At 39.4% G+C, this 60948-nt stretch overlaps 1 protein-coding gene and 1 pseudogene across 2 annotated transcripts in view; one reads left to right on the plus strand and one right to left on the minus strand.

Annotated features, from left to right (window-relative positions):
- LOC308338279 (tubulin alpha-1D chain-like) overlaps positions 1 to 17493 on the minus strand; it is a 72060-nt pseudogene extending 54567 nt beyond the window's left edge. Inside the window, exon 1 of the transcript in view lies at positions 17401 to 17493. The product of the transcript in view is annotated as a tubulin alpha-1D chain-like (transcript). The remainder of the gene's footprint in view (positions 1 to 17400) is intronic.
- A 13904-nt stretch (positions 17494 to 31397) lies between these two features.
- On the plus strand, positions 31398 to 58865 carry HPF1 (histone PARylation factor 1). Its single transcript, XM_080796475.1, has 8 exons — positions 31398 to 31589; positions 35046 to 35205; positions 37478 to 37667; positions 39246 to 39344; positions 47156 to 47306; positions 51383 to 51470; positions 56000 to 56172; positions 58617 to 58865. Exons 1-8 carry the CDS (start codon positions 31542 to 31544, stop codon positions 58746 to 58748), a joined length of 1041 nt encoding a protein of 346 aa, XP_080652601.1. The 5' UTR covers positions 31398 to 31541; the 3' UTR covers positions 58749 to 58865.
- Positions 58866 to 60948: the final 2083 nt, after the last annotated feature.

Genomic DNA, 60948 nt, shown 5'->3' on the forward strand with positions numbered 1-60948 from the left:
CCTTTTTTTAGCATTACTTTTTTTTTTTTTAAGATTTATTTATTCATTTGACAGACAGAGATCACAAGTAGGTGGAGAAGCAGGCAGAGAGAGGAGGAAGCAGGCTCCCCACTAAGCAGAGATTCCGGTGCAGGGCTTGATCCCAAGACCCTGGGATCATGACCTGAGCTGAAGACAGAGGCCTTAACCCACTGAGCCACCCAGGTGCCCCCTAGCATTACTTTTAATGTAACATAATCTGAACATTCTGGTCTACAGAGTAAGGGAAGTGAAAAAAAGAGAATTCGTAAGTTTTTCTGTAAAGATGGAAACGCTTAGTGTCAGCATATGATAAAAGACCCTCTATGCCAAACGAAACCATGAGAAATATTACTTCGAATTTCCTGCTTATTTTAGCCCCATTGTATCACAAATTTTTCAGCTGCTGGTATTGAAATCAAAATAGATTTTTCTGGCCCAAAAGCAGAAAGCTTCTAGTCAGGAAAACAAATGCCAGCCTTTTAAATTATCTGAGAGCTAGAATTAGTTCGAATAAGTAGCCTAAATCTTTCAGCTGAAGAAAACGTATTTGAATGTGGGAGATCATCTCAGGACATTATTTGAGAATTTCGCGTAGAAGTAGCTGACAAGAAGTGGGAAGAAAAAAAAATTTCCAGTTGAAACAGGAAAGAAAATATGAAGAGAACAAAGAGTTGAGCATGAGTTTTGGTGGCTTAGTTTGGTAATTCATTTCAAAGGCAGATGGGAGGAAAAGTGTTTAAGCAAAATTGTTTTACTGTTCTGACAGGTCCCACAGTGAAGCAGAAATCTTTATCACCTCAATTATATAAAAGAGAAAAATTATGTTTATTAGGATAGGAAAGAAATATTCTTCCATCTGCTTTAGATGAGGTATTAAGTCAACCTTTTTGGGATTTGGGTACATTTGTCTCATTCTTCACACTGGTCTTCAAGAAAAGAAAAAAAGAAGAAGAAAGAAAGAAAAAGAAAGAACAAACCAAGACTATAAATCCTCAAAGTTAGAAGACAGAAAGATTTCAGAAACCAGAGAAACTAACCATATCAAAACCCTCTTTTACTTATAACATTGAACATTGTAAGCTTGAATCTCTTGTGCACTTGCTGGTTTTAAGCAGAATCCCAGGAAAGCAGATCTGAGGTGAAATGGACACTGTGAGGAGCCTGCCTAATTAATGCCCCTTCAGTACTGCAACTCCCCTCCCCTCAGCTGCTGGGAGTGCCTGGTGGCTCAGGGCTCTCCTTTGAGTCCCTCTCTACAGATCATTCTCAGCTAAGAAAAGCCAGCTCAATCAAGGTCATGCTCTCTTCCTGCAAAGGCCTGTACCCAGGGACTGGTCAACGTGGCATATAAAAGTCCAACCCCTACCCCTGAAATTTAGAAAAACTCAAGAAGGCTTTGGTTTCAGTGCTCCCCATGGGGTCAACTGAGACCTTCACCAAGATTCCATTATAGTTCAACTTCTTCCTTGGCACAGTCCTGCTATCTTTCCTTCTCAAGTACAGCTTGAGAATACTCCCTGATCAATTTTCTACCTGCTGAATTCAGAGCTGGCTTCTCATGGAACTGGGATTACTGCAACATTGGAATTACCAAACTGGTATTTTTATTTATTTGTTTGTTGAGGGAGGAATGGGAGATTCTTAAGCCTAACTCCTAATCATCTTTCATCTTTCTTTACTTCAGAGAATTTGAAGGATTGGAATTACAGGAAGTTCCATTTAGGGAAGCATTCAGAATCAAGCTCATTTAATTACAAACCAAGGCAATTCTCAGTCTATAAATTAATTTCTACAAAAACAAGGGATTTAGTCTTGAGATACTACCCTCCCTCCTGAAATTCTCTCTTCCTCTGGCCACCAAGACATGAAATTTTCTGTCTCACCTCCTACACCTCTATGACCAGTCAATTTCATGTGACTTCTATTCTCATTTATTAATGAATAGTAAATTAACGAAAGGATGCAGAAATCAGTGAAAACATATGAATTGTGATACACAACTATTAAAATGTCTCCTTTGTCAATATTTCCACAGTGGTAAAAATAAAAGAATATCTGAGTAAGCATTCACTTAGTTATTAACAACTATATATTGAATACCTCCTATGTACCGTAGGTGGTTTAGAGTTTGGGGAAAAAAATGAATAAGAGATATCCCTGCCCTTAAGAAATTTAACAACGAGTGCAGAGTCTCAACCCCAACCAGCTCAACACCTCTTTTTTAAAACAAATATTTTGTTATGCCACCATTATGATTCTGATATAAAATGCATAGGTCACTTACCTACAAACTAAAAAATATATATATAACGTCTTAATTGTAACAAATTATAAAATATCATTGTAATTTATTTTACAATTGTAAAATATAAACAAAAGAAGGCAAGTTGTAATTTTTTTAAATGTAGTTTGGTATGTAGCTGCCACAAAAATAATTGGATACTCTGCCTTACATAGTGGCACCCTCCAATCATTGTGACAACCAAAACTTCCCCAAAATTTCTAAAGTGCTATTAGGAATGGTAGCACTTTAAACTACTAGTTTAAATGATTAAACTACTAGTTTAATCATTTAAGGGAAAAGAAAGAAATCATTTCTATATATTTGAAAGATGGCATCTAATTCTAATATTTAAAAATAATGCATGGAGCTTATGCATCTTTATTCTAAATAGAATAAGATTAGACAGAATCAACATTTTCAAATAACACCTTGTTATGGGCTGAATGTGTCCCCGAAAAATTTAAATGTTGAAGCCCCTGTACCTCAGAATGTGACTGTATTTGGAGTTTGTGCCTTATTTAAAGCAGTGATTCAGTTAAAGTGAGGTCATTATGGTTGGCCCTGATCCAAAATAACTAGTGTCCTTGTGAAAAGAGAAGATCAGGACACAGAAAACACAGGCAGAAGGACAACCATGTAAGGAATTAGTGCAAAGGCAGCCAAGTGCAAGCCAAGGAGGGAGGCCTCAGGAAAAACTAACCCTGTGGACACCTGATCTTGGCCTTTCAGCCTCCAGAACTGTGAGAAAATACATTTCTGTTGTTTAAGCCACTCAATCTGTGGCATTTTGTTGTGGCAGCCCAAACAAACTAATACACACCTCTTGATGGGAGTTGAGATAAGAGATATTCCTGCCCTTTAAGCCTAGATCTCCTATGCAGAAGTGGCAAAAGTCCAAAGAAAAAAGAAGGAAAAGGATTGAGAAGGAGCTCTTGAAGGGGAGTCAAGAAGGAGGAGGCTGAATAGCTTTTGTGTTTAAGGAATTGCATCGCCTGCGCATTTAATTTATCATTGTGTTCAACATTTGGAAAGAAAGACATAATCCTCATAGAGAAGTCTATTAACAATAATTTCTGTGTCAAAGCAGTAAAAAGAGAGCTATTGTGAGCAAAAATCCAATTCTCAATTGCATTTTCAAAATGTAATGTATGTAAAAATACACAAGGGAAATTACAGAAGTAAATGTCTAATGTTTGCATGGTTAGCAAAAGTTTGCTCCAATAAAATGAGGACAAAATGAGATACACTTATCGTATAAATTAATAAGGATCCATCTGTAAAGGCTTGTATCTCATTTCTGCATTCTGTTCTACCACATGTTCATTTTATGCATTAGTGTGATGTTATTCAGACCAGTGGACTGCCATTGCATTCTGTGTATTTCCACCATCACTGCGGATTCACAACAGAGCCAAGTTTAACAATGAAAAGATTTCTTTCTTACAATGAACTTTCCTATAAATCCTCACTCCTTGTTTCAGTGTTATTGACATGAAGGCATTGTACTCCCTAGTGTGTAAAAAGTCCGTATCAGCACACACCAAAGGAGGGTGTGGAGAATTCTGTAAGAGAAGTAGAGAGAACGAATCCCTTCTTACAGTGGAAATAGGAGCAAGAATACTATAAATGCAGTGTGAACTGAAAGAAGAAAATGTTTGCTTCGCTGTACTTTTTCTTCACTGCACTATTTTTTTTACAGAAGCAATTAAATATTTATTAAGCCTTTATTATGTTCTAGACTCTGCTAAATACCGCAAAAATAACTATGATGTGTAAAAGGACCATTGCCTTCAAGAAATTATCATCTATCTGTAAAAGACAACACTAGACTATAAGCAATTGTTTAGAGAGCAATTAAGTGCTAAATTCTAAGATACGGATCACAGATCTTCCCTGACTGGGATAGCAAAGGTGGAGATCAATCCTCAACCACCAACAGCCAGATCATTCATTCAACAAGGAACACATGACAGAAGCACACAAATGTTCATGCTTAGACCATCTTCATGTTTACCCAGCATTGAGATGAAATCTGGTGAAACTACATCATCAGCAAGCACAGAGGCATCAATCATTGCTCCTATGTTATCTTGGCTTCGCTAACAATATTTGTGTCAGCATTTTCAATGACTTTATTAATTGAGTAATATTAAATATGGAGGGTAAGGATGGTAGATTTGAGGGAGCATCCACAAGAAAGAATCCTAAACCTGAGTGAAGGCAGTAAGTAAATACCCTCTTAGCTTGGTTTCTGGTTCCCATAGATGGAACCAATAATGTTTAAAACCCAGACAGTTAGAGAACAACCCTGTGGTCTGGGAATTAGGTAAAGATAAGATAGCAAGAGATCACATCTGATAGAAAAAAAAATGCTATTTTCATATGACATTTCACATGAACCATTAAAGTGGGGGGAGGGGGTGCCTGGGTGGCTCAGTTGGTTGAGCATTTGATTCTTGATTTTGGCTCAAGTCATGATCACATAGGTCATGAGACTAAGCCCCATATTGGGCTCCCCAGTCAGTGGAGAGTCTCCTTGAGATTCTCTCTCTCCCTATTCCCCTCCCTTTGCTTGCACTCTCTCTTTAAAATAAATAAATAAATCTAAAACAGAAAGGAGACAAGTTTTAATCACTTTAAAAAAAAAAAAGAGTACGATAGCAAGAAAGGAAGAAGTCTCCAAGAGACACTTGCTGAGCGTAAGTGAATTTCATTTCTTTTAGAGTGTAATCTGAGTTTTCCAAGACTTTGCCAGCTTTTGCATACTGATGGGTCACATCTAGTTATAGTTCAGGTTAAACTGCTTTGTATTCCTACCTTAATAATCCAGGACTTCAGCTGCCTGGAAAGTTCCCTTAAGTATCTCTGAGAGCCCTACAGCATGGCTTCTGTGTGCACAAAAATGGCAGCCCTCACCAGCCCAGGCTGCCTTTACCAGCAGCAGCATCGATGCTGGTCCCTCTGTGAAAGCTGTACTGGCTCCTGACGATGACATTCCCAGAGAGAGGAAATCCTGGGGGTTCTAAAGCCTAGGGCTGTCACTGCACCAAAAATCATGTTATGTTCCTCAAGGCAGAGATTTCTTCTTCCCTCCCTGAGGTTCACTTTTGGAAGTGGGAATAAGCACAGCGCTGCCAGTGTCCCTGGGTCTCACAGAGTCCCTCCTGCAGCCCCTCTCCTCACCTGGCTCAGAGAGGTGTCTACTGAAGAGGGCGGAAGAAACAGAATAATATTAGCTGGCACTTCCAAAGCACTTAAGTGTCATGCACTGCTTGAAGTCGTTTACACAGCTTACCTCAAAACACTCCTGCGAGGCACTTACGACTAACATCCCCATTCTACAAATGAAGTACGGGAGATCAAGCACCTTGTTTAAGATTGTCACCAGCCATTAAGTGCTAGAACTGGGACCTGACCCCAGGCCTTCTGTCAGTAGAATCTGTGCTCTGAAATGCTACTGCTTGACGAACAACAAGCTGTTCTTGGCATTCCTAACTTTCCCTCACTACAGATAGCACTCCTCTCCTCCAGCCAAATTCCCAGTGAGAATAAAATCCTTAGGCGCTGGCTCAAGCTAAGACCCATGCCACACTATTATTTTCCAAAGTTTATTTCTCCCATTGCAATTCAAAAACAGTTCTCTCAAGCCCCACGTGTCATGCATTTGGCCATTGACATTAATAGCCTGAGCTGCTATTTCCTAGCTGCTCTTCTGGCATCGCTAAGTTACCATAGAAGGACAGAAAATTCTGGAACAGGGGCCAATACCCAGAAATTACAAACTCCATCAAGGCTCTAAATGGGAAATAACAGGAGGCAGTGGGGTGATAGAGAGGCAACAATAAGGCACAAATAAAAAGGAAGTTGGAGGGATAACAAAATACATAACCTCAACTTAGTTTCTACCTTTGGCCACTAAACCACTGGTTATTGTGATGCTCCAGTCAAACCTTGTTTCTGTAATCAGAACTCAAATCCCTAGGCATTAAAGGAAACAACTTTACCTAGTTCCTATCTTTGCCTACCTAGTACCCCAAAACATATCTTTCCCTCCCCAAGCCCATCACAATAAACACTTAAGTGAGAGTTTACAATTTCACATGTGATAATTTGTGAGCCCTGGTCTCAAATGGATCTCAGGTGCAGCTAATATAAATGATAAAATCTCAAGGGCTTGCCAGCTAGAGGTGTAACCTGTAAATAAACTGCTTTTAACAGCAATTCATCCTGTGACAGACAGAATGTGATGACTTCTCTGAAAGCATCCCACAGAATAAGAGAGCCTGTGTTTGCACAGAATACCATGGCAACTGAGAATTACATCCCAATAGTACCATCTTTTTAAAAACAATCTAATCAAGATTTGGGAGAATCAAAACTTTCCTGAGATTCTAGTAAATTGGAGTGCTTGCTCCTGGCTTGTGCAGCAGGGCCCAAGAAGAGAGCACTGGGCAATGTCTCAGGGTAGTGGCTGCAGGAGGAGATGAGAAAGACCTATCCCTCACTGTGGGATAGAGAGAGAAAAGTAAAAGATAAAGATCTATGTAACTATCCCATATCCTCTGCAGCAATCAAGACCATTGCACGGAATTCAGTCGATGGCCACACAGCAGCATTTCTCTCTCTTCCTGCAAGGAGCAGGTCATCCTTTCAAGACCTCTGCTTCCCTCTGATGGCTTTTATTCCCTTCCCTGCAAACACTTCTACCTCTAGCTGCTGTTCTACAAAACACACTTGACATGAAGTCCACCCCTTGAAACCACTACATTAGCAGTGGGACTCCTGGTATGAAATCAGAAAACAACTTTGTTTTCCCACTTGATCATTCAAATCTACACTTTGGGGAGAGCTCTTCCCCTTACATTTGGATAAAAACTCTTATAGTCACTCTCAAATTACCAAAGGTGTTCCAGCAATGTTAAATCATTAAAAATTATTCTTAATTTAGTGATGAATATGTCCATGCTGGTGCAATAAGTTAAAATTTCAATCTTCATTAAAAGATAAGGTCTTGCATCTTGGCTAAGGCCTGCCATGGAAAGTAGGGCTTGTGCTTCTCTCTCCTTTCTGGACTCCCACTACCACACCTGAGCACCCACTTACTTGGGTGTCTCTGGGTCCCCAGGAGCTGAATTCTCTAAAGATCCTTTTAACTCCTCCAACACTTTTATGCCTTCCATGCAAGTGATGGATGAAGAGCTGCAAAACTGGTTTTTGACCACCTAAATCATGATTCACTCAACCAATTCATTAAGATATCTGTTTGGCTTTTTGATTCAATTATAACTCATGGGATGTCTGCTATTTGCAGAGCATGGTGCTAAAGATATTACATAAGACATACTTCCTGCCATTCAGAAATTTTCTGTCTAGTTCAGATGAGAAAACATGTACACAAATAAATAGACCACAACGTCATGTATACCATGACCCTATGGTCATGAGAACAGTAAATGCCACCGGAAATTAGCAAAGGAAACTATCTTTTCCAACATGGATTATCAGAGAAGACTTTAGGAGGAAGTGGAATGTGAATTTGAAACGAAGTTCATATAATAATATATAATAATATATTATATTATAATATAATATATTATATTATATAATAATAATAAGCTCACTAAGCTAATTAAACCCTACAACAACCTTACAAAATAGGTACTATTATTTTTATTTTTATTTTTTAAAGATTTTAATTTGACAGAGATCACAGGTAGGCAGAGAGGCAGGCAGAGAGAGAGGAAGGGAAGCAGGCTCGCGGCTGAGCAGAGAGCCCGATGTGGGACTTGATCCCAGGACCCTGGGATCACGACCTGAGCCGAAGCCAGAGGCTTTAACCCACTGAGCCACCCAGGCGCCCAAAATAGGTACTATTATTATCTGCAGTTACATATGAGAAAACTAAAGCCTAGTAATTTCAAGTAATTTGTCCAAGTTCACATAGCCGGGAAATGAAGATCAGGGATTCAAACCAACATCGTCTACTTCAGAACCTTGAGGAGAACTTTCCAAAACGGGAGGTGGAGGTGGAGAATAACATAGATAAGGGAACAAAGTTACAAAAGGTAAATGGTGGTCAAAGTATGGGTTAATATGACATCCCATTCTGACAGGAGGGTATACTCTCAGTAGGAGATACCGGAAGACAACAGAAGTATTAGATGGAGTAGTGGACTCAGTTACCTCCAAATCTGAGTAGCCTATAAGAAGCAGCTCTAACAGAAGAGCATGTCTGGCAGCTACTTGTCCCCTTTGTGTTCTCCCACCTCCCCTAGTGCTAACCAAGTTTGTCTTGAGTTCAAGCCTGTGTTTATTTTACCTTGTCCTTTATTATGGCAGCAGGATTTGATCTGACAACTCCTATATGAGGAGATTTCTTTTTATTTTCTTTTCGAGAGAGACACAGAGAGCAGGGGGAAGAGCAAAGGTAGAGGGAGGGAGAGAAACCCAGGCAGACTCCCCACCAAGCACAGAGCCCATCACAGGGCTTGATCCCACAACGCTGAGATCATGATCTGAGCCAAAACTGAGTCCAACGCTCAACTGACTAAGCCACCCAGGCGCCCCGTAGGAAGAGGGTTTCTATTTGCACAGTCCTCTGTTCAGGCATCTGGGTAGCTCCTCCTCATTGCTCTTCTTTTCCACAACGTGGATAATTTTAAAAAGTCAATCAAAAGTCTTCAGTAGGGCCAGCCACTTTGGTTTAATTCCGGTGTGTTCAGAGGGTAAGAGTGTGACCAGGGAGACATGCAAGAGAAGGGAAAGAATGGTCTGTAAAACCATACTAGGAACCAAACTGTGGGGTACCTAGAGGATAGATCCGTCAAAACTAAGAAAAATTGGCTTACGTGCTCAGAGAAAGACAATGGATTATAATTTTCCATGAATTCTTAGGAAGTGTAATATAAACCACCATTTAGCCACAAAAACATCCTTTTATTTTTTTCTAAGAGTATATTATCTATTGTTATGTTTGGTGATTTACAGAGTGATATCCTTGCAAGATCTAGTGATTTTCTTCAAAATACAACAATTCATTGTGCTGCTCCTTCATCTCTCCTACATGACCATGACCATTTCTCCCCTTAGACCTAATATCTCTGCTCATGTACTTTCAATCCTCAAACATAGTCCAATACATCACTGAGATTTTGCTTTTACTAGACCCCTTAGGTACTACTTTCCCTCCCCAAAATAAAAAGAAACAAGTGAAATGGTAAAGTGCAGCCATTAACAGCTGCAGGAGAATGAGTTAGAACTTCAAAACTCGGGGGACACTTAGGTGGCTTAGTTGGTTAAGTGTCTGCCTTTGGCTCAGGTCATGATCTCAGGGTCCTGGGATCAAGCCCCACTTTGGATTCTCTGCTCAGCGGGGAGTCTGCTTCTCCCTCTCCCTATGCTGCTCCCTCTGTTGCTCCCCCTGCTTGAGCTGTCTCACTTGCTCTCTCTGTCAAATAAATAAATAAAATCTTTAAAAAACAAAACAAAAAAAAAACAAAAATAACTTCAAAACTTGGAATGTCCAGATTGTTGCTGGGTCTGGCCCTATATTGAAACTCCTAGAGGGGTTGCTGTGTCTTTTCCTGTGAATGAGGTACAGGAGGAAATTTCAAAAACATCAGGCATAGAACACTTTATATTTCCCATGTGGGTTTCACCATTTCTCTAGGTATGGCCTCAGATTTGGGGTTCTCTTTTCATGACTTTTTTCTTTTCTCTTTTCTTTTTCTTTCTTTCTTTCTTTCTTTTTTTTTTTTTTTAATATATAATAACTTTGAATCCTTGGTTTTAGTCCCTAAAGAAAAGCAGCAAATATACATGAAATGCCTCTCTAGGTGATTCAGAGGTGCTGGGAAGTTCTGCAGTAAGGAATTGCATTCAATTTTGTTTCACCTGGAACTTCTCATACTCTTCTTCTTGAAATAGCTATTATCATCCTGTAGACACATGTTAGGAAGCACTGTTATAGATGAAAATAGAGACATGCAGCATCTGGCCTGTCAGACTGGATTATAATAAAAGTCTGTTGGGTTGACAATAAGAAAAATAGTGGATAATGCATAACTGCAAGTATTTTTTCATGCATTAGATATCTATAAATTGCATACCCTTAATATGAATTGTTGCTGTGAAGTTTAGGTGCCCAAGATGAAAATAAAATAAATAAATCAGAGCTTATCATTTCAAGTCTCATTTTTACGCTATTTTCCACGGAAATATACCCTCATTTTCCAGAAATTTCCCTGGAATTTTTTAATGAACATTCTAAATGTACCTGGGCTATGTACCCTGGTTTCTTCACCTTTATAAATAGGTCTGACCCATCCAAAACTGCAGAAATACAATTATGTGCCAGGAAGATAAAACTGCAGATTTTTTCCCCCCAGAAACTGCAATAGAGCCCTCCTGTGGCTAATTTAATCCAACAAATTTTCCCTGATCTAAGCAGAAAAGCATATAAAAAAGCAGTTTCATTGTAGCTATAGCCATGACAATGTGCTTTGAGTCTAAGAGCCCTAGAAATAAACAGCTCAATAACAAATATATATTTCCTTAGAAAGAGAAAATAAAGCCTAAGAATAGAAGGAACAGAGTTTACCTCTTTATTTTTGCAGACAACATCTTAAGTCATTTTTATCAATTTTATGGCTTAGTTTACCAGAAGCAAGATCTGGAATTTAGGAATTATTGCAGCATTGAGAAAATATAGGTGTGTTAAAAAAGGAAAACCACCTATGTCCATGACTCAAATTTCTCAAAAGTTGATTAAGAACAGAATTTTCTGTTTATCCAGAAATAATTTATCTGGCAGATGCTATAGATTGAATGTTGGTGTCCCTATAAAATTCACATGTTGAAAACCTACCATGTAGCGTGATGGTATTAGCAGGTGGGGTCTTTGGAAGGTGATTAGGAATGAGCACCCTTATAAAAGAGGCCTAAGAAAGCTCCCTTGCCTCTTCTCCCATGTGAGATTATTATGAGAGATGGTTATCAGTGAAGAAGCAGATTCTCACCAAGCATCAAATCAATCAATGATTTTGGACTTCCCAGCCTCCAGAAGTATGAGAAATTAATTTATGTTGTTTATAAGCCATCCGCTCTGTGGTATTTTATTATAGCAGCCCAAATGGATTAAGACGGAAATTGGCAACAAGAGTGGAAGGCTGCTTCACACACACACACACACACACACACACACACACACACACACACACAAAATGAGGAAGCAGCTTTGGAACTGAGTAATGGGTAGAAGCTGGAAGAATTTTGAGGTGCGTGCTAGAAAAAGCCTATACCGCCACAAACAGATCATTAAGAGTGATTCTGGGTAAGAGCCCAGAAAGAAAAGAAGAGAACTATAAAGAAAGCCGCCGTCTTCTAAGAGAATATCTACATAACCGTGCAAAAAATGTTGGTAAATATGGACAAGAAAAGCCATTCTGCTGAGATCACAGATGGAAATGAGGAACATATTAGATAGTGCAGCAAAGGCCATCCTTGTTTTAAAGTGGCAAAGGACTTGGCTGAATTGTGCTCATGTGTTTTGTAAAAAGTAGAACTTGCAAGTGATAAAATTGGATATTTGGCTAAGGAACTATCTAAACAAAGTATAGAAGGAATGGCCTGATTCCTCATAACTGCTTCATTGTAAAATGTGAGCAAGAAATGACTTAGAGATTATGAATTAAAAGCAAAGCAGAACTTAAAGATTTAGAAAATTATCAGCCCATCTATATTGGAAAAACACATAAGGTCCAGCCAAATTTGATAAGGAGATTAATATGGATCAGCTATCTCAACAGAAGCCAGGAGCTATTCTTCAAGACAACGGGGAGAAGAGTCAGCCATCTAAACACAAGCCCTATAGAAAAACACCTAGTCTTCCTTCCTTTGTGTCTCCCTTACTCCTAATACTACTATCACACTCACAACACTGACACCAGGTATACGGGGGATTTCCTCTACCACACAGTTCTCCAGACACCAGCTGGGTGTCCTACAATTTAACTCAATTCTGACACTACCTGGAAATAGCACCCAATTGCACAGATGAAAGACTCATGCCCACAAGACTGTTCCCACCCCACTTTAGATGCCAATCAAAAGTCCCCATTGTCACCCTTGCTTCTAAGCAACCAACTATAAATCTGATATTTCCACAATCCCCTCCTTAGGTTCAATTAATCTGACAGAACATCTCACAGAACTCAGGGAAACACTTATTTACCAACTATCAGTTTATTAAAGGGTATGATAAAAGATACAGATGAACAGTCAGATAAAAAGATGCATTGGTTGAGGTCTGGGAAGGTCCTGAGTACAGAAGCTTCTGTCCCTGTGGAGCTGGGATGTGTCACCCTCCCAGTGTGTAAGTGCTCACCAACCTGGAAGCTCTCAGAATCCCCTACTATTAGAATTTTATGGAGTTCTCCTTACATAATGTTAAAAAGAAAAATCACAGGGCGCCTGGGTGGCTCAGTGGGTTAAAGCCTCTGCCTTCGGCTCAGGTCGGGATCCCAGGGTCCTGGGATCGAGCCCCACATTGGGCTCTCTGCTCGGCAGGGAGCCTGCTTCCCTTCCTCTCTCTCTGCCTGCCTCTCTGACTACTTGTGATCGCTGTCTGTCAAATAAATAAATAAAATCTTAAAAAAAAAAAGAAAGAAAGAAAGAAAGAAAGAAAGAAAAATCACAGACCCAAAATGGCATCACTTAGGCCAAGTCGCCAAACCAGAGCTCAGTACCTAATCTACCTGTAGTTTCAACCTCCCCCAGAAACCTAAATCTTAACTGGTTAGTCAGGATTTTTCTGATAAGCACCAACAAAGTAATCTGTTACACGGGTCCTGTCTATCCCCTTCCCACCCTCAGCAAAGGAAGATAAAGTAATCTGCATAAGACCCCCCTGCCCTTACCCCTAAGGGAAAATGGCCCTGCCTGGAACAACCCTTTCTTTTCTTTTAATAACTTTCTTGCCCCACCCTCCTTCCTATAAAAACCTTCCTGTTCTGCTCAACTCCTCAGAGTTTCCCTCTACTTGCTAGAAAGGATTCTACCCTGGTTCATGAGTCACTTAATAAAGCCAATTAGCACTTCAATTAGGGCTTCAAATTTACTCAGTTGAATTTCTGTTCTTTTAACACTAGGCATGATCAGTTATTAAGTCCATTTCCAGCTCTCTCCTCCTCTTTGGAAGATGAGGGTAGGGCTGAAAGTTCTAAGCTTCTAGTCACAGCTTAGTCCTTCTAGTGACCAGCTCACATCCAGGGGCCCACCTAGAATTATCTCATTAGAACAAATTCTGGTGATCTTATCACTTAGGAATGTGCAAGTGTTTTAGGAGCCCATTTGGGACCCAGGGTCAAAGACCTAACATTTATTTTTCTGTTCCTCTGTTATCTGTTTTTTTCTGCTATCTTTTGTTATTTTGTGAGTATAAGACCAATTTCGAAAACAATGGAAGAATGACTTCAAAGGCATAGAGATCATCAGAGCTGCCCCTCCTGGACAGGCCCAGAGTGCAAGGGGGCAGAACAATTCCAAAGGAGAGGCCATCTTAAATCATAGGCTCTGCTTCCCCCCACTGCAACATTCCATTCCTCTGCCACCCCAGGCTGGGCTCTAGCAGGCCCTGGTGAAGCATATGCTGTACCCAGCAAAGCTGTGGGGGCATGGCTACCTGCTCCTAGATTTCTAAGGATGCTTCCAAGAGCCTCAGAGTCCATGCGGAGTACCCCAATGGGAGTGGGGCCACCACAGAGAGCCCCAACTAGGGCAATGCCCTGCAGAACCACGAAGATGATACTACCTCCATTACCCCAGACCAGTAGTAGAGTCACTGCTATGCAATTTCCATTAGGAGAGCCAACTGATGGGAGTCACAACATAAGCTGTATCCGGCAAACCCAAGGGGGCAGGATCACCCAGAACTTTGGGGACCCAAACTCCACCCAGCAAAGGTGGAATCCCCACTCCAATGTTTCTGGAAGGCAGGACCTCTGCCCCAAAGGGCCTAATGGACAGAATATTGAGTCAAAACTTATTCTCAAACCTTATTCTCAAATTTCCTTGTTGCAGTTCAGACCTAACTCAAGCCCTTTCTTTCCTATTTCTCTTTTTTTGGAATGTGAATGTTTATCCTATTCCTGGCCTGTAATTGTATTTTGGACGCACATAATATGTTTGATTTCACAGGTTCAAAGCTAGAGAGGAAGTTGCCTCAGGATGAATCATATCTTGAATGTCACTAATATCTGATTTAGATGATATTTAGATGAGACTTTGGACTTAGATTTTTGGAGTTGATGACACGTGAGAAGGACATAAATTGGTAGAGGTGGTTAGGGAGAAGGGGCCAAGGGCAAAATTTTGTTATAGCAACCTAAAAAGACTAAGACAGCAGGCCTCAGTTTATTAAGATACAAACTCAAAACCAGAAAGAAATCACAGAAAAAAAAAATGTTCTAAACTTATTTACTGGTTCTCCCTTGTTGAGGACCAAAGAAAGCTTCTTATACCTTGCCTGTTGAGCAGTATTTGAAGATCTACTCTTACATCAGTAGCACACCTGCAATGACCTACTTCTCACCTCATTTTTCACACAGCTCAGTCTTGGCTAACCTTCTATGATGTTTTCTTAGCTCTCTTGTCTCAAAGCTTCCATGGACCACTCTGATAACCAGTGTATTACTGGTATTACAGGTTCATTCCTTCCTATAGAACTCTCTTCTCATAAACTGCCCTCATGGACAACGGCCACACTCTCCAACTCCAATGTAACCTGTATAAAAGTGTATGAACTGAATATTTATGAAAGCTCACCTCCCTCCTGAGGAAAGAGCTCCTGGTAAGTCTACTGGGGGTGAACTGCCACTGATTCCAGGTAGGGTGGTATACAGTGGCTAAATCATTCTTGGGATCACGTGGATATGTTGAGAAACTTACGAAGACCAATTCACAGTGTCTCACACATAAGTGACCCCACAATGAATTATTTGCTAAATGATTGGCCAGCTGGATAGATGGGCAGACAAAAATGTGATAGGTGTTAGACATCGATTCTATTCTTAATTTTTAAGTAAAACATTATGAATGTTCATTATGATATATATGTGGCTTCTGCAGTTAAAAAATCAAAAAGGAGAGCTTGGTGACTTCTATATCTGATAATCTCTTATGTAGATACCTATTTGGAGAGGACAATGCTAACTACCATAACAAATTAATGCCAACATTTCAGTGGGTCAATATAATAGAAGTTTATTTCTTGCTTATGAAGCAGTCCAATCAATTCAGCTGTCCCTATCGGGTGGTTTTCCTCCATGTGGTGAATGTGAGACACAGGTTTCTTCTACAATGTGACTCTGTTTATCCCCTGGGGCTTTAGAGCCCTCTTTATCCCGCTAGCAAAGGAGGAAGAAAAAATGGAGAAGGCACACATGCTTCTTGAGAAAACCTGACCTGGACGTGACAGACATCTCTTCTATTCACATTCCATCAGCAATAGTGAACATCTGGGTGGGCTGAGAAAGGAAGTCCCTGGCTGGACTTGTGCCTCCTACCTCTGACAGATTAATGGAAGGGAAAGGTGGGCACCCAGTATTGGTGACTATCTAGCTAACTCTGGTCAACTTCAAAAGAAATACAGAACTATCAGCAAAAATTATTTTTAATGAGAATACCCAATGCTATTTTCAAAAGAGCACTCTCAAATACTGCTTCTAACTGATAAAACATGTTTTGTTCCAACTTCAAACTGGCTTTTTTGGAAAGCAATTTGGCAATATGCAACAGCACTAAGTTTTTCCTGTCTTCATATACAGAGATAATTCAAAGAATCTATATTAAGATAATATTCCAAGATATTTTTAAAGCTTTATGTGTATTAAGATGTTGACATAAAAAAAAAAAAAAAAAAAAAAAAAAAAAAGATGTTGACATAGACTTATTTATAGTAATGAAAAATTAGGAAAAATAGTGAAACCATACACCTAAGAGAATAGTAACATTATCAAACTTTGTCCAATGGCACATATGTGTAGCCATTGAAATTTTTATGAATCATTTTAACAGTGTTTGTTAGAAAGCTTAATTTTTAAAAAATTTTTTTATTTTTGTGAGAGAGCAAAGGAAGAGGCAGAGGGAGAAGCAGACTTCCCGCTGGGCAGGGAGCCTGATGCAGGACTAGATCCCAGAGATTATGACCTGGGCCGAAAGCAGATGCTTAACCAACTGTGTCACCCAGGCATCCAAAAAGCTTAATTTTTTAAAGCAAGTTACAGAATTGTATGTGCAGTATACCTTGTGTTATGTAAAAATATAAGAAACATCAAAATGTAAAAAATGTAAGTTATGTAAAAAATATAAGAAACATAGAAAACACTGACTATACTAAATATTTGTTGAGTTTGCTCCTAGGTAGTAAAATATCATAATTATTTATCTTTTTATTTTTTCATACTATTCAGAGTGTCTAAAATTAATGTATATTATAACTTTATAATGTATATTATAACTTTATATTCAGAAGAAAATTATCTAGAGGATAAGGAGAATAGCCTCATACAAGACAAATATTGTTGGCAGAATGTGATTGGATCCTTCTAGTAACTGCTCCATTCCTGTTTCTTTCTTCTTTTTAAAAATATTTTATTTATTTATTTGACAGAGAGAGCAACAGAGAGACAGAGATGGAGAACAAGTAGGGGGAGCAGCAGAGGAAAAGGGAGAAGTAGGCTCTCCACTGTGCAGGAAGCCGGATGCAGGGCTCAATCCCAGAACTCTGAGGTCATGACCAGAGCCAAAGGCAGATGCTTAACTGACTGAGCCACTCAGGCGCCCCTCCATTCCTGTTTCTCAGCTGTTTTCCCCATTCCTGATCTTGGCCACTGTAACATCAACTAGTAAACTTATATCAACTGAGCTTTCTCTTCCCAACAATGCCCTTTGTTATTGTAACATTGACTATGTTAGATCTGATCAACTCTGTGATATTCAAAGAATAAAATGATTAGAGCACTTCTTTTAAGGAGACTGGTCTGGAGCAGTGTGACTGGAAGACTGAAGTATGATAATGCCTTACATAATGTTTATACCTCTTTGATATGAATAACAGGAATGCTGACTGCATGATGTCTACAGGACTCTTCAATAGACTCTGAGCTCCTGGAGCAAGGCAACTGCATCATCTTCGTTGGTCCAGTGCCCAAGATAGTTCTGATACATAATTGACACTTAATAAATGTTTCAAATGAATAAATGACTAAAAGATGGAAAGAAGGAGGAGCAGCTATTTAATGATGGTGATTGCTATTCACTAATGCAGATCAGCCACTCAATTAATATTTATTGAGCAAATATTATGTGCCAGTTTGTGCTAGGAACTAGATTCCAAGAAATTGTGGTAGAAAAAATTGGACTGAGGGGCGCCTGGGTGGCTCAGTGGGTTAAAGCCTCTGCCTTCAGCTCAGGTCATGATCCCAGGGTCATGGGATCGAGCCCTGCATCGGGCTCTCTGCTCAGCGAGGAACCTGCTTCCCCATCCCTCTCTGCCTGCCTCTCTGCCTACTTGTGATCCTGTCTGTCAAATAAATAAATAAAATCTTTAAAAAAAAGAAAAAATTGGACTGGCGAATCAGCTGGACTTTTTACCCAGAGTAAATGTGAAGATTTGGGATGCTTTGAAGTTTTAAGATGTATTTGGATCATCCACCTAGGGCTAACTAAGGGCTACATATTCCCAGGGCTACTGATCTGGATTAAGCATGGGTGAGCAGACCAGAGTTTCGTTACTGATTAGTGGGATACTTTGCCACGGACAAGTGGTTACAGAGAGGATAAGCATGTGGTGTCAAGGGTTAATGAGACAGCTCATCTGCAGCCCATCAGTGTAGCAACCACCGTGGATCAGCTCTGCCTGATGCTTCTACTGCCTTTTAATCTGGCAATTTGGAAGTCACCTGGATCTCCCTAATTGGTTCCCAATGATCAACAGTTCTCAAAAGGAGTCCTTTTTATAGGATAGTCTGGGTATCTAAATGTCCTATGGGGTCTGGGCCTTCTCAAAGCTGATGTTATTCTCTGGGGGTGGGTAATGACCTTAGTCACAAGGATTCATCTCATTCTTGATTGCCAGGATGAATGGTTTCCACCATTCAAAGCCTTACGAATTGACTTGCCTAAGGATGGAATTCTACATATGGGCCACTTTATGTGGCTATCATGCCTTGAATTCTGCTTCAGTGCCAAGTATGGCTGTATCCCAAGACCTGGAATGCCTAAGTGGCATCCTGTCTTGTCTTTAACTTGCAGCAACTCTACAAGTCTACAACCTAAATAGTATATCCAGCAACTTTTAGCTCTAAAAGAGTTATATATTCATCACTACTATTGCTACAGTGTGTGTGTGTTTTCTCAATCTGTATTGTAGTTAGAATCCTTTTTTAGCATTTTATTTGGCTTTAGAACCTTACAATATGCCATCTTAACATTTCATTTATTTTACTTGTCACTCTATAGTTCTGGTAGCTCGTACCTGAATTCTCATTCTTTAGAATTCTACAGAGCCATGTCCAGGTACCTTCTTTTACATTTCTCATTAAAAACATGTATCTTAAAATATCATATTATAATTCTTTGCCAGAAAATCAAAGGTTCTAGCAATCACCAAACACTTCTGTTTTCATACAGAGGATTTTTCTATAGAAGTCCACCAGTACCAACACCAACAAAAACATCTATTTTTTTTTTTAAATTTTATTAATTTATCTGACAGACAGAGATCACAAGTAGGCAGAGAGGCAGACAGAGAGAGAGGAGGAAGCAGGCTCCCTGCTGAGCAGAGAGCCCCATGCGGGGCTCGATCCCAGGACCCTGGGATTATGACCTGAGCTGAAGGCAGAGGCTTTAACCCACTGAGCCACCCAGGTGCCCCAAAAACATCTATTTTAAAGTCTGTTGGTGATAACCACATCATCACCAATTTGGCACAAAAAGAAAAACAATCTAAATAAATATAATTTTCTCTCCTGGCAAGGTCAGCAATCTTATTCAAACCTATGGACATATTGTAGCTTAATTTGAGGGAAACTTTGCCTTGTCTCACAAATACATTTTTATTTAAAATAATAATAATAATAAGAGGCAGACCACCATAGAGGCAACAGGCTTGAGCAATAAGAATTTGACCAAGGCAAAAGGGCCTAGTGACCACGAAGCTGAATTCAAACAGGCTCATTAAGCAACCCATTTGAAAATAGCCATAGGCCCTAATTAACCAATCAGCTACTTATAACTAAGATTACCAAAAAAGGAAAATTCCACAGGTTCCAATACTTCCTCACTCCACCCTATAACTATAGCCCCTCACCACCACCTTGTGGCAATCTCTCTTTTGCTGTCCCGCCCACAGCTCCCTTGTGGCTATTCAATAAACTTCTCTTTTGTTCTGCATTGGGTGAATTCTTTCACCACCCATGCCCCCTGGTCCCCATCCAGTTGGAAAGCACCACAACCACTCCAAATTTGTAGGCTGCAGGTTTAATAAGCAAGGGAACTTGCACATAAGGCTTATCTTGGGTGGCTACAAGACGAGTAGAACTTTGCAACTGCCTTCCAGAATCTTGAAATTTATACAGAGGCCTTAAATGGGCTTAGTCACATATATGTCCATATGGTCTCAATAACACATTACTATCTTAAGGCTCTTTCTTTGGTTCAGCTTCTAGTGTGGGAAGGAAAGGATAATGAACATGCCAGGGACAGAGGAAGGGATGAGGAGCCTCTGATTACCCAGGTCCAGTTCAAGAATCAAATAGAGGGGGGCGCCTGGGTGGCTCAGTGGGTTAAAGCCTCTGCCTTCGGCTCAGGTCATGATCCCAGCGTCCTGGGATCGAGCCCCGCATCGGGCTCTCTGCTGAGCAGAGAGCCTGCTTCCCTTCCTCTCTCTCTGCCTGCCTCTCTGCTTAATTGTGATCTCTGTCTGTCAAATAAATAAATAAAAAATCTAAAAAAAAAAAAAAAAAGAATCAAATAGAGGTCACGTCCTTTCAATGACCTTCTCCAACACCCTCAGAGGCAAGAAAATAAGTTATTTCCTCCAAAGGAGTGACAAACCTGCCAACCAATTTGAAGAAGGCAGCTGGAAATAATTGTTGCATCTCCTTATTTCCTCTTTTACTAACCATTTGGAAAACAAGGTACCCAACGCTCTGTCTGCCCTCCTGATTAAGGGGATGTTCAGAGTATATAGCCAAAAAGATATATCCTTTAGATATAAATTTCCTACATTAATTCAAACAGAATTTAAAAATGCAGTGCTTCTCTGGACTATAGACTTTATTCAGTGCAACTGCATAGCTCGGTAAATCCCACAGATTGCAAAGAGGCAATATTACACAGTGTTGAGAGCATTCTGGACTGTCAAACTATTTGGGTTCGAATGCCATCTCCCAACCTGCTGTATGACCTTGAACAACCCATTTGACCTGAGTCTTAGCTGCCTTATCTGTAAAATGGGGATAAAAATAGTAATTTCCCTAAGGATTGATAAGATTAAATAAGTCAATATATGTAAAGCACAGAGAACAGTACTATTGCATGGTAAATACTATATCATTATATAACAATATTGATGTGCTAAAGTTCGCCAAATTCTGTCAAAAATTGCTATATCTGTGCCTATATAAATAAAGCAATAATAAATGAAAACACTTATCAATAATTGCTTTGTTTCAGGGTGGTGGACACTGATACTCTGAAGAAGTACACCAAATTTTGTAAAATCTATCAGTTCCATAAAATTATTGTGGAATAAATGTGCAAACCGAATGAAAGACATTAAACATTAAATGTGGAGGTAAAATACAAAATTTCATTCACATTCTATCAAAAATCATTACAAAATTATCTGAACTATTATTCAAAGCAAAGTTTTAGTTGTGAACTTGAAAGTATGCATACTAAGTGGAGTTTTATGGGTCTTACTTGCCAATCTGGTAAAATTTAACTAAAAATAGCAATAGTAAACCCTCCAGTTAACACAGCATATCGAAAATATCCACTTTCTTCCTCTTTCCATAAAAGCCTCACTAAAACAAAAACAGGAGAAAATAAATGAATAGGGAATATAGACCCATAAGAACAAAGAAAATTGGAAAGGAGACAACAGAAAAATGCATAGAATTTTAGAAACTGACTGACATGTGTTGAGATACAGTGAAGGTGACCTTATTTGGAAATAGGGTCTGTGCAGATATGATCAGGATAAAATGAGGTCATATTGGATCAGAGTGGACCCTAACGTAACAACAAGCATCCTCATAAAAAGAGGGAAATTTGGGTATAGGGAGAACACCATGTGCTGATGGAGGCAGAGACAGGGGTGATGCATGCACAAGCCAAGGAATGCCAAGTACTGTAAGCAGCCACCAGAAGCTGAGAGAGTGTCACGGAGCCCTCAGAGCCCCTAGAAGGAACCAACCTTCTGGTACCTTCAGAATTTCTAGCATCCAAAACTGTGAGAGCATAAATATCCATTGTTTTAAACCACTCAGTTTGTGGTAATTTATTATGACAGTCCTAGGAGATTAATACAGTGCTAAACATATGGACTAGTGAACACTCACACAGCCCAGAGGAAACTGAAACCCAAGTGTTCTCAGAGGCAACGCCTGGAAGCAACCTAATTGACATTGCAAAACCTCACAAAGGCTCAGGAACTGAAAGCACTAAATTTCCCAGATGGTGTGAGCTGAAAAGAGAAGGTTAAAAGTCCTGGAGGCAGTTAGATTGCTGGATTCCCCACCACACCAGACAAGGTCAGGGGAAGTCTCTAATCACTCACTCCCGACCTGGAACCTGCAGAATCATTTCTTTCTTTGGAGATACCACACCTGAAGGACCATGGATTCAGGGACACCAGCCACAGCTTAAGGTAAAGATACCATAATGGAACAGTGGGTTTGGTGAAGGTGTATATATTGAAATTATTACAATTTCCAGGCTCCTTTCCCCATTGTGCTCCAAGAAAACCGGTAGATTCCCAAAGCAAGTAACTAGGTTACTCCCTGGAAGAAAACAGGTGGGCCCTTGCCCCATCATCTTAGAATGTGCTCAGCAGTTGTTAAACCCTGCTCTTGTCCTGAAAGCACCTTTTTAGAGTATGGCTTTTATATATGAATTGACAGCAAGGATTACCCCACAGTCGAGAAACACCACTAGTATAAAGGACAGAGGCCAAATATAAACACACAACCAGGGGTACCTGGGTGGCTCAGTCGGTTACGTGTCTGCCTTCAGCTCGGGTCATGGTCTCAGGGTCCTGGAATCGAGTCCCTCATCAGGTTCCCTGCTCAGCAGGGAGCCTGCTTCTCCCTCTGATCCCCTCCCCACTGAATGCTCTCTCTGTCTCTCTAACAAATAAATAAAATCTTTAAAAAATATAAAATAAACAAACAACCAAAAAAGACAGAAAAGAATCAACACTAATGCAGGGGTATGTAGAAAACATTTTTTTAAAGCTTATAATTTATGTCTTCAGACATTAGAGGTACTATATCTATTTTTTAAAAAAAGAACATGATGCTATAAAAAGAACAGAAAATATAAAGAGCACTTAGAAATTACAGTCATACCTCATTTTATTGCCCTTTGCTTTATTGCACTTTGGAGATATTGCAGGTTTTTTGTTTTTTGTTTAACAAATCAAAGTTTGTGGCAACCCTGCATCAGGCAAGCCTATCAGTGCCATTTTCCCAACAGCACTGTCTGGTATTCCCAAGCTGTGTCTATCTTTGCAAAATCTGTTTCTTAGGTATGGGACACTCGGATCTAATGCCCCCTCACCCCCTGCAACTCCCACTCCAGCCTAGCTTTAGCCACTTTCTCTCATTCCCATTTCAGCAATTTCCTTTGTTGGAAAAGGGGCACCAGGACCTGAGATGTCTTGCCATCTATTGCAAAGGTCCTGCAAGATTATCAACTCAGACTATTGTATGTGTGCAAGCTACCATAAAACAGACCATAACCATTTTACTCCCTGGCAAAAGACTCCAGCTATTGAGATTTCTCCCTATGGGTCTGCCTTATTCATCACTTAATTAAACAGGACTCAACCCAAACAATTCAAAGATACAAAGAGAATTGGAAAAAAAGAGGTTGGTTTCACAGGAACTGATAGCAAAGTGGGAGAGACCAACAGATACCCATGGGTCAGACAAGAAATATTTAAACAATAAAAGGGACCTTGCCCTGGTGGCCATTGTTTGTCACCAGCTGACAAGGTTCTGATAGAGGTCTATCAGAACAAAGACAATGGGATATTCAGAGATCTTGGAGTCATGATGATGCCCATTCCTGAAGGATTCACACCAAGGCATCAGAGCTAATTATCAGGCATCATCTATAATTGGGGTCTTCAGGAAGGCTTCTGCTTCCAAGACTGCAGACACCAGGATGAAGCATGGTGCTCTAGGACACCAAGGCCAGCAGGGTCATCACACAATATGCTGGCCACAGCTGCGATGACAGAGAGACAAAGGTACTGCAGGTTGGGGATGCCCAAGTTTCACTCACCATCAGAACTCTCCAGGAGAGTTCCTACCTGAGATCCTTATCAGGTTCCCTAGAAGGAGGGAGCTAACTCTCCACAGGAAAATAGGACTCCAGGTTTCTAACAATGTAAACCCTTATTTAGTTGCTCCTTTTTCGGTTACAGGAGTCAATTCTCTCCCTGAAGACAATGAGAAGTTCCGGCTCCATCCCCAAAGACTTCCCCCTGGGATGCATTTTCAGACACTGGGATCAACTCTCATTAAAAAGCCTAAAAAGGGGCGCCTGGGTGGCTCAGTGGGTTAAAGCCTCTGCCTTCAGCTCAGGTCATGATCTCAGGATCCTGGGATCAAGCCCAGCATCTGGCTCTCTGCTCAGCGGGGAGCCTGCTTTCCCCTCTTTCTGTCTCTGCCTGCCTCTCTGCCTACTTGTGATCTCTCTCTGTCAAATAAATAAATAAAATCTTTTTTTTTAAAAGCCTAAAAACATTTACCTTCTTTTGTACTACTGTTTGGCCTCAATATAAGCTAGAGGATGGGCAAGTAGGGCCAGAAAATAGTAGTCTTAACTGTAACACTATATTGCAACTTGATCTCTTCTTTAAGAGACTAGAAAACTGAGCAGAGATCCTTTATATCCAGGTCTTTACAGCCCTCAGGGATGACCCTAAAAAATATAAACATGCACAGTAAGGAAGGTCCATTTAGACTTTGAGCCTTCAGGGAACAAGGCAAAACCTAGAGCAACACCCTAAAGCTGTGGACTCCAGCCAAAGGAATTCTCCCCCCAGTGCCCCACCTCCTACCAACTGTCTTCCTTTAACAGAGTCAGGCCAAGAGAAAGCGCTCCCCTGCCCCCTACAGGAAGTGGAGGGTAGGCCTCAGGAGACCATAAGAGTACCTGTTCCTTTTCAATGTCAGATCTCAGGCAGCACCCTGAGCACTTAGGCAGTTTTCGGAGGATCTCAACAAATTTACTAAGGACCTCAGGAGCCTGACTCAGTCATTTGATCTAACCTGGAAGGGGCCTCTTCCCTGCTAGCACCCTCCCCTACTACCACTCAAGGAAGATCCTCCTGATAATATGTTCCCCCAAATCTGGGACCAAGTTAATCTCCAGGTGTGGGACAAAGGAATTCCAAGAAAACAATATTTGCAATACCTGCAAAAATTACCTTATGGGACTAAAATACTTATCTCTACAAACACCAGTATCCCATTAAACCTGAAATCCAGTGAGTCCTCCAGCCCCTACTAGACAAGTTCCTCAAATGTGGCCTCCTAGACTCATGCCAGTCTCCCTACAAGTCTCCCATCCTACCAGTTTTAAAACCAAATGGGGAATATTGGACAGTCCAGGACCTCCGGGCTATAAACAAGGCTGTCATTCCTCTCTACCCCACTGGGCCTAATCTCTACACTCTACACTGTCTTAACCCAGGTACTTAAAGGCACCACTTGGTTCCCAGTCCGGGATTTTAAGGATGTTTTCTTTTGCATACCCTTACATCCAAAATCTCAGTATTTGTCTGCTTTTAAATAGACTGATCTATCTATCAATGTAACTCGGCAGTACACCTGGACAGTCCCCCAACAGAGGTTTAGGGAGTCTCTACCTACCAGGCAATGCTCTTCTCAGAGCACTCAGAGAGCTCACCTTAACCACCAAGACTCTCACAATATGCAGACGATATACTCATCTGTAGCCCCTGTAAGGACGAATCAGATAAAAACACTACCTGAGTTCTCAACTTCTGGGAGAACAAGGGTATAAAGATGCCCTAACAAAGGCCCAAGTTTCTAAACAGGAAGTAACTTACTTGGGACATGTTCTGACCCTGGGAAAGCGGACACTTTCCTTGAAGTGCCAAGAAGTTATACTGCACGTGGGTCTACCACAAACAAAACAAGCTGCCTAGAATGTCTCTAGGGTTGCCAGGCTTTTGCCAAATCTGGATTGCAGGGTTTGGACTGATAGCTAAGGCCCTGTATGATGCTTTAAAGGGGCCAGATGCTGACCCACTTAAATGAACAAGAAAACACAAGTGGCTTTTCAAAAAAACTAGAGTCTGGGGGTGGGGGATAAAGGAGCCTCCTCTCAAGAGCCCCTGTGCTGAGAATTCCTAAACTTAAAGCCCTTCACATTGGGTACTTACTCAAAACTTAGAGCCAGCCCCACAGCGAGTGGCTTATTTTTCTAAACAACTGGACATAGTGGCAACCAGATGGCTGGGATGCCTGAGGGTAGTCGCTGCTGATGTGCTGCTGGTGGAGAAAGTCACCAAATTAACCTTCGGTCACTCCCTGGAAGTACAAACTCCACACCAGGTACAGGGAGACCTACAGATTAAAGAACACACTGGGAGGGCACCTTATTAAATACCAGACACTACTCCAGAGGTGATCCTTAAACTATGTCAAATTCCTAACCTGGCTACTCTACCAGCTGAAGGAGATGAAAACTTACTCATGCCTGTATGGAAACCACAGAACAGGTCTATTCCAATAAGCCAGATTTAAAAGACCAACCTTTGATAACCCAGACAATATATGGTTTATCGATGTCAGCAGTTTTATAAAGAATGATTAAAGGGGCCAGCCATACCATGGTAGACCTTCACCAGATCACAGAAGCAGAAGGTCTTCCCCCATACAGTGGCACAAAGGCTGAGCTCATGGCCTTAACTAGAGCCTTAAAACTAGGGAAGGACAAAAGAGCTACACTGACTCTAAGTATGCCTTTCTTGTTCTTCATGCTCATACTGCCATTTGGAAAAGGGGTTTTCACTGTCAAAACTTTCCCCGTACAACATCATCAAGAGATCCTTGATCTCTTACAAGCAGTAGCAGAACTCACAGAAGTGGTTGTAATCCAATGCAGAGGCCATCAGAAGGGAAAGACTGATATTATTACAAGAAATAACTGAGCAGGCAATGTGGCTAAAAATTCAGCCTTGGAAGCCCTCCCAGTGTGGGCAGCCTTACTCCCTCATGGGCCAATCTTTCGACAAAGGCCCCAATATACAGAAAGGAAAATAAACTGGGCTCAGTACAATGTCTACCAACTAAATTCTGAGAGATGATGAACACAAGACCAAAAGGTGACACTTCCCCATGGATCCCAATGGAAAATCACCAAGGGCATACACGACTCCTCTCATTTGGGAAGAGACCCATTAACCTCCTAGCTGATATAGTCTTTTAGGAATTGGCCTGTCACGGGTTATGAAGGAAGTCACCAGGATCCATGTTACCAGAACATCTCTGGGGGAAGGGTTAGACCACCTCTACTCCTCCAGTCCATCCAAAGGTGAGGCACACACCCTGGAGAGGACTGAAACATAGACTTCACACAAATGCCCCCATCTGAGGCATATAAAAACCTCCTGTCCTCTATGGACACCTTTACTTGTTCTTATCACTGCTCTAACTTGCACAGGTCTATAGGGGTAGAGGGAAAACTATCTCATAAGTCTTTCCAACATAATCTCTCAGGGGGAAAACCTTTCTAGCTGTTGAATCTCTCATTTACATCCTCAAAAAGACCCTTCTTACCCTCGTTTTATCCCACTCATCCTCTCAGTATAACTCTCCTCTGAAAAAATTATACTGGACCTAGTTCCTCTTCCCTAGAAGATATGCTTGTTGGCCCAAATCGGACATGTGTGGACTTAATCCATTCCCACAACCTGAGACATCTCAGGAATTAATTTTTACTTAATTTCTGAGTCAGTGCTGCCAAATATCACCAAAGACAAATCCAAAAGATGGGTCAGCTTCCAAGTAATGGCACTTCCTCACTTTACTTTGAGAGTAACTCAAAATTCTTGGACTATCAAACAATTTTCCAATGCCTCAGTTCAATGAGCTAAGTGCAAAATGTGGCATGCTTGTTTAGAAAATAAAAAGAGTGATCCCAAGGTCCTGAGATTGAGTCCCATATAGGGCTCCTTGCTCAGCAGGGAGCCTGCTTCTTCGTCTGCCTGCCACTCCCCCACTCGTGCGCGCGCGCGCTCTCTCTCTCTGAGACAAATAAATAAAACCTTTATAAAAAAAGGGAGAGAAAGAATGCAGATTGTGATGTCACCCACTGGGCTTATGCCAGATCCAGCTATCCACAAAAAAACCCAATATTATATCCATGTTTTGGATCATGGCCCAGGTAGACACCACTGCACACCTATGATCACTCTAATTTTACCCTCAACTATGCTCATAAATTCCCCAGAATAAAAGGAGGACGTCTACATGCCAACTGCACACACAATAACTCTTCCAGGTGGGCCCAGCAGGTCCAGAAACTGAAAACAGTGAGTTATCCCATAACCTTATGTGCCCTTCTCAATTATCTCCTTCTCACAACCTATAGGAACCAATCTTCTTCTTCTTTTTTTTTTTTTTTAAAGGTTTTATTTATTTATGTGAGAGAGAGACAGAGAGAGCACAAGCAGGGCTTGGGGCAAAGAGAGAGACAAAGCAAGCTCCCTGCCAAGCACGGAGTCTGACCCCAGGATCCTGATATCATGACCCAAGAGCCATAATCAGACTCTAAACTGACTGAGCCACCCAGGCGCCCCCTACAGCAACCAATCTTCACCCAACTCATATGGCTCGAAGATTTTTTTGCATTGATAACCTCAAACATCAGAGTAGTTACACCCTGGGGTATGTGGTTTCCCCGGGAGTCTCAATATATAATTCTACCCAACCCCACACTGGAGCCTGAAGGGCAATAGGCCTTACATAGGCTGGAATAATAGGTACCCTTGGTGCTAGCTCCTTGGGGGAGATATGCACATCACAAAACCACCCTGTGAAAGCTGGCAGCAGTATTGAATAAACTAGCTTTTACCACTGCATCCACTTTCTCAGATCCAAAAGAGAAAAACCTAAAAATTCTTGAAACAAAACAAGAACTCTGGCCTCCAAAATTGTAAGATAATAATTCTGTGTTGCTTAAAAAAGGGAGGGAAGGGAGGGAAAGAAGGGAACAGAGGGAAAAAATGTCAGTCATACTGACCAAGTAAGGGAGAAAAGGTATAAAACTCTACTCCCCCCAAAAATCCCCTCCTCAAATAATAAATATTCTACCCCCTAGTTAACAACTGTCAATGAAGTATAGAGACCAAAACCCAGGGGGTGGGGGAACATCCCTGAGCTTGCCCCCCTCACATCTTGAGAGTATAATCTCTCTTTAATAATATATAAACTCTTCACATGCACCACTCAACCAGTGTGCCCGGTCCATCCTTGAATTCTTTTCTCGCCATGAGACCAGGAGCCTCCAGCAACGTCCTGGGCATGGGTTGGTTGGAGACCTGAGGACCCACGGGCCTCCCCAGTTCACCCAGTTATGTACTGATGTGGCAAACTTCATTGTTGTCTTATTTTAAGAAATTGCCACAGCTATCTGAACCTTCAGTAACTACCACCTTGATCAGTCAGCAGCCATCAACTTAAAGGAAACACCTTCCACCAACAAAAAAGATTCTGCTGAAATTTCAGATGAAAATTATCATTTTTTAGTAATAAATTATCTTTAAGGGATGTACATCTTTTTACATAATGCTATTGCATATTTGATACACTACAGTAGACTGTAAACATAACTTTATATAAACTGGAAAATCAAAAAACTCATTTGACTCACTTTATGGCCATATTTGCTTTACTGCCATGGTCTGGAACCAAGCCCACAGTATCTCCAAGGCATGCCTGTATAATAAAAAAAATTTGATATAATATTTGTCTAATTAAATTCAGAAAATCATCCAGAAAAGTGGAACAAGAAGACAAAAGAGATACAAAATAGAACAGACAAATGAGAAAAACATTATTCAAGATCAAACATCTGAACAACAAATTTCCAAAAAAGAAGAGGTACAGTGAGGGAAGGGAAAGAAAGAGGAAATTAGCAACTAAATAGTATCAGCAAAAGCTCTAGAACTGAAGAACATAAAATAGAAAAGAGAAAATTATTAAATAAACAACACCAGAAAAACTTCCAGAACTAAAAGACATGGTTTCAAGATGAAAAACAGCCAACCAAATACCACCAGCTCAGTAAAAATGAGAAAAGACCCACAACCAAGATACATGATTGTGTCTGAGAATGCTGGGAATAAAGAGGAAAAACCTAAAACTTCTTGAGACAAAACAAAACAGAAACAGGTTACACACAAAGAAATTTGTCACCCAAGGATGAAGTAGGTAAATGTCTCCCTATTTCTTGGCTTTAGCCCGGTTGATATTGATTTTGTACTCTGGCCTCCAGAATGGTAAGATAGTAAATCTCTGTTGTTTAAAAACAGAAGGAAGGGAGGAAGTGAGGGAGAAAGAGAGAGAGAGAGAGAAAGGAAGGAAAGAAGGAAGGGAAGGAGGAAGGAAGGAAGGAAATGTCAGTCACCCATAAAGAACAGGAGTCATGAGGTAGGATTTCTCAGTGGCAATACTGAAAGCTAAAACACTGTGAAGCAAAACCTCTAATATTCTGATTAAAAATTATTTTCAGGGGCGCCTGGGTGGCTCAGTGGGTTAAGCCTCTGCCTTCGGCTCAGGTCCTGATCTCAGGATCCTGGGATCGAGCCCCGTATGGGGCTCTCTGCTCGGCGGGGAGCCTGCTACCCCCTCCCCCCAGCCTGCCTCTCTGCCTACTTGTGATCTCTCTCTCCCTGTCAAATAAATAAATAAAATCTTTAAAAAATAAAAAATAAAAAAAATTATTTTCAAAGGAGAATTCTATATTAAGTCGGAATAAAGACAGTTACAGACATGCAAGTTCTAATGAAAAGGGGAAAAAAAAGACACCGGCCTGTGACATTGCTCAAGAAACTCTTGGGAGGTATCTTCCACAAAATGATGGCATAAAATCAAGAAAAGGGAAGATACAGATTCGGGAAATAGAGGATCGCAGGAATGAAGCAGAGGACCTTCCAGGATGGTAGTGAAGGAGACCCCAGGAGCTCATTTGAATGCGCTGCCTCTGGAACTTTGATATGCATATAGGAGATCTTGCTTAAAACGCGGATTCTGATTCAGTAAGTCTGAATAGGGCCCAAGATTCCGAATTTTTAACAAGCTCTCCTCAGAATGCTGATGTTGATGGTTCTGGTGTGGAAAACGCCATCCAAACTGTAACATGATTCACCAAGAAACAATGAGAAAAACTGATTTCCTTCTGAGAGATAATTAAGGATGAATTAGTGTCCGTTAATAACAATATAGTGGAGGAGGGAGAGAGAGGTGGAAAAGAGGAACACAACGATTATCTTTTAAATATATACAATAAGGGAAAACGAGAGTTTTGGGTGACGGCACTACCAGACATCCAGCCTTGCCACTATTAAACACCTGAGAAGGAAGGCCGGACCATCTTAACGGATCCAAATTCGGGACTCTGGGGTCTCGGGAGCATCCCTGGAGTTAGCCGGCGAGACCGTAGCCTGCGCCTGGGGACAGCCAGGAAGCGCGCCTGCAGCAGCGCCCTCACTCCCCGCGCGCGAGTAGGCGGAGCTTCGGCCAGCCCCTCCTAGGATCCTGGGGGGCAGGGCTCAGGCGGAGCCTTTCCGTTCTACTTGCACGGCCGCCGCTGCGCAGGATTCAGACGGGAATCTCTTGAACCGGAAGCAGTCGGCGGCGATCGGAAGCAACGGCGGGACGCGGGATTCTGCTGGTGCTGCAGCTACAGAATGGCCGGCGGTGGCGGGAAACGCAAGCCCGGCGGGGAGGGGCAGCAGGTACCGCTACAGAGGATGTGTGGGATCCTCAAGGCCCTTTGGGTGATAAGGCAGCAAGGGACAGCACGTTGCACTTATCCAGTAATCACTGAATCGCTGCTGTGTGTGCGGGAACGGCGGTCTGCGCAGGGCCGCTGTTTCCTGCTATGCTAGGGTTTGGAGCAAAGAACTTTGAAATTTTCATTTTCTGCCCTCCTTCCGGTGCGGTTCCTGGGGAAGCCGATTAAGACAACCAATGGTTCATTGGTTCAACCAGCAACAAATTGATTAGAAACCGATTATACGCCAGGCACTGTGCCGGGCGCCGCGGTTTCAAGATGCGTGGTGCCGCCACTGCCCCATGTACAGCCCCCAGCCTGCGGAAGCTGGGCACAGTGAATATATATTTTACTGCAAAGGTTTTGTTTGGCATTGTAACGCTGTTGTTGCAAAGGTGCTGTGGAAACACTCAAGTAGGATATAAGTCCCAGGGGGTTGCTAAGGAAATCTTTTAAGGGCAATTCAAGTTGCACATGACCCTTGAAGGAAGAAAAGAGAAATAAGAGATAAGAAATAGAAATAAGTGTAGAGGATGTTTAGATACAGCAGAGTTGGGCCTGGCTGCAGTCGGAGATGGGAAAGAGGGACCTGATTGTAAAGGCACTCACTAATGGGGTGGGGGGAGCATAAAGTATTTGCATTCTCTTACTTTTATACGATTTCAGAAGTTCTGCAAATACTGCTGTACTCTTAGGAGAGGCAGGAAGGGGAGAAGTGTCCTTGTGATAAGGACAGTTTTCAGAATTACTCTGCATTATAAACTGGTAGAGCAGGACAGTGTTAGCTTAATTATCTGCTAGAGGACCTTAGTTCTGGGCATTGCTTATATTGGGTCATGCTTTCTAGACAAAGAGTGAAGGATGAGTGTAGCCTGTGAAGGGGACAGCTGCCCTAAATTCTAGTTATTGGGGATTTGAGGATGCTGAAATCATGTGTGAGTTAAGACAAAGCTGAAAAAAATCTTTATTTCCCATTGAAGGTGCTATAAACTGCTTTGACTGAGTGATAGTATTAGAAATGAAATATCAGAGATGAAAATGAGTCTATAGAGACCATAGCTAACAGTAATAGTTAGCACTTAAATATTATGTGCTACGACTATTCTGTGTATTTTTACAAACGACTTATTCCTCCTAACAACAGTGATATAGGTACTACATGCCCTTTTTGTAGATGAGAAAATAAGGCACAGGTTAAGTAACTTCCCTAAGGTGACAACTGGAAAGCAGGAAGGTCAAGAGTCAACCCAGGCAGCCTAACCATTAGGAAAAACTGCCTTTCAGCAAGGTAGTATAAGGCTTTTCTTTCTAACATCTTAAGTTTGAACGAGTCTTTGAAAGCCTAACCAAAGACTGCTGTAAAAACAAAGGAGAATAGGTCAGCATTTGATAACGTTCCTGCTGTTCTGTATGTAACTGGAGAAGTAGCCTAAAGTGGATAAATCTGTGCTTTGGAGCCAGCCCACCTGGGTTTAACTGCTCTACTTATGGGTTAGGGACTTAGGAAAGTTACTTAAGTTTTCTCATCTGTAAAATGTGGATAATAGTATCTAACTCTTAAGAGGGTTATGAGTTAATTCACAGAAAGTGCTTAGAACAGTGACCTTCCACATGGTAAGTGCATAATAAGTATTATTTAGTATTATTTATTACTTACCATTTTTACTGTTACTTATTATCAGCATGCATTTTTGGATCCATATTTCAACAGCCTTTTTGTTTAATTTTTTTATGACCTCAGACACATTAAAATCCTTGGCACAATAAACTATTATTTGTCAATGCATGGTCCTCTTTTACCTTATTTAATAATATAAAAAACACCTGTGAACCCATTGCCCTACCCCAGAACTGAAACCCTGACCCTAGCTCTACAAGTGTTTCTCACTATCTTTTCTGCCTAACTTCCTGTCACCTCCATTTATATAGCTACCATCCTCATGTTTTCCCTTGCCTTCTTTTTATAGCCTTATCACAAACAGTATTTATTTGTTGTTTTTGAATTTAAGAAGGCTATTGTCCTGCATATAAACTTCAAGGACTTTTTTCCTTCATTCAACATTATATTATTAAGACATCTATATTGTTGTGTGTGGCTGTTTTCCTTTTCACTAAGCGGAATATCCCATTGTTTTAAATCCTATAATTTTTTATCCTCTTGTCAATAGGCATTTTCATTTCTTCTCTTTTCTGCTCTTAGAAACAGTGCTATCAAGAACATTCTTGTATGTCATCTAAATCATAAATATGTTGTGTAGACTTTGATACATAAAGTAACATCAGTAAACTTGAGCTTACTAGGAGAATGGAAGAATATAAATATGAATGAGAAATATCTAAAAATTTTTCAGCCTCACACTGTGGACATTTTGAGCCCGTTTAAGTGTTTGTTCAGGGAGCTAACCCTGTGCATTGCAGAATGCTTAGCAGCATCCCTGGCCTCTACTAAATGTCAGCTCCCTCTCCTACTAAATTTGTGAGAACTAAAAAGTTCTGACATTACTACATGTGCCCCTGAGAGGCAAAATCACTCCTGTTGCACTAATAGAGGTGGAAAGGAAGAATAAAAAGAAAGGAATTTAGTCCAAAAGAATTTAGTCCAAAAAGAAAGGATCTAGGTTCCTAGAAAGAGGAACTTTGCTACTTAGAAAACTAAAGATATGTAACCTCTAACTCAGAATTTTAATCCTTTTTTCCTTTTTTAAGGTTTTATTTATTTATTTATTTTAGAGCAAGAGGGATAGTGAGAAGGAGCAGAAGGAAAGGAAGAAGCAGACCCCCCTGCTGAGCAGGGAGCCCCACTCTGGACTCCATCCTAGGATGGGATCATGACCCAAGCCAAAGGCAGACGTTTAACTGACTGAGCCACCCAGGCGCCCATCAGCATTTTATCTTTACAGACATTTATCAAATAGGCATTATAAAACCTAGTGTACTTACGCAGTGAACATATTGCAGAGATATTAGAGATTGAGTTTTATAACATAGTTCTGACATTAAAGGGCTTTTTCTGAAATAATAGTTTTAGCTGGTAAATCCACTATTATCCAGTTATTTCTGACAGTTGGCTTCTGGTGTGATCACTGAATCTATTTAAACAAAAAGCATGATGACCTATTTACCCAAAGAAGGCAAAACCTTCCTCTTTCTTATTCTTCCTGCCCTTTACTTTTTCTTTTATATTTTTTTCTTTTCTGTTTCCATTGTCTTAGAGAAATATATTTATAGACTTGCTGTGTGCATCCTTCTTGATCGCTATATATTATACTGTTTTCCTTTGCCCAAAAGAATCCCTAGATTTTGTTCAGAAATACCATTTGTAGAGTTGTAAGGGAAACATGCTTCTCAGAGTCGGGTGAACAAAAATGAGTAATATTGTTACTTTTGGAGAAACAAAGTTTTGTATGCTGATTTTCAGTGTGAAAAAACAGTTGATGTGAAGAAAAGTAAATCCTGTGAAGCTGATGTCTCCAGTGACCTTCGAAAAGAAGTAGAAAATCATTATAAGCTTTCTCTGCCTGAAGACTTCTATCACTTCTGGAAGTTCTGTGAAGAACTTGATCCTGAAAACCCAGCTGGTGAGTTGCTCCAGAATCATTCTCCTGCTTCTACCAGTGGAAAAGACAGTAGGAAACTGCACCAAGGATCTAAGTTCACAGAAAAGGAACTTTTTCAAACATGTTTCTAAGAGAGATATAAAATAATGCTGTAATAATATGTGACTATCTCCTGTTACACTGGCAAAGGTAAATGATTTCACAGTGCACTTTGATGAGGGTTTGAAAGAAAACAAGTGCTTTGATACATTGCAGGAATTTTAGTATGACTTAGCAGTTCTAGTTCTAGGAACTTCAGAATTAGGTGAACTAAAAATCATGTTCAGTGATATTTATTGAAACAAAAATGGGAAATGGCCTAAAGCCCATCATTAACACATCTATCAGTGGATATTCATAGTTTTGTTTTGTTTTGTTTTTTGTTTTTTTATTTGTCAGAGAGAGAGTACACACAAGCAGGCAGAGAGGCAGGCAGAGGCAGCAAGAGAAGCAGGCTCCCCGCTGAGCAAGGAGCCCGATGTGGGACTCGATCCCAGGGTCCTGGGATCATGACCTGAGCCGAAGGCAGCGGCTTAACCAACTGAGCCACCCAGGCGTCCCAGGATATTCATAGTTTTAAAAGAACAAGGTAGATTTTAGGTAATGATAAAGTATTGTGCCTGAAATATTTCAAGTGAGAAAGAAAATGTGTGTAGAGTGCTACCATTTGTATTTTTTTAAAAAGTCAAGGACACACATATTCTTATGTACCTTATGTGTCCTTATGCTGTCTCTGAAAGGATGCACAAAGAATTGATAATGGTTGTGACAAAGTTACTTTTCACATGTTTTCACAGATGGGAGAGAAGTACTCCCATATGCTACTGATGGAAATGTGGATTAGTAGATAACAGTGAATTTTGGCATATAGCAGAACACTTAAACCGTGCAGCAACTTGTCTAAAAATATTCATGACTGCACAAACATGTATTAGCAAAGGGGTGCCAAGGTGGCTCAGTTGGTTAAGCATCCAACTCTTGATTTTTGGCTCAGGTCTTGGTCTCAGGGTCATCAGTTTGCCCAGGCCCCCTGTTGGCCCCACACTGGGTGTGGAGCCTACTTAAAACAAAAACAAACCAAAAAGTCATATATTAGTAAAGATATTCACTGAAGCACTATTTAGAAGAGTAAAAAAATAACAAGCAGTAAATGTCTGTCAATGGACTATCGTGCAGCTATTAAAAATTATGAAAAAATATTTAATAGCATGGAAAAATAATCAGAAAATTTGAGTGAAGAAAGAATGGAAAACAATAAAAACACTACAAAACAGCATGATTTCCTTTAAAATAACTATATATAGTCATACAGGCAGGAAAACATTGTTATTGTATACCAGACTAATAACCTCGTTATCTCTATAGGCTAATGAGATGGGTGATTTTAGTGTTTTTGTTGCTTTTAAAATTAGTGTATGCTATCTTAAGCTCCAGCTAAGCTGAACTATTTTTCCTCCTTCTAAATAAACTGTTTCTAGGCTTTTATTCATGTTGCCTCATCAGAATTTTCTTCCTCTCTTCATCCCCATCTCCTTACATATCCAGATCCTGCCTGGAGTGCTTATTTTCTCTTAAAGAAGCAACAAGGACCCACCTGGTGCTGTAAAAGCATATTTTGAACACATATGTTTGAAGTTTACATTCCATAATTCTAGTTTTATTTAGCAATCTCCCTTTGTGATCTGTGGAGGGAGAAAGAAGATGGAATCATCTAGGGTTAGGGTTAGCCAGAGACAAAGGAATTGAGAGTGATAGTTAGCTGAGGTAGAGGGAAGGGAATGGAAATGTTTTCATTAAATACATTTTTTATTAAACTGTTTACCCTCCTTAGTGCACATTCACTTACTGTCTATCTTGTCTCTCCCTTAATATGGGTGTGCTACAAATATTTGAGGCTAACGACAATACAGTAATGAGATAAGGTAAGTGTTCTAAGCTCTAAAATGCCCATGAGAATACAAAACCGTTTTGCTTTGGCCAAAATAAGAAACAGCCGTATGTTTGAAATGTAATCAGTGGTAAATTTAAGAGAAAATCTTAAGTGTAAGTGCCACATTTTCATTGCTCTGATTTTTCATTGAGTATTTATAACTAATGTCTTCAAATGTAACTGAAGCTCTTTCACTTTTGAAGTTTTGTGGTTTTTGTTTTTTGTTTTTAAGAAAATTGCTTAGAAGTAGTTTACAAATAAAAGACATTATTTCCTATCTGCCTTCAGAAAGTTATTGTCTACATAAACTTACTTAATTTATAGATTCACTTTCCACAAGCCTTGGACTTCGATTAGTGGGTCCTTATGATATCCTTGCCGGAAAACATAAAATGAAGAAAAAATCATCAAGCCTGAATTTTAACCTTCACTGGAGATTTTACTATGATCCTCCTGAGTTCCAGACCATTATTATTGGAGATAATAAAACTCAATTCCACATGGGGTATTTCAGGTAAAGGATCTTTTCTTCTCTAAAATGCAGCTACCGGGCCTTCTAATGAGTATAAATAGGCATTTGCTGGACTCACCCAAGATGGAGGACATATTTCCCTCTGATTGGTGGATACATAGGCATCTGATGTTCTTGATATTGCCATTCTAACCTACCCTAGGATGAGTGAACTCTTTAGGTTTAACCTCACTGGTTTTTCCTTTGTGGTTATAAATTTTCTTTACTTTTTGGGTCTAGGAGCACTCTTTTAGCCCAAGGAAGGTAATTTAGAGAATTGCCATGACTTAAATTAGCCATGTGCTTCCAGGGGCCGTAAGAATTAAGAATGTGCTTTGGAATCAGACTGGTTCTATTATCTGACAGACTATGTGCCAGTCACCTTTAGTCATTGTGACTTTCTGTGACTCAGTTTCCTCTTGTAAAAATGAGGATAATAATTGTATCTACCTAGTAGGAATATGAAGATTAAATGGGGGTTGCCTGCGTGGCTCAGTTGGTTAAACATCTGCCTTCGGGTCAGATCATGATCCCAGGATGGATCAAGTCCCGCATCGGGCTCCCTGCTCAGCAGAAAGTCTGCTTCTCCCTCTCCCTCTGCCTGCCGCTCCCCTTGCTTCTGTTCGCTCTCTCTCACCAAAAAGAAAAAAAAAAAAAAAGGATTAAATGGATATACATGCAAGTGCTTGGAATGTTAAGAAGTAGAAGTAGCTTGAGAGATAAAATACCTTGTCCACTTATACGAGTAGAGATGCTGTTATTTAAAGATTAACTGTAGGATAATAGATGAAGTAGAAGAAACATGCCTATTGAAAAGGGTTGTGGGGTGCCTGGGTGACTCAGTTGGTTAAGCAACTGTCTTTGGCTCAGGTAATGATTCCAGAGTCCTGGAATCAAGCCCCACATTGGGCTCCCTGCTCAGTGGGGAGTCTACTTCTCTCTCTGACCTTCTCCCCTCTCATGCTCTCTCCCTCTCTCAAATAAATAAAATTTAAAAAAAAGAAAAGAAAAGGATTGTGGTACTACAGAATGCACACAAGGCTGAGGATTGAGTTATATGAATTCTGCTTTTTGCCTTGCCATTAACTTACTAGGACCTTGGCTGAGTCGTTTTGTCTCTCCAGTGTTTCCTTGATTGTAAAATAAAAGGATTTGGTGTCGTGTGTGTGTGTGTGTGTGTGTGTGTGTGTGTGTGTGTGTATAAATTTTATCCTTTCACTTCTCACATTTTACAATCCTGTTTCTTTTTGTTTTTCCACCTTTTTTTTTCATAGACTATAAAACGGGTAGAGAGGATTGCATATAATTTTCCCTCCTTTTGACAGGCCTTATTCCTCCTTTCTTTGTATTTAGGTATATAGATAACTAGGACTAAGAATTTTAATTTTAGGATCTCTTCTATAAGTAAGATTTGTTGTAGATATTCCTAAGAAACTTAAACTCTAAGTCTCCTAGGAACCTGGCAAATTTGTTCCAGTTTCTTAAAAAACTGCATACATAAATTGTTGTCTATAGGCCTGAAATTCTACTTGCCTGATAAATCATGGGCAGCTAAATTTTTAATCTCTTTTGCTTAAACAGGGATTCTCCTGATGAACTTCCTGTATATGTTGGTACAAATGAAGCAAAGAAAAACTGCACAATTGCTCAAAACGGAGATAATGTGTTTGCCGCAGTCAAGTAAGAAAATATTTCAATCCCCCTCCTATTTATAATATTTGTTTGCAGTTTTTGTACTACTATATCAGTCCACCACTGAGGGATGTTGAGGTAACTCTAAAATTTTACATTTCTAAAGATCATTTCCATGACTTGCAGTATTCTTACCCACACTTCTGCTACTTTTCACCAAAAAAAAAAAAAACCTCTTGTATAACTAATTATTTTATTTAGGGAAAATATTACATAATCTTGACTTCATCAGTCCCATAGCAAAACCAAAAGATTTTTTAGACATTTTAAATACCATCATTAAGAGTCTATTATAAGAACCCATTGTGTACAGTTCTGACAAAGATTTAATAGGTAAAAGCAGGTGCTCATAAATTGTTGAATCACTCAATATATTGTGCACCTGAAACTAACATAACACTATATGTTGACCATCCAGAAATTAAAAAAAAAAGTCAGGTGCTCATGAAATTCTTGGAAGGGCCAGTGGAGATGAGTCTCAGGGAGCACCAGTTGTGTGGCAGCACTGGCTCACTCTGCCACCATCAAGAAGCTGGGGCAGTCAGGATCTGCTGCCATGAGTGGCCCTAGGACCACATCGTCTTTGACTTAACCTGTGGTAGTAAAAGGGATGCCTTGCCTCTGTGTCTCAGCTGTGATGGAAGCTAAGGAGCAGGCACTGACATCGCAGCTGCACCTGTTATATAGAGCATCAGAGGCCTCTAACTGGACTCACTGGTAGAAACAGACACCCTCTCCACCTAGTACCTCTTCCTGTCTTTCAGTTTCCAGGGAGTTGTTTCTGTTTGAGAGAAGCTAAGCCCCACGTGGAGCTTGAGCTGAAGAGTAGTCTGGGAAATTGAGCAGCTCTAATGTGAAAGGGATTCAGAATGGAGCCTCGTGATCCGGTTCACACTCTACTAGCCACAGACATGATTTGAAGCAATCTCCCCGCAGCTGGGCAATTCACATTGTATATGTGCTGCCGAAGCGAGCACTGGGCAATTCACATTGTAATAAAATGAAGAAAGCCATCTTTGTCAACGTAAACATTAGTAGATCATGTTTTCTGTGACCTCTTTTAATGCCCTATTTATTTATTTTAAAGATTTTTATTTATTTATTTGACAGAGACACAGTGAGAGAAGGAACACAAGCAGGGGGTAGTGGGAGAGGGAGAAGCAGGCTTCCCATGGAGCAGGTAGCCTGGCGCGGGGCTTGATCCCAGGACCCTGGGATTGTGACCTGAACCGAAGGCAGACACTTAACGACTGAGCCACCCAGGCACCCCTAATGCCCTATTTTAAAAAGTCTTGTATTCTCTGTGACTTGATAGTGCAAATTTGCAGTGAATAGAATTTAAACTAAGTCAGTCAGTGCTCTGTCTAGACTGCTGCATACCTACTGATGTATCTAAAAGAGGAGTTGTGTGGTAGATGTCCAAAAAAAGTTTTTTATCTCCTGATGCCTCTGAGTTTTTATAAAATGCTGCTTCTTATTTATATATTCTTTTAAGCTATTTAGATTTATTCAGTTTAAATTGGTGGTCTCTTTATTAGAAACTATAGTTGTTTACTTGCATATTTTCTGTCTCTTGCATTAACATACAAGTTCTGTGAGGGCAGAGAGACTTTTCCCCATGCACCTGCCCTTTCATAGATGCTCCATAAATAATTTATTCACTCTACAAATACTTAGATATGGAAAAATGCCTAATTTTTATTAGTCTGTTAGTCTTACTAAAAATCTTTTTAAAAAAGAAGGATACAGTGGTTGTCTAACATAATCTAAGACTGTTCTGGGTTTTTGTTGTGTTTTGTTTCACTTTTTTAGCAGAAAGAAAAAAGAATTGGTGATTAACTGATAATTTAGGTGAAGACCAGGAAGTATTTGTGTACCTAATGTTATTTCCTTCTTTACTTAAGTGAACTAATCAGAGCGCTTAGCTTATTTCTGTATCAACCTGAGTAAGGAAGATCTTTTTAAGGAAGGACCCTTTGTAAGGAAGACCATTTGTCTTTTTAAGGAAAACCACTTGTAATAAACAATTTATTTTTATGCCCAGAGAAACTAGTTCTCTTTGTGCAAAATTTAATAATGGTCAAAGAAAGGAGTGCCTGGACTCAGTTAACCATCTGCCTTAGGATCAGGTCATGATCTCCGGGTCCTGGGATAGAGCCCCGGAGTCAGGCCCCCTGCTCCATGGGGAGCCTACTTCTCCCTCTCCCTCTGCCTGCTGCTCCTCCTGCTTGTGCTCTCTCTGTGTCAAATAAATAAAATCTTAAAAAAAAAAAAAAAAGATTTTTTGACAAATAATTAACATTGCCAGGTACTGAGCTCAGTAAACATTTATACCCTTAAGTTAGCAATTCCGTTTCTAGCTAGCTGTTTCTCTCTCTTTTTTAAGATTTTGTTTGTTTGTTTACTTATTTGAGAGGGAGAGCATGTGCACAAGTCAGGAAGGAGCAGAGGGAGAGGACAAGCAGACTCCATGCTGAGCACGAAGCCTGATTTGGGGCTTGATCCCACAACCCTGAGATCATGACCTGAGCCAAAATCAAGAGTTAGTGGCTTAATCAACTGAGCCACCCAGGCGCCCCTAGCTGTTTATGTAAAGAAATTTTGGACAGGTATATAGATATGTGTATATATTATGTATGTATATAAAAACAAAAAACTGGAGAAAACACCCCCATCCAGCAATAGGGAAAATTAGGTAAATAAATATGGAATATCAGTACACTATAATACCAGGTTATTGATTTGTTGATTTGGAAAGATGTTTAATACATTATGTGAAGAGGTCAAAAAAAGAGTAACATGGGATGATTCCATTTTCATACGGTCTATAAAATACTTACCTTTGGATCACAAAATTAAGAATAATTTTTTTCTCTTCACATTTTTTTCCCTCTAAAATAATTATAGCAATAGTTTTGACCTCACAGACCTCCTGCAGGGTTTCAGGGTCTCCAAACCATTCTTTGATAACTGCTATTTAGTTAATGGTTTCAGACCTCTATATCAGAACCTCATGAGTTACTGGTTAAAAGTACTTTACCTTGAGCTCTGCAGGTCTTACTTCTAGAGATGCCACTTCAGTACATCTAGAGTAGGACCCAGGAATATCTTTTTAAAATACATGTTATGAGTATATCTAAATGTAGCCCAAGGCACCTGGGTGGCTTGGTGAATTGAGCCTCTGCCTTCGGCTCAGGTTATGATCCCAGGGTCCTGGGATCGAGCCCCACATTGGGCTCTCTGCTCAGCGGGGAGCCTGCTTCCCTTCCTCTCTCTATGCCTGCCTCTCTGCCTACTTGTGATCTCTGTCAAATAAATAAATAAAATCTTTAAAAAATAAATAAATAAATAAATGTAGCCCAAAATTATACTTCTATAATTTTAATTAAGTTTAAGTGAACATTTGAAATGAGTAAACATTCATTTAGTGAATGCTTACCTTATACAGACCCAAATACAATTTAAAACATTTGGTACATAGTAAAAGAATAAATGTGGCCAGTACATGGGTCAACTTGTTAAATAATCTTTTTTCCTTTTGCCTGCTGCCCCCACATTTTCTGCCACCCTACCTTGCTGTCCTAGGTAATATGAATTTATTACTGTAGGCAATGATTTTTCAAACATAAGTTCTGAATACTTTTTTTTTAAGATTTTATTTATTTATTTGACAGAAAAATCACAAGTGGGGGGGTGGGGAGCAGGTAGTGCAATTGCTGGGTCATAGGTTAGTTCTGTTTTCAACTTTTTGAGGAACCTCCATACTGTTTTCCAGAGTGGCTGCACCAGCTTGCATTCCCACCAGCGGTGTAGGAGGGGTTCCTTTTCTTCCCTCATTCTCATCATTTCCTGACTTGTTAATTTTAACCATTCTGACTGCTGTGAGATGGTATCTCATTGTGGTTTTGATTTGTATTTCCCTGATGCTGAGTGGTATGGAGCATATTTTCATGTGTCTATTGGTCATTTTTTTTTAAAGATTTTATTTATTTATTTGACAGATCACAAGTAGGCAGAGAGGCAGGCAGAGGGTGGTGGGGACACAGGCTCCCTGCTGAGCAGAGAGCCTGATATGGGGCTCGATCCCAGGACCCCGAGATCATGACCTGAGCCGAAGGCAGAGGCTTAACCCACTGAGCCACCCAGGTACCCCACTGTGGGTCATTTTTATGTCTTCTTTTGAGAAATGTCTGTTCATGTCTTCTGCCCATTTCTTAATTGGATTATTTGTTCTTTGGGTGTTGAGTTTGATAAGTTCTTTATAGATTTTGGATACTAGCCCTTTATCTGATGTGTCATTTGCAAATATCTTCTCCCATTCTGTCCGTCGTCTTTTGGTTTTGTTGACTGCTTCTTTTGCTAGTTCACTTGTTCTCTATAGTTAAGGATCTGGGTTTTTGCGGTTTGTCTTTTTTTTTTTTTTACCCCTTTGTTCATTTTTGTTTATTAAATTCTATATATGAGTGAAATCACAGGGTATTTGTCTTTCTCTGACTGGCTTATTTCACTTAGCATTATACTCTCTAGATCCATCCATGTTGTTGGCAAGGATTTCATTCTTTTTTGGGGGGCTGAATAATATTCCATGGTATATATGTACCACATCTTCTTTAGATAAAAGAATCCATTCTTCTATTGATAGACACTTTGACCGTTTCGATAATTTGGCTATTATAAATAATGCTGCAGTAAACATAGGGGTGCATATATCTTTTCAAACTAGTGTTCTTTGGGTAAATACCCCATAGTGTGATTACTAGATCATTTGGTAATTCTATTTTTAGTTTTTTGAGGATGCTCCATACTGCTTTCCACAGTGGCTGCACCAGTGTGCATTCTCCCAAATAGTGCATGAGGGTTCCTGTTTATCCACATCCCCCCCAACACTTGTTTCTTGTGTTGTTGACTTTAGCCATTCTGATTGGTATGAGGTGGTATCTCATTGTAGTTATGTATGTATGTATGTATGTATGTAATCTCTCTACCCAGGATGGGGCTCAAACTCACAACTCCAGATCAAGAGTCACATGCCCTTCTGACTGAGCCAGACAGGTACCCCTCATTGTAGTTTTTCATTTGCATTTCCTTGATAAATGATGCTGAGCATCTTTTCATTTGTCTGTTGACCATCTGTGTGTCTTCTTTTGAAAAAGGTCTGTTCATGTCTTCTGCTTATTTTTTAATTGGATTGTTTGTGATTTGGGTGTTGAGTTATAGAAGTTCTTTTTATTTTAGGTACCAACCCTTTATTAGATAGATCATTTGCAAATATCTTCTCCCATTCAATAAGTTGTCTTTTAGTTTTGTTAGTTGTTTCCTGTGCTGAAGCTTTTCATTTTGATGTAGTCCCAGTATTCATTTTTGCTTTTCTCCCCCTTGCCTCAGGAGACCTTTCTGGAAAGCTCTTGTTATAGCCAATGTCAGGAAAGTTATTACCTGTGCTCTTTTCTAGGAATTTTATGGTTTGAGGTCTCACATTTAGGTCCATAAGCCATTTTGAGTTTATTATTGTGTTTGATATAAAAAAGTGGTCCAGTTAGCTTCATTCTTTGCATATAGCTGTTCAGTTTTCCCAACACTATTTGTTGAAGGACTATCTTTTTCGCACTGCATATCCTTGCCTTCTTTGTTGAAGATTAATTGACCATACATTTTTGGGTCTATTTTTGGGCTTTCTATTCTGTTCCATTGATCTGTGTCTATTCTTATGCCAGTACCATACTATTTTGATTACTAGTTTAGTATAACTTAAAAATCTGGAATTGTCATAACCTCCAGCTTTCTTTTTCTTTTTCAAGACTCCTTTGGCTATCTGTGGTCATTTGTGGTTCTATATTTTAGGATTGTTTGTTCTAGTTCTGTGAAAAATGCTCTTGGTATTTAGATAGGGGTTGCATTAAATCTGTAGATTGCTTTGGGTAGTATGGACATTTTAACAATATTCTTCCAGTCCTTGAGCATGGGATGTCTTTCCATTTGTTTGCATCATCTTCAATTTCTGTAATGGAAAAAATTTGATAAAATGTAAAATTTCAATATTTGTAAGATCTGCATAACTTACTGAGCCAATAATTTCCAAATGACCACTGAAGGATTCATTCAAGTTTCAAAGTATATCCCAGCAGATTTAATGTAACAGTATAAAATGTTCATGGTGGTTGTTTCAGCTTGAATATTTCAACTTTAAGCATCACAAAGCGGAGGAGTATTAGAGATTAGGCTTGAAGCCAAGAGACCAAAGCTTAATAAACCAATACAGAAATAGTCATAATAATGCGATAATTACGGGAAGACAGCCACTAAGTGCTTTAAATAGTGGGAAGTCTTCATAGAATATTTTACCTAGACCTTGACAAATGTAGAAGAACTTACTACAAAGAATGGGAAGAAGGGTGTTCTAGGCAAGGGAATAGTATGTGCATGGAAATATGAAAACAAGTGGCACAGAGTACTTGAAGGTCTGCCTAGATGCACCCAGACAGGGTGAGGAAGACTGTAAAGATTGATTCACCTAGGCCTGACATGATTAGTTTGCTTTTTATGGTTAATGTAAATACATTCTTTTGATATGTTGCTGGTCAAGATTGAAGGTAATATTAGGTGTAATATATGTACTATAGACAATGATTTTGTAATGATTTATGTAATGAAGACAATGATTTTGGTGGTCTGGGCTTCCGTGCACTTTAATCTACTCATACTAAGTCTATGAATTGCATAAGACGATTATCCTTTGTGTCTCAGTTTCCTTATTTGTAAAATGAGGATTCGAGTAGCACCCACTCTAAATGTTTAATCTCATTACAGTGCCCACCCTATAGCAAACTATCAAATGCTAGTAGCAAATAGAGGCAAGTTTCCTCCTGGGAGTATAGAAGTGGGTATAGAGGAAGGGGATTAGTTCTGTGTCCAATGGAGTGCTGCTTCCAGCTCTCCATTTTATACTTGACCTTCTGCTCTGCTGGAAAAGTCTTATTAGCCTGCTTGTAATAAAACATGAAATTATTTCTGTAACTGGCATTAATGTATTGTACTATTCACATACTTGAAAATTATTTCAGGGGTGCCTCAGTTGGTTAAGCATCCAAGTCTTGATTACGGGTTGGGTCATGATCTCAGTGTCATGAGATGAGCCCCACGACAGCCTCTGCATTGGGCCTGGAGCCTGCTCATGATTCTCTTTCTTCCTCTGTCCCTCCTCATCCTCTCCCTCTGCCCCTGCTCTCTCTGTCTAAAAAAATAAACAAATAAAATTATTTTGGATTGTGCTTTTGTATAAGCTTATAAAATAGCTTCGATTTCCCCTTACAGTTTCTAAATTTATCTTAACACAAATTTGTAGATAACGTTTGAAAAAAATCTGCTGATCTTAAGTATTGTAAGTATCCTCTGGCTCTTTTAAAGAAACTCCTTTTTGGTATCTGCATACTATTTTTCTCTGTTACGCCACACTTCTCCAAAGCAGTATGCCATATGTTAATGTCCAGTGATACGATTTAAAATTGGTTTGAATCTCAGCTTTTAAAATACCTTTTATGTCTTAATTGTAGACATTACAGAGAGAATACAAACTTGAATCATGTTTGCTGTTTCTGTGACTGGTAGCTTTTTTTATTGATAATTGCTTTTCTCTTGTTTGAAGAAGTCTGTTAAGAGTTCTGAGACAACTGTTGGTAATTATTCTGCAGTCTTTCTCTTGCATGGAATTTGATGTCTGTAATATACTCCCTTAATGTCCCAAAGTCTGTGTCCTTAGTACAGGGGCCTACATAATAATGAGGGCTTTTACTCTTTTTCAGATTATTTCTGATGAAAAAGCTTAAGGAAGTAACAGATAAAAAGAAAACTAGTCTCTTGAAAAACATAGATGAAAAACTCACAGAAGCAGCCAGAGAACTTGGGTACTCACTGGAACAGAGAACCATGAAGATGAAACAGAGAGATAAGAAAGTACGGTTTAAATCTGTTAGTCTCAGACTGTTTTGCTACTCAGTAGGATTTTTTTCTCTCTTGATTCTTTCCCACCTACACCTTATCCTTCCTTCTCCTGCCACATCCTGAGGAGAACTAGATGTCACCCTTCGGGGGCTCGCTCCAGGGCTGTCCGTCCCCTGGATTGCTAGAAGGGTGGCACCGGGGCACGGTTGGGTGGCTCTCATCAGTTGTTAGACTGAGGCACTAGCAGATGGTTCTGCTCTGGTTGCTAGCTCATGCCAGGACTTCCCACTCTCTTCATCTTGTTTTACCAGTTACACATCTCATAGAACTGAGTGAAAGCAGCTTTGTGCATAGTATTTACCTGCATTTCTTCTTTAATAGCTAAGGATGGTTGATTTCGCACAAGGTATTTTGGGAGAGTAGTTTTGTGAAGGAATGCCTTAGAGTGGTTTAGTTAAGGGCTTCAAAGGTAGTTCCCTTTCGGAGGACAATGTGTGTTGAGATTTGCTCATTTTCTGCAACAAATGTGTGTCTAAGCAGTTCTGTCTCCTTTTCCCATATTGATTCTATTACCATTTCCTTTTGCAACTCTCTTAACACCTGCATTGTGAGTGGAGGGTTTTGTCAACAGGAAAGATTTCTGGGTCTTGGATCCTTTTGGTTTTTCACTTAAAATCAGAAGAAGTTAACAGACAACATAGAAGAATTCTGCTTTGGGGTAAATGAGAATTCTATAGGATTTTGTTCTTATAACCTCTGGTGAGGAAGGAGATTTCTCATGGTGGAATGAGGGCACTCCAGTTTCACACCATTATTTGCTGTGACAGGTTCATCTGAAAGTTCTAGGCCAAATTAAGTACTGGTTATTCCTGGATAAACTAACACTGGTAACTAAGTAGTTTAGTGAATTTGGTTATTGAAAATCCTACTTCAGCAGCAGGCGTGATACTCACATAAGTCATAGTCACTAAACTGCAGTCTCAGCAAGTCTTCCTTTAGTCTTAGAGGCCAGAAATAATTTCTAAAACTGCATTTGAACGAAAGCCACTGCAATGGGATGTTTTTAAATTACTTAAAGATGTTATCTTGCCATTTACCTTCCTAGTTTCCATAGGGAGCCTCTCCCACCTAATGAGCATTTCTTGCCTTATACTTACGTATTCCTAACTTATCTTGACTAAAAACTGTACTTATGTAGACAAAATAGCAGATAGAAAATTCTTTCATCAGAACCTTATTTTTTACCATCAATTATAATTTATTTCAGATGAGATTTCCTTAATCCTTCCCCATAATTATAAGATGACATTGGAGTTTAAATTTCATAGGTATATTTGTCCTGGCTCCCTTCCCCGTGAGGTTTTTCTTTTTTTTTTTTAGTATATATTTTTTCTGTCCACAAAATTAACTGGTAGGAACATAAAGGGAGAAAAAAAGAACTTAAAAGACAACCATGATCTTATCCTCCCAAAGACAATCAATTGCTGATTTTGCTTTTTCTTCCTTTTCTATTGAAAAGAAAGTTTGTTCTTTTATTGTCAGATATTCATTTAATTCATATTTTTCTAGTTTCGAAAAATTCAGTTCCATTCGTATATGTGAATTAATGACTTTGTTCTTATGTAGGAGAGTAGTATATCCATTCTAGTATAATAGTGCACTATATAATACATGAGAAACAATTGTTTTTATACTGATGATACCTTATGGTGCTTTGGAATGCCAAGCCCTTACGAGTTACCTCATTCAAACTCTACAACAAATCTGCAAACAAAGGAGGAATTATCCTGTGTCATAAATCAGTAAATCAAGGTTTACAGAGACTTTGTTCCTTGCTTAAAATCATAAGTGACCTGACACCTAAATTTACATCTTTGATATTTAGCTTTTTTTCCACTCCATCTTATTGATTGGCCAAAAGCCACTTTACCTTTTTTTATACCTAGATTTCATTTTTAAAAATAAAAACTGACTTAATATTGCTATAAAATGAGAGTACATCCTTCCATCGTTCCATCCTTTGATTCTGGTGCCTCAGAATATCCCCCACCCTTGCACAGGGCTTTCCTGAATTTGTAACCCTATTCTTCATAATAAAATTAGGATTTTGGTGCTTTGCTAATAATTGCTACCTCTTTATGGAAAATTAGTGCAGTTAATCATCTGTAAATACGAAAATATATACCTCCCATGGTTTTGTTGTGTGTCAGCCTGAGTGGAAGAGAAGATAAGCTAGTAACTATATGGATGTTTGCTTTTTCTGTCATTATCAATACTGTTTTATGACCTGCTTTTTTATGCTTGTGATTATGATTATCATTTTGTATTGCTAAATTAAAGACTCACCTCATAAATTTCAGAATGGCTGCAGAGCAGTGTGCTGATGTTCATAGCTTAGGTTTCTTTAAACTTTTCACAAATAAAGACAAATCCTGCCATGTATAACCTTCTATACCTTTCTTTGCACACTTACTTGATTATCTCCTTGGAAGCAATTACCAGATGTAGTATTGCCAGGTCCAGAGTGATTTCAAGATTTAGATTTAAAGAAAAACAACAGTTTTTCTTTGCTGGTTTTTCATTTTGTGGAGTTTATTTTCTTTGTTTGCAGAACTCGCCTGTATGAGTGAAGCTAGTTTATGTTCCCAGTGTAGAAACAATGTACCAGTGCCTATTCTCCCCATACCTTTGCCATTGCTAGGTATTAGCAGTCCCTTTTGGTGTTTTCCATTTGCATAGATATAAAATGATATGTCATTGTTTTACTTAGTGTTTCTTTGATTATAAAGGACATTAAATATTTTTCACTTATCTACTGGCCATTTGTATTTTTTTGGTGAACTGCCTGAAGTTTGGCCATTTTTCTGTCAGGGTTAGAATTCACCTTTTCTTACTTATGTTTTAAGTTGGATGTTTTTTCCTTGTAAGACTCCTCTATAGTTTAAAGACATTCATCTTATTTTTATTATTGTATATATTGCAGATATTTTTATCAGTATCTTTTGCTCTTGATTTTTATTTGGTTTTTTAAATTTTATGTAGTCAATTCTGTCTTTTCCTTCTCCACTCTAAAATTATTAAAAGTGTTTGCCTTCTAGAAGTTTCATTGGTTTTATTTTTATATTTAATCCTGACATCCAACTGCAAATTACTTTGGTATAGAGTAAGATACAACAGTGACTTTTTTTTTTTTTTCTTGCAAATGGTGAGTTGTTGTCTGAGAACTTATTTTGAATAATCTGTCCCTTCTTTTACTTAAGAAAGAATGAAAGCAGCAAGAGATTGGGGCATCTGAGTGAAATAGATTTTAAGATCTAGAGACTTAGGTGAGAAGACTTTAAAATGAGCTAATTTGGGGCTTGTGTCCTTCTGTCTTGGCAGTTTTCACTGGCTGCACAAGTAAGCGTAATATTCGAAGTAGTTGTTTTGTTAAGGAAGGACCTGATAATAATACCACTGTTGTGCATAAAAAAAATGTAGACTGGAAGGGTTATGGTGGTTGTTGTGGTTGGGCCTGTTCTTGTCTTTGAAGATTACCACTTTCTAAAAGATCACTGGTTACGTTATTTTGCTTCTGTAAAGGGCAGCACAAAACTGAAAACTGCCCTATTTTGGGGAAGTTTGCAAAAACAAGCCTGAATTTTTCAGGTAAAAATGGGGGCCCTAAAGTTGGCGAGATGCACAAGAGAAATTCTGTCCCACTACATTTTCCTGCTAACAGAAACTATTCCTTGACCTTTTAGGTTTAGTTCCTTATGCTTCCTACCTAGAAAATATAGTGACCTAACAGGAAACTTACATACTGGCTTGCCTCTTATAATAGGGTGCATTGGCATTCTTTCCTCCCAAATCAGGGTGCAGACTTCTGAGTGCAATTAGTAAAACCCAGTTTCACTCTTCTGTCATTTCTTTATGTACTTAAATTTTGCTGATTTTGAAGAAATAATACTAAACTTCAGCAGTGGACTCCAAAATGAATGTCATTAAATGTTACATTTTGACAGATGTGTTGAGAGTTTGCCGTTGTTTATATCTATGTACCATGTCTATTTTGTCTGTTTACCAGTGGTTTTATGTTTTTTATTTAGGTCGTGACAAAGACCTTTCATGGTGCAGGCTTGGTTGTCCCAGTAGATAAAAATGATGTTGGGTACAGAGAGCTCCCTGAAACAGATGGTAATGTATTTCTTAATGCATATGTGTGGAAGGTTTTCCTTGTATTGAGAAGTAGGTAAGTATGCTTTTTGTGGGACAATCAGTAGAGCTTGTGGATAAAGAGCAAGCTCAAGTTTTAGGGTCAGTCAGGCCTGAATTAAAACTAGGTTTATAGCTGTGTAACCATAAGCAAATTACTTAACCCCACTAAACTTTGTCTTTTTCGTCTCTAAAATGGTTAATAATGGTGAATACTATTCATATATAGGGATGTTTGGAATGTAAAGAATATGTAAGGTTCTTAGCACAGTGCTTACCTAATAGGGCTCAAAATACGGTGGTTAATTTTAAGAGTTTAAAGAATTTTAGCCTGTTGCCTGGGTTACTTTTTCTGAACTATTTCAGACATTTGACATTATAGTCAATTTACTAAATTACTGAAATAGTGTGTGGTTTTATAGTCCTTTGTGAAAAATTTTTCATCTGTGTTTAAGACTCTTTAGCTTTCAGAAGTCCAAGATCCTGAACTGCTTCATTTACAAGTACAAAAACTCTGAAAATGGACTGTTTATATATAAATCTAGTTATTGATACTTTGAAAAAAGGGAGAAAAATCAATTCTCAACTCTTTCCCCTCTCCTCCATTTCCTTCTTTCTTTGAACATCCCTTTTGGCATTCCCTTATATGTTATCCTTTTCCAAGGAGGATAAAATTTAGGAGGAAATAAAAGTTAGCGCTTCCTCAAGAACCAAGTAGTCCTGCCCAAACATGTAATATTGGCCATCCATTTTTTCAGAACAGAACTAGTCAGCTTTGATTGATAGTCTCTGGTGTTGGGACCTAGAAATCTGTATTTTTTTTTAAATTTATTTGACAGACAGAGATCACAAGTAGGCAGAGAGGCAGGCAGAGAGAGAGGGGGAAGCAGGCTCCCCGCTGAGCAGAGAGCCCGATGCGGGGCTCGATCCCAGGACCCCGAGATCATGACCTGAGGCGAAGGCAGAGGCTTAACCCACTGAGCCACCCAGGCGCCCCGAAATCTGTATTTTTAACCAGTTTTCTAAAGCAACTGTTCTCAAACTTTGTTGTGCAGAGTCTCCAGCCGAGATTGGTGTCTTAAATCACAGCTATTCATGTGTAATTATTTTTGCTGTACCCCTACGTCTTTAGAGGAATTCCATGGGGAAAATATGGCTGAGCTATACAATATGGTAGCCAGTAGCCACATATGGCTATAGAGTGCTTCATACGTGGCTAGTGCAATTGAGCTAAATTTGTTATTTTAATTCATTGAACTTTAAAAACTGACACTTAGGGACACCTGGGTGGCTCAGTGGGTTAAGCCTCTGGCTTCGGCTCAGGTCATGATCTCAGGGTCCTGGGATCGAGCCCCGCGTTGGGCTCTCTGCTCAGCAGGGAGCCTGCTTCCTCCCCCCTCTGTCTCTGTGCCTGCCTCTCTGCCTACTTGTGACCTCTGTCTGTCAAATAAATGAATAAAATCTTGAAAAAAAAAAAACTGACACTTAAAATTTTTAATATTGATCGTATGTTGAAATGCTCCTATTCGGATATGATGGGTTGAATTAAATATCTTAAAATTAGTTTCATATATTTCTTTAATATAGCTACAAAAAAAAACTTAATTACATAGGAAGCCTACATTTTCTTTGGACAGGCAAATCTGTCCTATATCTCCTTTCTGAAGTCAGAGATAATCAGTCTCTACTGGGGAAGGAGTGAGTATAGGCTCTTGCTATTTTCTGTTCAGTCTTCTGCTTATACTCTAACTTTCTGCCTACCTGTGTGCTAGTGCACCCCGAGCTTTATAAAGCAGAATTACTGTCTTACTTGGGAAAGTCTAAGAACCTTTGTAGTGGATCTAGGAGTCATTAAAACTTCAGGGGTAGTAGGTATTAAATTGCAATACCCTGGAGTAAACCTTATTACCCTACCCTGGTTGTGGTTCTGCATTTTTATGTCCAAAATCATTATTTATCTCTACTTTTTGCTAACATTCTAGACATTAGATCCTTCTGTGGTTTAATTATTTTTGTTTGAGAAGTGCAGCAAGCCATAAAGTTAGGGACCTGGTATCATCTTGCTTTTGCCTAGTGTTGTTTGCCAGGAACTACAGTTGATTGGCAGTTTATTAATGTGCAGCAGTGTTCAGCAAATCGCAATATAGTTTGTTCCTAAACAGTTTCCCCTTTGAAACTGCTTAAACGTAACATTCTAACCTTGCAAATAAGATGCCTTTAACTGAGAAATTTATAAATGTCATAATAGATTTTTATCAAATGATGTATGTGTGTGTGTGTGTATATATATATATATATACACACACACACACACACACATACACACTAATCCTCACCCCACTCTTTAAAGTAGGTCTTATTCCCATTTTCAGGTGGAAACTAGATCTTAAATTTAGGTCTTTCTGACTAGTGTGCTTACCACTAACCAAAGAATAATTGCTTAGCTAGTTGCCCAACTTTAACTTTGGCACAATCACTATGGCTTAGCTTAAGTATTCCAGTTGTTGGTAGTAGAAGGATAAAATAAGAACCAAGCGTTGAAGCTTCTAAATCATTGTTTTGAATAGTAACATTTAAGGTAGCATTTTTGAGTGGTTAATTTAAGGCTTCATTTAGGTATTAAGTTTGGGCTTCTGTTACATGAATTTTTGTGGAAGTTTTTATTGGTGGAAGAACAGATTTTTTCCTCACACTGTTGGTGAGCTGAATATTTTCATCTCTGTTTAGTATTTTGGTAGCTTAGTAATTGTTGTAAATTGCTTATTCTTTTGTAGTCCATATATGATTTGCCTGGAGTGAAAGTAGAAGACATCAGAAAGTGATAAACTTTAAATTACTTGCTAACAGAAGACAAGTAGGTCTTTAATTCCATGCCAACTCTAAGTGAGTTGTAGGGGCTGCCTGAAGCACTGTGGTGAGAAAGATTCTAAGGGTCTCAGTCGATTAGTTACATCTTCTTTGGGTGCAGGAAGGAACCCATTTTCCATCCTTAAGAAGGTTTTTGATGGAGACCAGATCTGTTTCCTTGAAATGATTGGCACTGATTTTTTTCTAAAGAAAAGGAAAGAAAGCTTATGAAGTTTGTATAGAGTCTTTTAAAAAGTTTCAAACCAATAAATGTGTCACAACTATTTTGAGTCAGGAACATAGGTGATAAGTGTTAATTTGTTCAATGTTACACTTATCTACCAAAGGTGAGAAAACGAACAAAATAATATTTTGTGACTTCACGTAGAGTTTGCATTCTGTGTGATCGTCACAACTGAATCAAATATATTCAAATTTGGAGGTTAAAAGCCCTGATATTTCTTTACCACTCTTGATCATCTTACGTAACTGTAGTTAGTATTAATAGAGTATTGTGCATTATATATAAAACTTAAAATTATGTATCATTCTTAGGTGTAACTTGTTAATGTTTTAATGAATCTTCGCCTCCCCCCAATATAGCAGCCACTTGGTTTAGAAATGCATTTTTGGGGGCACCTGGGTGGCTCAGTGGGTTAAAGCCTCTGCCTTCGGCTCAGGTCATGATCCCAGGGTCCTGGGATCGGGCCCCTCATCGGGCTTTCTGTTAGAAGGGGAGCCTGCCTCCCCCTCTCTGTGCCTGCCTCGCTGCCTACTTGTGATCTGTCAAATAAATAAATAAAAATCTTAAAAAAAATGCATTTTTGTTGGTTGGTTTGAATAATACCCATTTTTTTAATTATTGGTTTATCCTGAGGAAAGTAGTTGGTCAAAAAGAAGGTATGATGAACTCTGATTAGTGTTAAGTACCTTCATACACACCCTGAGATCTGATGCGCACCAATATCCAGAAAGTAGTGGGGAAAAAAGTGTTGAAAGCCAAAACAAAAATGTTAAACCACTGGCTTTTTAAATTTAGACGTTAGAAGTTTTCTCTGTGTTCGTACCTCAAATTACTCTTTTGCTGTGCCCACACTTTGGTAAAGGTTTAATTCAGCAATGATTTCTTATTTCTTATATTGTCTTTTTCTGTATATATATGTTTTTAGTAGGACAGGTAGGACAGGACAATAAAGAATAAACCTTATGGCCTGTTTTGGTTTTGTTTTTTTTTTTTAATCCAGCTTTTAATATGGTCTAGCCCAGAGGTGGGCTACATATATATGGTCTCTGTTACCATAGTTTTTTTTTTCCAACTGGTTAAAATGGAAAAACATTTTTAGTGTGAGGGCAGTTAAAAACAGAGGGTGGGTCAGGTTTGGCCACAGTTTGCTGATCTGCAGACTAGCCTACTAAAAATCTTCAAAAGCTTATGTATAATCATGATTGCAACTAGATCCATGGTAAAATAGTCACACTTTGCTAATATAAAAATCTTTTTTGTTAAGCCATTTTTCTTAAATTATAAAGTTGCCATTCAGTAGTGCCACCCAAGGTGGCATTTGTTGTACTAGTAGAAATTGTTGAAGAAAAATCCAGCTTAGTATCTTTTTATCTTTGATGATGGGTGTGGATCATCTTTTTATATCCTTGGTTTCTTACAGCCAACCTCAAGAGAATTTGCAAGACAATTGTTGAGGCACCAAGTGATGAGGACAGATTAAAAGCTTTTGCTCCCATTCAGGAAATGATGACTTTTGTGCAGTTTGCTAATGATGAATGTGATTATGGTATGGGGCTTGAGCTGGGAATGGATCTCTTTTGTTATGGCTCACACGTGAGTAAAAAAAAAAAAAAACTCTTACCTCCCAACCGTCACTGAATCTCTCTTCCCCACCACACTCCACATACAGGCATACTACAGCATGCACATTTATGTCCCCACTAGCATGGGCAGGATATAAAGTCATTTTGTGTGTTCAAATGAATTTTTTTTTCTAAAAGGAACTTTTTGGTAAGCATCTGTCTGAAAATATTTATTTGAAATTCGTCTTATATTCTGCCAGAGGTGAATAACCAAGATTATTTGCCTTCAGGTTTCCATTAAAGTGAATTGACTTATTAGACGTATTATACAGCTATGTGCCCTTTAGTTAGGTATGTGTGTAGCTGTGTACACATACCTTTCATAGGGCTCTGTTTGGTGTTCTGTTGTGGTGGGGGTATTTGTTCTTATGCTTGAATTCCTAGATGAAAAGTAAATACTACAATAGTCCCTAGCCTTCCACCCACCTTATCCATGGCTTCACTTCCATTGGTTTTAGTTACCTGTGGTTAGCTGTGGACCAGAAGCAGATCCTCCTCCTGAGATACTGTCAGGAGGGCAATAGTAGCCTAACACTGTAGGACAGTGCCTACATCACTCACCTCACTTCATCTTACTATGTAGGCATTTTGTCAGGTCATATCATCCTCAGAAAGGTTGGACAGTATTTGGAAAGCCACCACATTCATGTAGAATACTTATAATAGACTGTACTGAAGCTATCTTATTACTTGTTAATCTCTTATTATGCCTAATTTAGAAGTAAAACTTTATCATATAGGAAAACAGAATACAGAGGATACTGTTCGTGGTTTTAGGCATCTACTGGGGGTCCTGAAACCTATCCCTTGTGAATAAGGTGGGGGCCACTGTATCTTAAAATAGGCTTTCAATGAAATTATTTAGAACATAGGAGTTTTGGGGTTTTTTGTTTTGTTTTGTTTTTGGTCATGATCTTTGCTTATTAAATAGGAAAGACCTACCTAACAGTTAAATCAGTGCTTATTCGCTGTAGTTGCCTCGAGATGTAGTGTCTGCAGCATGTTTCTGGAGCTAAACTGTTCGGTTTTAAGTCCCATCTTCCCCATTTAGTGACTGTGTGGGATGACATTTTATAGCTCAGGAACACCATTGTACCTGTCTCTCTTAGCTATAAAATGTCTGCACACGTGCACACAGACACACACCCCTTTCTCATTTAACCTATGATGTCACCTACCAGCCATAAAGAGGTAAACCATCTTGCTCAGGTTTGCAGGCAGTCTGGTTCCAGAGTTAGTGTCTAAATCAGTAATTCCCAAACTGTAAAGTGCATACAGATCTCCTGGAGATAATGTTAAAATGCAGACTGTTTCAGTGCATCTGGGGTGAGGCCTGAGATTGTATTTGACATGCTCCTGGGTGCTGGTAACACTCCTGCTCTTGAGACTAGTGTGGGCACCAAGACGAAACCAGTGGCTAATTCCAGCATGTAGCACAGCCATGTGGCGAGCTGATCGAACACAGATCGGTGTACTTACCCCAACACTGCCCACCCTCCCAGTTTTGATCGAGTTCTGGGGTGAGTTTTATGAATTTGGATTTTTGACCTGTTAACCAGGTCAGGCTGATGCCACTGGGCAGGGGAGTCTATTTTGAGAACTCTGCTCCAAACCATATCAGTGTGTTTCTCTGCCTACCTTATAGATGGTTATCAGTAAAAATAATCAAAATGTTTAACAGCCAGAATAACAGTCATTGACCAATCAGAATAATGTGAACATCAACTTAATTAAAAATGATTGGTTTCTGTACTAAACATATGAAAAGGCTTAGCACTGTACTGAGCATCTATTAAGTGCTAAATGCCATCAACAGAAGCATTGCCAGCTTCTCTTTGAGTTTATATATTGTGTGTGTGTGTGTGTGTGTGTATAAGTATATAAGTAAAATAGCAGTAGTCTGAGTCACTTGATAAACCCAAGGCAGTGACTTAAGCGATGGAGCAGGGTTACAGGGTAGGGTCGAGGAGGGAGAATTTGAAGATAAAGGGGAATATGATTTGAAAACTCAGATTCCGCATACTGTTTCATAAACACCAAGGAAAATAATGATTAAAGTCTTACCCGGTAGGGATACCACTAGAGAAGGAAAAGCATTTGAGCACATAGTTCGGGGCAAGTAAAAAGGATGATGATCCTTATCTAAGGGATCAAAAGAAAGCTTAAAATTTTAACTTAGTTTTCTTCTGAATTTTCTTCAAGATGTACCATTAGTCTTTTAGAACTACAGGACTGCCTCTTGAACAGAGTGCTAAGTGTCTGTGTGAATTCACTGTTCCTAACCAATTTAGAAAGTAGTTAAAATGATTTGGAGAGTATGCTTTGTTAAACAAGAGCTTTTTCAGTGTATTTTTTGCTACTTACTGGGGCATCTGCTATACTCTCTACTTAATGTTATATTCTTTTATTTTTCAGTATTTTCATAAAGTTGCTGGCCAGCTTTTACCTCTTGCATATAATCTGTTGAAGAGGAATCTCTTTGCAGAAATTATTGAAGATCATTTGGCAAACAGAAGTAAAGAAAACATAGACCAACTTTCAGCATGAATGAGTTGGCTTTCTTTTGGTGTATATTTTAAAGTGTTAGTATTAAACTTGTGATTTTTGTTTGTTTTTAAGGAATATAGAAAATAAATTGATGGAAATATTTACTAAAAACTTTTATAAAGCTCTTCTAGCCCTTTTCTTTCATGTGCAGATCAGTGGCAGTCAGTCATCTAAATGGTGATGCCCTAATCACATCTGAAAAACCACCAAAGTCCTCCTCTGACGTGTCACAGGAAATCACAGTCTACTGCCGTGGATACCAGACCTCTCATCAGGGAGTCCTGTTTCAATACTGAACATATGGACAACTAAAAATTTACTCCTCAGACTTGAATTAATAATAGCTATAGCTTTAGGACTGGATTTATGGGCGGTGGGGAAGGGATAAGGGGAAGTAAACTTGGTAAGTGCCTGACCCCAGAGGTACCAAAGCTGCATTTTTTTTTTTTTTTTATTTTTTTTTTTAATTTTTTTATTTTAATAAACATATAATGTATTTTTATCCCCAGGGGTACAGGTCTGTGAATCGTCTGGTTTACACATTTCACAGCACTCATCATAGCACATACCCTCCCCAATGTCCATTTCCCCACCACCCTCTCCCATCCCCCTTCCCCCCCGCAACCCTCAGTCTGTTTCTTGAGATTGAGTCTTTTATGGTTTGTCTCCCTCCCAATCCCATCTTTTCATTTTTTCTTTTCCTACCTCCCCCCAAACCCCCCCACCTTGCATCTCCACTTCCTCATATCAAAGAGATCATATGATAGTTATATTTCTCCGATTGACTTATTTCGCTAAGCATGATACCCTCTAGTTCCATCCACGTCGTCGCAAATGGCAAGATTTCATGTCTTTTGATGGCTGCATAGTATTCCATTGTGTATATATACCACATCTTCTTTATCCATTCATCTGTTGATGGACATCTAGGCGCCAAAGCTGCATTTTAACAGTATCTCCAGGGGATATATATGTCGTCCGGGTACCTATTAGGTATATTCTTTAAAACAGTTCTTTGACTCACAGTATTTACTAATCTATGTAGTACAGAATATTGATATACAGTATAGTATACTAACCAGTATACTATTAATTTAGATTTTAAAGTTTACTACTGCAAATTATATCATTGGATTTCTAGTACATATCTGTGTTTTACCAGATTCATACCCTCCTCAAGCCTGACAAAATGTCCTTCACCTTAAAAATAAGAGCACAAACCATGAAATATAAAATAGCCAACTCTGCAGATTGGGCTGAAGAGCATATAAGCTTTTCCCCCTTTGTAAGAAGTTTAAGGTAAAAAAAAGCCCTTAGGTCATCTTGTAAGGGTTTTTTTGCAGAAGATTGACTTGGCTTAACCAAATTTTTGCAGAAGATTGACTTAACCAAAGAACTTTTATTGAATTGTCAGTCTCCAGAGTCACTTACCCTGTCAGCTGTCTCCTTAAGATAGTTTGAGATAACTTACTCTTTTGACATTAAAGTATGAGCAGTCTACGAGTAAACACTTCCAGCCAGGATTTTTAATACGAGCAGCTTGTCTCATCTCCCCAGTTAAGCTGCAAATTTTTAAAGAACACGTATTTTATCAGTATATGTCCCTCTCAGTAACATAAACCTTTGAGTATATATTTATTTGTTCAACAAAATGACCGTATTCCATGCTGCTCACTAAGTGCCAGATAAAATCGCACTTGCAAGATTTGGGAAACCATTGAGATGCCCTTAAGGTAAGAATTCTTGACTTCTCAGACAACAGAATGTCTTCTGAAGTTAAAAATCCCCTCTGCTACTACAGCCTCTACCTAGTATCTGTTCTCTTTCCCATGGTCCAGGCTGCCTTTGTAGGACATTAAGATGCTTTCTTCAAGAGAGATGTTTTATATAATAGTGTAGCCAAACTAAACTGAAAACACCCTTGTACCTTCCCTTTCTTTACTGTACCAGAACTTTCATAGTTCTGATGTGAGGTCTCCAGTGGTTTTAAGGAACTGCCACATTTGAGTGCCTAAGCAGCTGCAGGTCCTAGCCCCATCTGAATGAAGCTGTAAGGTGACAGGAACATTAGCTCACACATACTTTGATTAGAAAAGCTGACCAAATCATATTAGGTCTTAACTAATTGGACATTTTAGAAGCTCCTGAGTTTTTTTCCTCAGACTTCCTTAGTTTCTAAGGTACTTAATACTGGGAGCAG

Source organism: Martes martes (assembly GCF_963455335.1).
Source record: "Martes martes genome assembly, chromosome: 2".
NCBI lineage: Eukaryota > Metazoa > Chordata > Mammalia > Carnivora > Mustelidae > Martes > Martes martes.

Excerpts from the sequence above, each read along its gene's own strand:
- HPF1 (XM_080796475.1), top strand. The coding sequence starts at position 31,542 with ATGGCCGGCGGTGGCGGGAAACGCAAGCCCGGCGGGGAGGGGCAGCAG. Across the intron at positions 37,668-39,245 it reads TTCCACATGGGGTATTTCAG|GGATTCTCCTGATGAACTTC; the intron begins GTAAAGGATCTT and ends TTGCTTAAACAG. Across the intron at positions 47,307-51,382 it reads TGAAACAGAGAGATAAGAAA|GTCGTGACAAAGACCTTTCA; the intron begins GTACGGTTTAAA and ends TTTTTTATTTAG.